General features: G+C 42.4%; 1 pseudogene across 1 annotated transcript; it reads left to right on the top strand.

The window, feature by feature from the left end:
• Positions 1–33,845: 33,845 nt before the first annotated feature.
• On the top strand, positions 33,846–68,294 carry LOC106571858 (uncharacterized; annotated as a pseudogene). Its single transcript, XR_014380654.1, has 2 exons — positions 33,846–34,058; positions 61,827–68,294. The product of XR_014380654.1 is annotated as an uncharacterized LOC106571858 (transcript).
• Positions 68,295–72,089: the final 3,795 nt, after the last annotated feature.

The raw sequence follows: 72,089 nt of genomic DNA, 5'->3' as shown, positions 1-72,089 counted from the left end.
AGCTCAGAGTTGTGAGGTGCTGATAAGTTACCAGCAGGGAATTTGTAAAAACCACATTTATTAATAGGGACATTTTAGGTGTGCAGCAGATTTTTTTATTTATCCCAACAAGGTGTGCCACTGTTAAAAAAAGGTTGGGAACCACTGAAATAGAGTACAGTACAATACAGTAAATTAAAATTCACTCAATTCTAGTGTGCTCTACTGGGTACTGTACTGATTATTGGCCCAGCGTCAACCATAAACTAGAAATACAGATAACATGCTTGTAAACAAATTATAGAATTCAAAAACCACATTAATAGATTGCTTTTCATAAATAATGTTTTGTTGTTCAATTTAATTGTCGTAAATAATGTTACAGAGGCCATTTCCTTAGTAGGTGACGTCAGAGGTCACCATGAGGGAGAAGTGAGTGCTCAGGATGATAGACGAGTTTCCCACTTGTAATTAAAAGTTTGAGGGCCATTCAAGTGGATTTTCCCCAGTCAAATGTGGTAAATTCCCACTTTCCACTTGGATACGAACGCACCACGACACTGCTTCCTTCAGTGCCAGATGGGCACTTGTGACTCATAAAGAGGGCTTGTCGGTAGCACAGTACATCTCCCACTCCGGGGTAATGTGATGGGCTGTCACTGTTAAGTAAGCGCGCATTGGCCAATTAATTGAAAACTTATGCTTTGGTTTGCTTATATAGAGTGCGTACTACCTGTTTGCTGAAATGGGTGCAAAACGGGAAGTTCGTAACGTGGCTTGAGCACTTTCACAAGGTGCTGAAACCCCATATTCTCAAAAACCGAGAATGGGGACATATCCACTATAAATCAAAGACTGTAAAAAAATATAAACATAGCCTACCTATCGCTCTTGTAATTTCTTTGGCCCGGTTAGAATCAGCTGCCAAGGCCTTCTAGAATGCGGAGGGGAAAAGATGTTGTGTAGTTCTTTCTTTGCATTTCCTTCTTGCTCCAGTATACTCGGGTGATGTGGGTGTAAATTTGTCCACATATTTGAGGTGTTGGCAGCTACATAGGCTATTCCTGTTGAGTATGGCGACATACTGTTAAAGTTTTATCCACAACACTCTATCCATCACCTTTGTAATCTACTGGGAAGCCAAAAATGTTCCCACGCTAGAGATTTAAATAATTATGCAGGATCCTCCAATTCTTGTTTATTGACTCCACCACTCGCCATCATACAGAACTAGTTCCCAGCTGCGTTTCACAAAAGGACAGTTTGAAATAAACCAATTAAGATTCGAATTTTGATTAAAATGTGCATAGACTTTAGTTCTTTTAACAGAATAGTCTGAAATGATTTTCATCATACAGTAGGATACTGCGTTTTGTATCATATTATTATACCTTTATTTCAAACAAGGAACACAGACTGAGACCATCTCTTTTGCAGCTGGGCCCTGCGTATACATGTTTACACATACAGTTTAGGTACAATGATTATGAAACTACACAAGACAAACAAAACGATCACAGATAACAACAAAAAATACAGCAGCAGATTGTTACATTTACACATTACCTGAAGCAGTTACAAGCAATACAAAATAAAAATCGTCCAATAAATGTTTAAAATGGGCAAGGGGGACAAGAGTCTCAAGTTTAAGTTTAGTCTGCAGGCTATTCCATAAGCAAAAAGCTTAACAGGAAAAGGCAGCCATACCGAACTCTGTGAAAATCTCATGGGCCTCAAGTGTAATCCATGCTTGAGACCTGGTTTTAGAAATTATAATTCTATGTCACGACTTCTGCCGAAGTCGATGCCTCTCCTTGTTCGGGAGGTGTTCGGCGGTCGATGTCGCCGGTCTTCTAGCCATCGCCGATCCATTTTTCATTTTCCATTTGTTTTGTCTTGTTTTCCAACACACCTGGTTTTTATTTCCCTCATTGCATGTTGTGTATTTAACCCTCTGTTCCCCCCATGTCTTTGTGTGGTATTGTTTGTTGTAAGTGCACATTTGTTTGACTGGTGCGCGTTGGGTTATTGTGCCCATATTTTGGATTTCTTATGCCGTTGGTTTTACTATTAACCTCCCTGGGCAAGGTGGGACGTTTGCGTCCCACCTAGTCAACAGCCAGTGGAATCGTGTGGCGCGAATTACAAATACCTCATAAATGCTATAACTTCAATTTCTCAAACATATGACTATTTTACACCATTTTAAAGACAAGACTCTCGTTAACCTGTTTGGGCTAGGGGGCAGTATTGAGAATTTTGGAAAGAATATGTGCCCATTTTTAACTGCCTCCTACACCAACTCAGAAGCTAGAATATGCATATTCAGGTTTGGATAGAAAACACCCTAAAGTTTCTAAAACTGTTTGAATGGTGTCTGTGAGTATAACAGAACTCCTATGGCAGGCAAAAACCTGACAAGGTTTCATGCAGGAAGTGGCCTGTCTGACAAGGAGTCGTGCGTCTTGCATCTGTTTATTGAAGAGTAAGGATCTTAGCTGTAACGTGACAATTCCCAGGGCTCCAATAGGCTCTCAGAACCCGGGAAAAACCTGAACGATGACGAGGCAGCCTCTGGCTGAAACAGATTATCGCCTTATCCAAGTGGCCGATCAGAGGACCATTGAATGAGGCGCATGCACGATTCGCCCCCGTGGAGAAATTTCATTCGGCTGTTTAGCTTATTGCAGATTCCCGGTCGGAATATTATCGCTTTTCTACGAGATAAATGGCATAAAAATTGGTTTTAAACAGCGGTTGACATGCTTCGAAGTACGGTAATGGAATATTTAGACATTTTTTGTCACGCCATGCGCCATGCGCACGACCGTTATTTACCATTCGTACAGTGTCTAGAACGCACGAACAAAACAGAAGATATTTGGATATAACAATGGATTATTTGGGACCAAACCTACATTTGTTATTGAAGTAGAAGTCCTGGGAGTGCATTCTGACGAAGAACAGGAAAGGTAAGAACATTTTTCTTATAGGAAATAGGATTTTGGTGAAGGCTAATCTTGCCGGGTGTCTAAATAGCTAGCCGTGATGGCTGGGCTATGTACTTAGAATATTGCAAAATGTGCTTCATCCGAAAAGCTATTTTAAAATCGGACATATCGAGTGCATAGAGGAGTAATGTATCTATAATTCTTAAAATAATTGTTATGCTTTTTGTGAACGTTTATCGTGAGTAATTTAGCAAACTGTTAGTAAATTCCCCGGAAGTTTGCGGGGGGTATGCTTTTTCTGAACGTCACATGCTAATGTAAAAAGCTGTTTTTTGATATAAATATGAACTTGATTGAACAGACATGCATGTATTGTATAACATAATGTCCTAGGTGTGTCATCTGATGAAGATCATAAAAGGTTAGTGCTGCATTTAGCTGTGGTTTGGGTTTTTGTGACATTATATGCTAGCTTGAAAAATGGGTGTCTGATTATTTCTGGCTGGGCACTCTCCTGACATAATCTAATGTTTTGCTTTCGTTGTAAAGCCTTTTTGAAATCGGACAGTGTGGTTAGATTAAGGAGAGTCTTGTCTTTAAATAGCTGTAAAATAGTCAAATGTTTGAGAAATTGAAGTAATAGTATTTCAAACGATTCAAAAATCGCGCCACTGAATTCAGGTGGCTGTTACGTAGGTGGGACGAATTCGTCCCGCCTTGCCCATAGAGGTTAATCTAACCACACTGTCCGATTTCAAAAAGGCTTTACAGCGAAAGCAAAACATTAGATTATGTCAGGAGAGTACCCTGCCAAAAATAATCACACAGCCATTTTCAAAGCATGCATATATGTCACAAAAACCAAAACCACAGCTAAATGCAGCACTAACCTTTGATGATCTTCATCAGATGACAGTCCTAGGACATTATGTTATACAATACATGCATGTTTTGTTCAATCAAGTTCATATTTATAGCAAAAACCCGATTTTTACATTAGCATGTGATGTTCAGAACTAGCATACCCACCGTAAACTTCCGGTGAATTTACTTAATTACTCACGATTAACGTTGACAAAATACATAACAATTATTTTAAGAATTATAGATACAGAACTCCTTTATGCAATCGCGGTGTAAGATTTTAAAATAGCTTTTCGGTGAAAGCACATTTTGCAATATTCTGAGTAGATAGCCCGGCCATCACGGCTAGCTAATTTGACACCCACCGAGTTTGGCCCTCACCAAACTCAGATTTACTATAAGAAAAATTGGATTACCTTTGCTGTTCTTCGTCAGAATGCACTCCCAGGACTTCTACTTCAACAACAAATGTTGTTTTGGTTCGAAATAATCCATAGTTATATTGAAATAGCTACGTTTTGTTCGTGCGTTGAGGTCAGTATCCAAAGGGTGACGCACGGGCGCATTTTGTGACTAAAAAAATTCAAAATATTCCATTACCGTACTTCGAAGCATGTCAAACTAAATTTTTATGCGATTTTCCTCGTAAAATAGCGATAACATTCCAACCGGGCGACGTTGTATTCGTTCAAAGAGAGAAAGAAAAAAATGGAGTCCTCTCATGCATGCGCGCTCCAGTGTCAGTGTTCCCTGCCTGACCACTCACAAAAACTCCTGCTTTTTTTCACCCAGAGACTGCAGAGCTCTCATTCCACTTTCTGAGAGCCAATGAAAGCCTTACAGCAGGGATGCTGTATTTTTGATAGAGATGCCCTAGAAGGACGACAAATTGTCAGACAGGGCACTTCCTGCATGGAATCTTCTCAGGTTTTGGCCTGCCATATGAGTTCTGTTATACTCACAGACACATTTACATTTTAGTCATTTAGCAGACGCTCTTATCCAGAGCGACTTACAGTAGTGAATGCATACATTTCATACAATTTCATACATTTTTTTTCTGTGCTGGCCCCCCGTGGGAATCGAACCCACAACCCTGGCGTTGCAAACACCATGCTCTACCAACTGAGCTACAGGGAAGGCTTTCTAACAGTTGTAGAAACTTTAGAGTGTTTTCTATCCAAATCTACTATATGCATATTCTCGTTTCTGGGCAAGAGTAGTAACCAGATTAAATTGGGTACGTTTTTTTATCCGGCCGTGCAAATACTGCCCCCTAGCCCCAACAGGTTAAACTGCTCCGGCTATTACCAAGTTCTGCTCTCCTGCGTCTGACTTTCCTGCCACCAGTTACGCACCCTTTACAGAATACCACAACTAACCATATGGAGTCAGCAGGAGCAGGTGCCCCTGGTATGGGGATAGAGGAGCGCGTCCAGGAGCAAGCGGCGCTGATCCACCAATTTAAAACAAATTTCAGCTGTATAAAAGACCCTTGTAAAATCTTAAAATCTGTCTCCAATTGTGATAATGCTTGGTCAGCCATTGAAGCGATAGAGTACATGACAGTGTCATCAGCATATAAATGAATTTTACACTTTCGTATCTCATTACCGACATTGTTTATGTAGAGCGTGAACAGTAATGGACCAGTATCGAACCTTGTGGGACCAACTCCAATGGCTCCGACTGGATGCCGTCGACTCTAACAGCCTGACTTCTATCCTTTAGATAGTCATGAAACCAACGACAGGCATCCGATCCCAGTCCTATTAACGACAGCTAACCCAAAAGTATTGCATAGTCTACAGTGTCAAAAGCTTTAGACAAATCTATGAACAAGGGGCACAGTACTTTCAATTATCTAGGGCATTAGTAATATAATTTACAACACGTACAGTGGTGGTAGTGGTACTGTCACGTCCTGACCATAGAAAGGTTTTAGTTTCTATGGTAGAGTAGGTCAGGGCGGGACAGGGGGTTTTCTAGTTGTTATTTTCTATGTGGGGTTCTAGTTTAGTTTTTCTATGTTTGGTGATTGGTATGATTCCCAATTAAAGGCAGCTGGTAATCATTGTCTCTAATTGGGGGTCATACTTAAGTAGCTTGTTTTTCACTTGGGGGTTATGGGATATTGTTTATGTATAGTTGCATTGTAGTCATGGTTCGTCTATTCTTTATTTGTTTTGTATTGCATTACGTTTCACTTTATAATAATTATGTGGAACACTACTCACACTGCGCCTTGGTCCAATCCTTCATCTAACGAACGTGACAGAATATCCCATCCAACCAGGACCAAGCAGCGTGACCAGGAGTGGGGGACATACTGGACTTGGGAGGAGATATTGGATGGGAAGGGATCCTGGACTTGGGAGGAAATCCAGGCAGGACAGGATCGCCACCTGTACCGGTCCCACACATCAGGCCTCCAGTGTGCCTCCCCAGTCTAGTACATTCTGTGCCTGCTCCTCGCACTCTCCCGGAAGTGCGTGTTCCCAGTCAGGTATGTCCTGTGCCTCCTCCTCGCACTCTCCCTGAGGTGCGTGTCACTAGTCTGGTGCCACCTGTACTGGTCCCATGCATCAGGCCTCCAGTGCACCTGTCCAGTCCGGCGACAGTTCCCAGTCCGGAGCTTCCGGCGACAGTTCCCAGTCCGGAGCTTCCGGCGACAGAACCCAGTCCCGAACCTCCTGAGACGGCCCACAGTCCGGAACCTCCTGGGAAGGCCCACAGTCCGGAACCTCCTGGGAAGGCCCACAGTCCGGAACCTCCTGGGAAGGCCCACAGTCCGGAACCTCCTGGGAAGGCCCACAGTCCGGAACCTCCTGGGAAGGCCCACAGTCCGGAACCTCCTGGGAAGACCCACAGTCCGGAACCTCCTGGGAAGGCCCACAGTCCGGAACCTCCTGGGAAGACCCACAGTCCGGAACCTCCTGGGAAGGCCCACAGTCCGGAACCTCCTGGGAAGACCCACAGTCCGGAACCTCCTGGGAAGGACCACAGTCCGGAACCTCCTGGGAAGGACCACAGTCCGGAGCCTCCTGAGAGGGCCCATAGTCCGGAGCCTCCTGAGAGGGTCGGCGGTCCGGAGCCTCCAGCAACGGCCGGCGGTCCGGAGCCTTCAGCGACGGTCGGCGGTCCGGAGCCTTCAGCGACGGTCGGCGGTCCGGAGTCTCTAGCAACGGTCGGTGGCCCGGAGCCTCCACCGATGCTGGCAGGTTCGCAGGATGAGAGTGTTCTTCGTCCTGCACCAGAGCTGCCTCCTATGATGGCGGGTTTGCAGGATGAGAGGGTTCTTCGTCCCACACCAGAACCGCCTCCGATGGAGTCACGGTTCGTCTATTCTTTATTTGTTTTATATTGCATTACGTTTCACTTTATAATAAATTATGTGGAACGCTACTCACGCTGTGCCTTGGTCCGATCCTTCATCTAACGAACGTGACAGGTACTGTGTTTAGGTCTGAAGCCAGATTGATTGATAGAAAGAGTATTGTTAACAGTTAAAAAATATTGTAGTTGCCTATTCACCAATAACTCTAGAATTTTTGTCAAACAGGAGAGCTTAGAGATGGGCCGATAATTATCCAATTCACTACCATCACCTCCCTGAGGAGTGGTAAAATAAAAGCTTATTTCCAAGCTTTAGGAATCTTACCTACGACTAATGTTTGATTAAAGACATGCGTCACTGCACTAGCAATAATAGGTGTCGCACACTTGAGTAAATATGGATCCAGATTGTCAGCACCTAATGATTTCTTAGAATCTATAGCAGATAGTGCAGATAAGACCTCATCTTCTGTGACGTTTTGAAAATTAAAAACCAGTTTACTGTTTTCCACATCAGCTGAAGGCTGAGGGACTGAAACAATAGACTGGTCAGGATCATGTTGGCCATTTTTTCTTTCAAAAAGAAAACCAGCAGAAATAAAATGCTTATTAAAAACATCACAAATTTCCGTTCGGTCACTGATTATCCCAGATTCCGATGTAATTTGCTTCAGCAGGGAAGTCAAGGAGTTTCCTCGTTTAAGTGAGTTAACAGTTTTCCAGAATTTAGAGGGATCACCAGCAGACTCTGTCATAGCATCAAGAAAATACCTAGATTTAGCCTTTTTATTCCTCCGTTCCATTTATTTCTCATTTGCCTAAATGCATGCTTCATTCTTCTGCAGGAAAATGATTTTCAAGTCACAGGAGAACCAAGGATTAGTTCTATTTTTCTATTTTTAAGTCGCTTTAACGAGGCGTTTTTATCAGCCATGAAGGTAAAAATTGATGAAAAGAAAGAGAACTGGGTCCATTATGCAGAACCCTAAAACTGGGTCCATTATGCAGTTTACGGATAAAAGCTCTGAGTAATAAAGGTCATGGATAAAGGCTTGCTCTGAGAAGTGTTTATAGTTTCTCTTTAGAATTATACGGGGGCCAGGGTTTTTTTGCCTAGTATCTCTGATACATGCAATAGGGCAGTGGTCACTGATGTCATTTGCAAATAACCCACTAGCTATATATTTGTGAGGTGTATTTGTTAAGATAAGGTCTATTAATGTAGATTTTTGGGGGTCTTTTGGATTAGGACGGGTAGGTATAGTTATTAGTTGAATAACATTTAGTTAGTTACAAATGTATTTTAATTTAAGCGATGCTGGCATCAGCCAGTCAAGATTGAGATCTCCGATAATCAATAATTCAGAGTTTGTATAATTAGACATTAACTCAAACAAATTGCATAGAGCAGATACCAGAGCTGAGGGTGGGCGATAAACTCCCGCTAGCGTTAATAGTGCATTATGACCAAGGACCACATTTAAAACTAAGCATTCATACTGTTTCAAAACAGAAGTTGAAATGGACACAGTGACATCTAGGTTGCATTTAACATATATGGCAATACCTCCACCTCTACCCACTCTGTCTGCTCTGTAGATATTATACCCAGCTAACAGAACATCTGAGTCTGGAAAAGAGACACAGAGCCAGGATTCAGATATAATCGATATGTCAGCATGTGAGTGTGAGACCAGTATTTCAGTAAAATCTCATTTTTCGATCAAGTTTCTAGCATTCAAATTAATAATTCCAAGGCCACTATTTCGAGAGGTCATATCAGATGGAGCATTCAAGGTAATATCAGATGAGCGACGCTTCCTCGTGTAGCTACTGACAGGCCTGAGTTGGATGGAGACGAGATTACTTCTAACAATACCCCTCTGCCTGTGCGAGGAAGTGGCAACACGCTACCTTGACAATAGCGTACAATAACAAAGTTAATCAAAAGTTTAATCCATTTTAGCAGCACCTGTAGAGATATTTAAAGCTGGGAGGGGAGCAATGAGTATAGTCTGATGGGGAATCGACCAATTCCAAGTATCAACCCCCATGGCTATATATTATCAATTCTCACATGCCCTGTATGAGGCTATAGTGAGAGCCAGGTTTGAGGAGAGAATGCTTGTACCATACCCACTCAGATGTAATCCATCCCGGATAAATAAATGGTCAATTTAATTGATCAATTTAGGAAAGTGTAACGACTGGAACTCCCCCCCGCCCCCAAGGTGCGGACTCCGGCCGCAAAACCTGACTCTGAAGGGGAGGGTCCGGGTGGGCCTTCTTACGGCGGCGGCTCAGGTGCGGGACGTGGCCTCCGCACCACCCTCGGCGTTGCCCACTTGGGTAGCACCCCTGGCCGTGCCAGAGGACTGGTGGGCGACCTTGGTTGCGCCCGGCTGGCGGGCGACCCTGGCTGCGCCCGGCTGGCAGGCGGCGATTGCTGCGCCCGGCTGGCGGGCGGCGATGGCTGCGCCCGGCTGGCGGGCGGCTCTGGCGGCTCCGGACTGGCGAGACCCACTGGAGGCCTGGTCCGTTGAGCAGGCACAGGACTGACCAGGATGGGGAGACCCACTGGAGGCCTGGTCCTAGGAGGAGGCACAGGACGGACCAGGATGGGGAGACCCACTGGAGGCCTGGTCCGTCGAGGCGGCACAGGAGAGACCAGGATCGGGAGACCCACTGGAGGCCTGGTCCGTGGAGGCGGCACAGGAGAGACCAGGATGGGGAGACCCACTGGAGGCCTGGTCCCTGGAGGAGGCACAGGCTTAACCAGGATGGGGAGAACCACTGGAGGCCGGGTCCGAGGAGGAGGCACAGGATGAACCGGGCTGTGGGAGAGCACTGGAGTTCTGGTACGTAGGCTCCTTACCCACACTACTGGCTGAATGCCCACTTTGGCCCGGCACGGGCGTAGTGCAGGCATTGGGCGAACTGGGCCCTCCCAGCGCTCCGGAGACACAGTGCGCAGCGCCGACGCAGGATAACCTGGACCGAGGAGGCGCACTGGAGACCAGATGCGCTGAGCTGGCACCATCCGCCCTGGCTCGATGCCTGCACTCACATGGCACTTGCGGGGGGCTGGCCTGTAGCGCACCGGGCTACGAACGCGTTCTGGGGACACCGTGCGCTTTACCGCATAACACGGTGTCTGACCAGTACTGCGCTGCCTCCTGTAAGCACGGGGAGTTGGCTCAGGTCTACCGCCTGACTCCGCCAATCTCCCCGTGTGCCCCCCCCCCAAAAAAAATTGGGGGCTACCTCTCGTGTCTGCTGCGCTCCCTTTCCTTATACCAGCGCCTCTCAGCTCTCGCCGCCTCGATCTCCCACTGCGGGCGGCGATAATCCCCAGTTTGAGCCCATGGTCCTTTACCGTCCAGCATTTCCTCCCAAGTCCATGATTCCAGATAGCTCCTCTCCTGGTTCATCTCCTTGCGCTGCTCCTTCCTCCGCTGCTTGGTCCATTTTTGGTGGGTAATTCTGTAACGGCTGTCGGGAGAGAGAGTAGACCAAGGCGCAGCAGAGTTAGTGTTCATCATGATTTTAATTAACGTAAGAACACTATACAAAACTGAACAAAAACATGACAGCAAAACAGTCCTGTTAGGAAATAATCTAACAGAAACAATTACCCACAAAACCCCAACGGAAAAACAGGCACTTATGTGTGACTCCCAATCAGCAACAACCAACAACAGCTGTGCCTGATTGGAAGCCACACGGCCAAAATCAATTAAACAGACAACATAGAAAATGAGCATAGAACACGCCCACCCAATGTAATACCCTGGCCTAACCAAAATAAAGAACAAAAACCCCTCAATGGCCAGGGCGTTACAGAAAGCTGTAAAATTGTCCAGATATTGTATGCTTATTGAACAACAATAACCTTTAAGCCAGATGTGTAGCTGGCGTATACAACTGAAATTATTATTCGTAGAGTGTGGAGATGTGTGTCACGTTCTGACCAGTAAAGGGGTTATTTGTTATTGTAGTTTGGTCAGGACGTGGCAGGGGGGTATTTGTTTTATGTGGTTCGGGGTTTGTTAGCATATGTGTTTATGTAGAGGGGTGTTTGGTTAGAGTATTCCAGGGTTTTGGGTTATGTTCTATTGTTTCGTATTCTAGGATCTATCTATGTTGTGTATTTCTTTGTGTTGGCCTGGTATGGCTCTCAATCAGGAACAGCTGTACATCGTTGTTGCTGATTGAGAGTCATACTTAGGTAGCCTGTTTTCACCTGTCCCTTGGTGGGAAGTTGTGGTTGCATAGCTGTGTGTTTAGCCTGTAATCCTGTTCGTTCGATCGTTTTCTTGTTTTGTTTGTTACATGTTCAATAAAGTCACTATGAGCACTCAACCCGCTGCGCCTTGGTCCACTACGTACGACGACCGTTACAATGTGAGAGGACCTGAAATAATGTATTGTTTACCTGATTTAAGCACAGTATGAATCAGTGATTTAAAGTCCATTTTAATCTGTTATGGCTAGGGGGCAGTATTTACCCGATTTAATCTGATTATTACTCCTGCCCAGAAACTAGAATATGCATATAATTATTGGCTTTGGATAGAAAACACCCTAAAGTTTCTAAAACTGTTTGAATGGTGTCTGTGACTATAACAGAACTCATATGGCAGGCAAAAACCTGAGAAGATTCCATACAGGAAGTGACCTGTCTGACAAGTTCTTGTTCATCTTGGCTCTTTTTATTGAAGACTGAGGATCTTTGCTGTAACGTGACACTTCCTACGGCTCCCATAGGCTCTCAGAACCCGGGAAAAAGCTGAATGATATCGAGGCAGCCTCTGGCTGAAACACATTATCGCCTTTGGTAAGTGGCCGATCAGAGGACAATGGGCTTAGGTGTGTGCACGAGTCGACCCCATGCTTTATTTTCTTTCGTCTTTTTACCTAAACGCAGATTCCCGGTCGGAATATTATCGCTTTTTTTCGAGAAAAATGGCATAAAAATTGATTTTAAACAGCGGTTGACATGCTTCGAAGTACGGCAATGGAATATTTAGACATTTTTTGTCACGAAATGCGTCGTGCTCGTCACCCTTCTTTACCATTCGGATAGTGTCTTGAACGCATGAACAAAACGCCGCTATTTGGATATAACAATGGATTATTTGGGACCAAACCAACATTTGTTATTATAGTAGAAGTCCTGGGAGTGCATTCTGACAAAGAACAGCAAAGGTAATAACATTTTTCTTATAGTAAATCTGACTTTGGTGAGTGCTAAACTTGCTGGGTGTCTAAATAGCTAGCCCTGTGATGCCGGGCTATCTACTGAGAATATTGCAAAATGTGCTTTCACCGAAAAGCTATTTTAAAATCGGACATAGCGAGTGCATAGAGGAGTTCTGTATCTATAATTCTTAAAATAATTGTTATGTTTTTGTGAACGTTTATCGTGAGTAATTTAGTAAATTCACCGGAAGTTTGCGGGGGGTATGCTAGTTCTGAACGTCACATGCTAATGTAAAAAGCTGGTTTTTGATATAAATATGAACTTGATTGAACAAAACATGCATGTATTGTATAACATAATGTCCTAGGGGTGTCATCTGATGACGATCATCAAAGGTTAGTGCTGCATTTAGCTGTGGTTTGGATTTATGTGACATTATAGGCTAGCTTGAAAAATGGGTGTCTGATTATTTCTGGCTGGGTACTCTGCTGACATAATCTAATGTTTTGCTTTCGTTGTAAAGCCTTTTTGAAATCGGACAGTGTGGTTAGATAAAGGAGAGTCTTGTCTTTAAAATGGTGTAAAATAGTCATATGTTTGAAAAATTTAAGTTTTTGTATTTTTTAGGAATTTGTAATTCGCGCCACGCCCATCATTGGCTATTGGAGCAGGTGTTCCGCTAGCGGAACATCTAGATGTAAGAGTTGCTCAGATTCCTGTAGTTTAATATCAATTGACCCTACATGGACAGTGATAGCTGAAGCAGTCGGGTGTTCACTAATGAGTAGCGGGATCATACAGTCAATGTCCTGGATCCGGGCACATGGGTAACAATTGGTTTCTGCTTTCCTAATAGAAACATTTTGGATCATGGATGAGCCCACAATAAGGACATTGGGACTACTGCTTGGTAAAATTTTAAGTTGCGTCTCTCTTGAGTTATCTTCCTCCTAGAAAGTTGTTTGGGGCTAATTGTAGAGCTGTTTCATTGTAAATTGTTTAGATGGCAGGGTCCACTTTCTTCCAGGCAAAGTTGTTTGGGGCTAGTTGTAGAGCTGTTTCATTGTAAATTGTTTAGATGGCAGGGTCCACTTGCTTCCAGGCAAAGTTGTTTGGGGCTAGTTGTAGAGCTGTTTCATTGTAAATTGTTTAGATGGCAGGGTCCACTTGCTTCCGGGCAAAGTTGTTTGTTCCTTTGGTGCCAGCGGCAGAAATCTCAGACTCTTCCAATACCCGGTATCTGTTTCCCAGTTCCAAGGCATCACTTTGCCTTGGCGTTTTCCTGCCAAGGTTTTTTGCTTTCCGTACAGTAATCCATGGCTCCTGAGGTGGAGCAGAGGGAGTGGAGCAGGCTATGTGCTTGAATGTAGCTCCCGGTAATGGCCAATGCTCTTCAAGCGGGATCAATGTATGTCTCACAGCTGCAGGCTCTTCCGAGGCCATGTTGACAAGCCATCGGCAAGTGGCTTCATTCACCACATTTTTGGCAGACTCAAGCAAAGAGTCAATCAGATGTTCATCTTCTTTAATCTGATGAATTCAGCGAACACTCTACCCTCCAATTCAGCGAATTTCTGGGTCAGTTGTTGGCAATTGACACATCCAGGGGTGAGTATGGTCATTATTCTGAGTCGTTAGCTAGCAACGCTAACTAGCTTTGGTGTGGGGGTAGGCCCAAATCGAGCTAATACGCTAGCCAGCGTTACGGCGCTACCGCGAGTCCAATGATGCTAAATGCATCATATCGGGATGACTTCTGTATTTTGAAATGTACATATCTTGGAAACTTGAGTAAAAGCAAAACATTTAGGATAATGACAACAATGGACTAATTAAACAAATACCAAAATATAGTTTTTGGGTGGAATTTTCTTTTAAAAAGTATAGGCCTATAACACCCCATATGGGGTGCCAACATTTTGTGGGGAGGTGTGGGACCTTATTTAATTTGAGGGGTAAAGAAATTATATACAGTACCAGTCAAAAGTTTGGACACACCTACGCATTCAAGGGTTTTTCCTGGAGGTGTGTTGGGTTATTGTCCTGTTGAAAAACAAATGATAGATAAGAGCAAACCATATGGGATGGCGAATCGCTGCAGAATGCTGTGGTAGCCCTGGTGGTTAAGTGTCCCTTGAATTCTAAATAAATAACTGACAGTGTCACCAGCAAAGAACCATCACACCTTCTCCTCCATGCTTCACGGTGGGAACCACACATACAGAGATCATTCATTCCCCTATTCTGCGTCTCACGAAGACACGGCGGTTGGAACCCAAAATCTAAAATTTCAACCTATCAGACCAAAGGACAGATTAAGGATGCTGGTTACATTAAATGGAAAGAGAGGGGTCTCATGGGTAGGTGTCAGTAAGAGCCGGGAGATGTGACATTAACTGGCGAGAGAGAGAGTGGTTATCCAAACTGTTTTCACACTTGCTTTGACCACCAGACGACAAAAAGAGAAAGACAAGCTATTAGCTGAACATAACAGAATTCCAGTGGAAGGGAGGACAGTAGCAGGTGGTTTGTGACTACTATGATCTCCCAATTAGCAAATTGAATTGCAGTAATTCCATTACAGATTTTTAGGAAATTCAGTCATCCCATTTCAACTAAAATATTTTATTAAAGTAATGTGAATGAAGGATGGTTAATTAATAAGTGATAAGCAGTAATGGGCAGCCACTAACATCATTGGGGTTGTATTAATGAAATGATAGTCATCATCATACTAAAAACAAATATGTAATATACACAACCAAAATATTTTATTTAAGTAAAGTAATGTGAATAAATGATGGTTATAAAAAACTATCGGCCTATATCGAATCTTCCATTCCTCTCAAATTTTTTTGAAAAAGCTGTTGCGCAGCAACTCACTGCCTTCCTGAAGACAAACAATGTATACGAAACGCTTCAGTCTGGTTTTAGACCCATCATAGCACTGAGACTGCACTTGTGAAGGTGGTAAATTACCTTTTAATGACGTCAGACCGAGGCTCTGCATCTGTTCTCGTGCTCCTACATCTTAGTGCTGCTTTTGATACCATTGATCACCACATTCTTTTGGAGAGATTGGAAACCCAAATTGGTCTACATGGACAAGTTCTGGCCTGGTTTAGATCTTATCTGTCAGAAAGATATCAGTTTGTCTCTGTGACTGGTTTGTCCTCTGACAAATCAATTGTAAATTCCGGTGTTCCTCAACGTTCTGTTTTAGGACCACTATTGTTTTCACTATATATTTTACCTCTTGGGGATGTCATTCGAAAACATAATGTTAAATTTCACTGCTATGCGGAAGACACACAGCTGTACATTTCAATGACACATGGTGAAGCCCCAAAATTGCCCTCGCTAGAAGCCTGTGTTTCAGACATAAAGAAGTGGATGGCTGCAAACGTTCTACTTTTAAACTCGGACAAAACAGAGATGCTTGTTCTAGGTCCCAAGAAACAAAGAGATCTTCTGTTGAATCTGACAATTAATCTGGATGGTTGTACAGTCGTCTCAAATAAAACTGTGAAGGACCTCGGTGTTACTCTGGACCCTGATCTCTCTTTTGAAGAACATATCAAGACTGTTTCAAGGACAGCTTTTTTCCATCTACGTAACATTGCAAAAATCCGAAACTTTCTGTCCAAAAATGATGCAGAAAAATTAATCCATGCTTTTGTTACTTCTAGGCTGGACTACTGCAATGCTCTACTTTCCGGCTACCCGGATAAAGCACTAAACAAACTTCAGTTAGTGCTAAATACGGCTGCTAGAATCCTGACTAGAACCAAAAAATTTGATCATATTACTCCAGTGCTAGCCTCCCTACACTGGCTTCCTGTTAAGGCAAGGGCTGATTTCAAGGTTTTACTGCTAACCTATAAAGCATTACATGGGCTTGCTCCTACCTATCTTTCCGATTTGGTCCTGCCGTACATACCTACACGTACGCTACGGTCACAAGACGCAGGCCTCCTAATTGTCCCTAGAATTTCTAAGCAAACGGCTGGAGGTAGGGCTTTCTCCAATAGAGCTCAATTTTTATGGAATGGTCTGCCTACCCATGTGAGAGACGCAGACTCAGTCTCAACCTTTAAGTCTTTACTGAAAACTTATCTCTTCAGTCGGTCCTATGATTAAGTATAGTCTGGCCCAGGGGTGTGAAGGTGAACGGAAAGGCATTGGAGCAACGAACCGCCCTTGCTGTCTCTGCCTTGCCGGTTCCCCTCTCTCCACTGGGATTCTCTGCCTCTAACCCTATTACAGGGGCTGAGTCACTGGCTTACTGGTGTTCTTCCATGCCGTCCATGGGAGGGGTGCGTCACTTGAGTGGGTTGAGTCACTGACGTGGTCTTCCTGTCTGGGTTGGCGCCCCCCCCCCCCCCCCCTTGGGTTGTGCCGTGGCGGAGGTCTTTGTGGGCTATACTCGGCCTTGTCTTAGGACGGTAAGTTGGTGGTTGGAGACATCCCTCTAGTGGTGTGGGGGCTGTGCTTTGGCAAAGTGGGTGGGGTTATAGCCTGCCTGTTTGGCCCTGTCCGGGGGTATCATCGGATGGGATCCCTCCTGTCTCAGCCTCCAGTATTTATGCTGCAGTAGTTTATGTGTCGGGGGGCTAGGGTCAGTCTGTTACATCTGGAGTATTTCTCTTGTCTTATCCGGTGTCCTGTGTGAATTTAAATATGCTCTCTCTAATTCTCTCTTTCTCTCTTTCTTTCTTTCTCTCGGAGGACCTGAGCCCTAGGACCATGTCTCAGGACTACCTGGCATGATGACTCCTTGCTGTCCCCAGTCCACCTGGCCGTGCTGCTGCTCCAGTTTCAACTGTTCTGCCTGCGGCTATGGAACCCTGACCTGTTCACCGGACGTGCTACCTGTCCCCGACCTGCTGTTCTCAACTCTCTAGAGACAGCAGGAGCGGTAGCGATACTCTCAAAGATCGGCTATGAAAAAGACAACTGACACTTACTCTTGAGTTGCTGACTTGTTGCACCCTCGACAACTACTATGATTATTATTATTTGACCATGCTGGTCATTTATGAACAATTTAACATCTTGACCATGTTCTGTTATAATATCCACCCGGCACAGCCAGAAGAGGACTGGCCACCCCTCATAGCCTGGTTCCTCTCTAGGTTTCTTCCTAGGTTTTGGCCTTTCTAGGGAGTTTTTCCTAGGGAGTTTTTCCTAGCCACCGTGCTTCTTTCACATGCATTGCTTGCTGTTTGGGGTTTTAGGCTGGGTTTCTGTACAGCACTTTGAGATATCAGCTGATGTACGAAGGGCTATATAAATAAATTTGATTTGATTTGATTTGTTAGAGCCTAATAAGGGACTGTAACGGTCAGTCACTGCCATCAATTGTTTTCTTCTGTGTTGTTACAAAATTGAACCCACATAATGTATTCATTGTTTAAAAAATATCGAAAGCTTTTTTTTGTATTTTTTCAACCAAACCGACCTAAAAAAAACATTAATCGCTCAGCACTGTTTTCTAAGACCCCTTTTCCATCTGTTTGTCCAGAAATCAATCAGGGTTTTTTAGCCTAGTATCTCTGATACATGCAGTAGGGCAGTGGTCACTGATGTCATTTCCAAATAACCCACTAGCTATATATTTGTGTTGTGTATTTGTTAAGGTCTATTAATGAAGATTTTTGGGGTCTTTTGGATTAGGACGGGTAGGTATAGTTATTAGTTGAGTAAGATTTAGTTCGTTACAAATTTATTTTAATTTAAGCGATGATCAATCAAAAAAACGGCCCAGGGAAACTATTTCATCGACCTCGACGGGATGCTCTTCCGATACTTGGTAAACTTCCAACCTACGTCTGAGATTACCGTCCCTGTGGACTTCACAGAGGTGGACCTCCTGAGGAAGGAGGCAGACCTACCAGATCAAGCCACCTATCCACTGCCTCAATGACCCCAAGCCACTCTATCTTCTGGACATCTTTGAGCAAGTGGTGGAGCTCTCCAGCACGAGGAAGCTCTCCATGTACTCAAACCTGGTGGCTGTCATTATCACGCTGCTCACCATAACAACCAAGATCGATGCCCTGCTGGAGGGCATCTGCAAAAACTTCACCAAGTGGTAATAAACACACGATGCACACCAGAGACTTACAGGTGTCGTTCACATTTGGAAGTGTCCCTCATGGTTCACCTAATGGACCACATCATGAAGCAAGGCTTCACCATTCGAAAAACTCGAGTGCATCACATGAGCAAGCGAGCCAATGAGAATACAGTGGAGCACCACTGGACATTCTGCAGGCCGGCTCGCAAAATATACTGAACAAAAATATAAACGCAACATGCAAAGTGTGGGTCCCATGTTTCATGAGCTGAAATTAAAGATCCCAAAAATGTTCCATACTGTGTGTATGCTTATTTCCATCAAATAATGTACATACATTTGTTTACATCCCTGTTAGTGAGCTCCTTTGCCTAGGTAGTCCATCCCCTGACAGGTGTGGCAAATCAAGAAGCAAATTAATCAGCATGATCATTACACAGGTGCACCCTGTGCTGGGGATAATAAAAGGACTGGGGAAACAAGGGGTCATCAGACCAGGTAGTCCTGAGGCATGGTCCTAGGGCTCAGGTCCTCTGAGAGAGAAAGAGAAAGAAAGAGAGAAAGAGAGAGAGAATTAGAGAGAGCATACTTAAATTCACACAGGACACCGGATAAGACAGGAGAAATACTCCAGATATAACAGACTGGCCCTAGCCCCCCGACACATAAACTACTGCAGCATAAATACTGGAGGCTGAGACAGGAGGGGTCGGGAGACACTGTGGCTCCATCTGACGATACCCCCGGACAGGGCCAAACAGGCAGGATATAACCCCACACACTTTGCCAAAGCACAGCCCCCACACCACTAGAGGGATGTCTTCAACCACCAACTTACCATCCTGAGACAAGGCTGAATATAGCCCACAAAGATCTCCGCCACGGCACATCCCAAGGGGGGGGGGGGGGCGCCAACCCAGACAGGAAGATCACGTCAGTGACTCAACTCACTCAAGTCACTCACCCCTCCTAGGGACGGCATGGAAGAGCACCAGTAAGCCAGTGACTCAGCCCATGTAATAGGGTTAGAGGCAGAGAATCCCAGTGGAGAGAGGGTACCGGCCAGGCAGAGACAGCAAGGGCGGTTCGTTACTCCAATGCCTTTCCGTTCACCTTCACACTCCTGGGCCAGACTACACTCAATCATAGGACCTACTGAAGAGATTAGTCTTCAATAAAGACTTAAAGGTTGAGACCGAGTCTGCGTCTCTCACATGGCTAGGCAGACCATTCCATAAAAATTGAGCTCTATAGGAGAAAGCCCTGCCTCCAGCTGTTTGCTTAGGAATTCTAGGGACAGTAAGGAGACCTGCGTCCTGTGACCGTAGCGTACGTGTAGGTATGTACGGCAGGACCAAATCGGAAAGATAGGTAGGAGCAAGCCCATGTAATGTTTTGTAGGTTAGCAGTAAAACCTTGAAATCAGCCCTTGCCTTAACAGGAAGTCAGTGTAGAGAGGCTAGCACTGGAGTTATATGATCACATTTTTGTGGTTCTAGTCAAGATTCTAGCAGCCGTGTTTAGCACTAACTGAAGTTTATTTAGTGCTTTATCCAGGTAACCGGAAAGTAGAGCATTGCAGTAGTCTAACCTAGAAGTGACAAAAGCATGGATGGATTTTTCTGCATCATTTTTGGACAGAAAGTTTCAGATTTTTGCAATGTTACGTAGATGGAATAAAGCTGTCATTGAAACAGTCTTGATATGTTCGTCAAAAGAGAGATCAGGTTCCAGAGTAACGCCAAGGTCCTTCACAGTTTTATTTGAGATGACTGACTGTACAACCATCAAGGTTAATTGTCAGATTCAACAGAAGGTCTCTTTGGTTCTTGGGACCTAGAACAAGCATCTCTGTTTTGTCTGAGTTTAAAAGTAGAACATTTGCAGCCATCTACTTCTTTATGTCTGAAACACAGGCTTCCAGGGAGGGCAATTTGGGGCTTCACCATGTTTCATCGAAATGTACAGCTGTGTGTCATCCACATAGCAGTGAAAGTTAACATTATGTTTCCCGAATGACATCACCAAGAGGTAAAATATATAGTGAAAACAATAGTGGTACTAAAACAAAGCCTTGTGGAACACCGAAATTTAGAGTTGATTTGTCAGAGGACAAATCATCCACAGAGACAAACTGATATCTTTCCGACAGATAAGATCTAAACTATGCCAGAACTTGTCCGTGTAGACCAATTTGGGTTTCCAATCTCTCCATAAGAATGTGGTGATCGATGGTATCAAAAGCAGCACTAAGGTCTAGGAGCATGAGGACAGATGCAAAGACTCGGTCTGATGCCATTAAAAGGTAATTTACCACCTTCACAAGTGCAGTCTCAGTGCTATGATGGGTCTAAAACCAGACTGAAGCATTCGTAAACATTGTTTGTCTTCAGGAAGGCAGTGAGTTGCTGTGCAACAGCTTTTTCTAAAATGAGAGGAATGGGAGATTCGATATAGGCCGATAGTTTTTTATATTTTCTGGGTCAAGGTTTGGCTTTTTCAAGAGAGGCTTTATTACTGACACTTTTAGTGAGTTTGGTACACATCCGGTGGATAGAGAGCCGTTTATTATGTTCAACATAGGAGGGCCAAGTACAGGAAGCAGCTCTTTCAGTACTTTAGTTGGAATAGGGTCCAATAGGGTGCAGCTTGAAGGTTTAGAGGCCATGATTATTTTCATCAATGTGTCAAGAGATATAGTACTAAATAACTTGAGTGTCTCCCTTGATCCTCGGTCCTGGCAGAGTTGTGCAGACTTAGGACAACTGAGCTTTGGAGAAATATGCAGATTTAAAGAGGAGTCCGTCATTTGCTTTCTAATGATCATGATCTTTTCCTCAAAGAGGTTCATGAATTTATCACTGCTGAAGTGAAAGCTATCCTCTCTTCGGGAATGCTGCTTTTTAGTTTGCTTTGCGACAGTATCAAAAATAAATGTTGGATTGTACTTATTTTCCTCAATTAAGTTGGAAAAATAGGATGATCGAACAGCAGTGAGGGCTCTTCGATACTGCACGGTACTGTCTTTCCAAGCTAGTCGGAAAACTTCTAGTTTGGTGTGGAGCCATTTCCAATTTTCTGGAAGCTTGGGTATTTTCTGTATACCAGGGAGCTAGTTTCTTATGACAAATGTTTTTGTTTTTTAGGGGTGCGACTGCATCTAGGGTATTGCACAAGGTTAAATTGAGTTCCTCAGTTAGGTGGTTAACTGATTGTTGTACTCCAACGTCCTTGGGTAGGCGGAGGGAGTCTGGAAGGGCATCTAGGAATCTTTGGGTTGTCCGAGAATTTACAGCATGACTTTTGATGATCCTCGGTTGGGGTCTGAGCAGGTTATTTGTTGCAATTGCAAACGAAATAAAATGGTGGTCCGATAGTCCAGGATTATGAGGAAAAACATTAAGATCCACAGCATTTATTCCACGTGACAAAACTAGGTCCAGAACATGACTGTGGCAGTGAGTAGGTCCGGAGATACGTTGGACAAAACCCACTGAGTCGATGATGGCTCAGAAAGCCTTTTGGAGTGGGTCTGTGGACTTTTCCATGTGAATATTAAAGTCACCAAAAATTTGAATATTATCTGCCATGACTACAAGGTCCGATAGAAATTTAGGGATCTCAGTGAGGAACTCTGTATATGGCCCAGGAGGCCTGTAAACAGTAGCTATAAAAAGTGATTGAGTAGGTTGCATAGATTTCATGACTAGAAGCTCAAAAGACAAAAACGTCATTTTTGTTTGTAAATTGAAATTTGCTATCATAAATGTTAGCAACACCTCCGTCTTTGCGGGATGCGCGGGGATATGGTCACTAGTGTAACCAGGAGGTGAGGCCTCATTTAACACAGTAAATTCATCAGGCTTAAGCCAAGTTTCAGTCAGGCCAGACACATCAAGATTATGATCAGTGATTAGTTCATTGACTATAACTGCCTTGGAAGTGAGGGATCTAACATTAAGTAGCCCTAGTTTGAGATGTGAGGTATCACAATCTCTTTCAATAATGGCAGGAATGGAGGAGGTCTTTATTCCAGCGAGATTGCTAAGGCAAACACCGCCATGTTTAATTTTGCCCAACCTAGGTCAAGGCACAGACACGGTCTCAATGGTGATTGCCGAGCTGACTACACTGACTGTGCTAGTGGCAGACTCCACTAAGCTGGCAGGCTGGCTAACAGCCTGCTGCCTGGCCTGCACCCTATTCCATTGTGGAGCTAGGGGAGTTAGAGCCAAGTCTATGTTCTAGATAAGATGAGATCACCCCTCCAGCTAGAATGGAGTCCGTCACTCCTCAACAGGCCAGGCTTGGTCCTGTTTGTGGGTGAGTCCCAGAAAGAGGGCCAATTATCTACAAATTCTATCTTTGTAGATAGGCAGAAAACAGTTTTCAACCAGCGATTGAGTTGTGAGACTCTGCTGTAGAGCTCATCACTCCCCCTAACTGGGAGGGGGCCGGAGACAATTACTCGATGCCGACACATCTTTCTAGCTGATTTACACGCTGAAGCTATGTTGCGCTTGGTGACCTAGGACTGTTTCATTCTAACATTGTTGGTGCTGACATGGATAAGAATATCCCTATACTCTCTACACTCGCCAGTTTTAGCTTAAGTCAGCACCATCTTCAGATTAGCCTTAAAACGTCGGTAGCCCTGCCCCCTGGTAAACAGTATATGATTGCTGAATGATTCGTTTTAAGTCCAATACTGCGGGTAATGGAGTCGCCAATGACTAGGGTTTTCAATTTGTCAGAGCTAATGGTGGGAGGCTTCGGCGTCTCAGACCCCGTAACGGGAGGAGTAGAGACCAGACAAGACTCGGCCTCTGACTCCGACTCGCTGCTTATTGGGGAGAACCGGTTGAATGTTTCTTTTGGGTGAATGAGCAACACAGGTTGAGCATTCCTACAGCATTTCCTTCAAGAAGCTATGAGAAAGTTGTCGGCTGCGGGGACTGTGCAAGGGGATTTATACTACTATCTGTACTTACTGGTGGCACAGACGCTGTTTCATCCTTTCCTACACTGAAATTACCCTTGCTTAACGATTGCGTCTGAAGCTGGGCTTGCAGCACAGCTACTATCCTCGCCGTAAGGCGATCGTTCTCCTGTATATTATGAGTACAGCGACTGCAATTAGAAGGCATCATGTTAATGTTAGTACTTAGCTTCGGCTGGTGGAGGTCCTGATGAAACATGTCCAGATAAAGCATCTGGAGTGAAAAAGTTGAATGAAAAATGTTGAGCGAGGGAAAAACTAAAAATATAAAGGGTAATTAAAAAGTAAAAACCGTAAAGTTGGCAGGTAGCAAAGTAAGGTTAGCAACAAAACGCACAGCAGCACGTAAACAAGTCTACAAGTTGTGACCAGAAATTACGTTGGAATAGTGAATGTCCACCAGAGCTTTTGCCAGAAAATGTAATGTTCATTTCTCTACTATAATCCGTTTTAGAAAATTTGGCAGTACATCCAACCGGCCTCACAACCACAGAATACGTGTAACCACACCAGCCCTGGACCTCCATATCTGGCTTCTTCACCTGCGGGATCGTCTGCGACCAGCCATCCGGACAGCTGATGAAACTGAGGAGTATTTCTGTCTGCAATAAAGCCCTTTTATGGGGAAAAACTAATTGGCTGGGCCTGGCTCCCCAGTGGGTAGGCCTTACTCCCAAGTGGATGAGCCTATGCCCTCCCAGGCCCACCCATGGCTGCCCCTGCCCAGTCATGCGAAGTCCATAGATTAGGACCTAATGAATACATTTTTATGAGTTTCCTTACATGAACTGTAACTCAGTAAAATCTTTGAAGTTGTTGCATGTTGCATTTATATTTGTGTTCAGTATAGAAGACTGACAACTATGCCACATCTGTCATCTTTGGAGTCACTTTCATACAGTTTTCATCATCATCATTAGTAAATGGTAAAATATTGACATTCTGATGGTTTAAAAAAATGCTGGTTGGTCTGGTTGTAATAAAATGTCATTGCCATGATGATCAGAAATCACAGTGTCAAAAAAAATATTTTTAATTGAGCCCATGGCTATTCTAGGATCAGCTTTTTCAATGGAAGGGTGATGGTGTGAATAATAAGTGGTAAATGAATGGCCTAATACTAGTAACACAATTTGTTTGTAACATTTTAATAATGCATAATAATCATCAACAGTCTTTTAAATATATGGATATGTCTGTCTCATCTGAATGTTAACAATGTCTGTTTAGGCATAAATGGCATACGGTTGCGATACCTGCACTGTGTTAACGTGTAACTGCCAAAATAAAGGAAACACTGTAGAACTCATGTCATCCGTGATGTAGTTGGTCTGTCCGGTCAAATAAAGCCATTTGTCATAATCTGTTTCATAAGCTAAATTTCCATCCAATTTGCAACAGATTTTAATGTGAATATTCTAAAATCTGTATGAAAAAATATGCACATTTACCCACCAGAGATGTGTTTCCATCAAACAGACTTTTTGCGGATAAAAAGCTGTGCGTGATGCACATAAAAATAGCTTTTGCTGTTAAATTCCCATGTACCGAATGAAAATACAAGTTAAATGTGTTTCCATCGCATTTTCAACTCTACTGATGGTTTTGTCACAAAAATGTTTGCATTATATAGCAAATGTGCCCACTTTGGTCTTGGCACATGCGCTCTAGCCAACAGCTCACATATACAGTGCAGGTAGGCTACCTACATTATGAGATTATTATTGATAATCATCCCTGTATGATGTATTTTGCATTATATGATGCTGCATTTTACATCATAAGGGGGTGATTTCTGTATTTGGAAAGTTACATATATTGAAAACTTGATTGCTGACAAGCAAAACATTGTGGGACTATGTCAACAATGGACTAATGGTCCCGTGTGGCTCAGTTGGTAGAGCATGGTGTTTGCAACGTCAGGGTTGTGGATTCGATTCCCACGGGGGACCAGTATGAAACAAAATGTATGAAATGTATGCATTCACTACTGTAAATCGCTCTGGATAAGAGCGTCTGCTAAATGACTAAAATGTGTAAATGTAAGAAACACTGAGGTAGACTACAGAATCTTGTCAGCTCCATACATTGTATATCTATCGGGAACACTGATTACACCGGAGAGGAAGCGTTGAAGGAGAGGGATAACTGGGCCCAGCAGGTGTTATTTTTTCCATTCACCAAACGAGGAGTTGTTGTATAGAGGTCAATGAAAGAGTGTTGAATTTGGTTAACAAAAATGGAATGGCTTATTTGCTACGTGTGGCTTATTTTATCAAATAAACGTTCCGTAATAGTTAGGTTGTTACGAGTGTATTGATATAAGTAGGATACGTGACATCCCGGCAACTTTGTGAAAAAACACTTTATATCGGAGTTGTGCCTAGTCGTCACTCGTTATCACAGTCACAAAGTCATAAACCCTGCCTACAATTTCTCTTCTTAAAATGTGATTTTAATCCTAACTTTAATTTCTCTAGGGCCAGTGGGACGAAATCCTCCCACCTACGTAACAGCCAGTGGAATCCTGTGGCGTATTATTCAAATACCTTAGAAATGCTATTACTTCAATTTCTCAAACATATGACTATTTTACACCATTTTAAAGACAAGACTCTCGTTAATCTAACCACACTGTCCGATTTCAAAAAGGCTTTACAACGAAAGCAAAACATTAGATTATGTCAGCAGAGTACCCAGCCAGAAATAATCAGACACCCATTTTTCAAGCTAGCATATAATGTCACATAAACCCAAACCACAGCTAAATGCAGCACTAACCTTTGATGATCTTCATCAGATGACAACCCTAGGACATTATGTTATACAATACATGCATGTTTTGTTCAATCAAGTTCATATTTATATCAAAAACCAGCTTTTTACATTAGCATGTGACGTTCAGAACTAGCATACCCCCCGCAAACTTCCGGTGAATTTACAAAATTACTCACGATAAACATTCACAAAAAACACAACAATTATTTTAAGAATTATAGATACAGAACTCCTCTATGCACTCGCTATGTCCGATTTTAAAATAGCTTTTCGGTGAAAGCACATTTTGCAATATTCTCAGTAGATAGCCCAGCATCACAGGGCTAGCTATTTAGACACCCAGCAAGTTTAGCACTCACCAAAGTCAGATTTACTATTAGAAAAATGTTATTACCTTTGCTGTTCTTCGTCAGAATGCACTCCCAGGACTTCTACTTCAATAACAAATGTTGGTTTGGTTCAAAATAATCCATAGTTATATCCAAATAGCGGCGTTTTGTTCGTGCGTTCAAGACACTATCCGAAAGGGTAAATAAGGGTGACGAGCATGGCGCAATTCGTGACAAAAAAATTCTAAATATTCCATTACCGTACTTCGAAGCATGTCAACCGCTGTAAAATCAATTTTTATGCCATTTTTCTCATAAAAAAGCGATAATATTCCGACCGGGAATCTGCGTTTAGGTAAACAGACGAAAGAAAATAAAGCATGGGGTCGACTCGGGCACACGCCTAAGCCCATAGTACTCTGATCGGCCACTTGTCAAACGCGATAAAGTGTTTCAGCCAGAGGCTGCCTCGATATCGTTCAGCTTTTTCCCGGGCTCTGAGAGCCTATGGGAGCCGTAGGAAGTGTCACGTTATAGCAAAGATCCTCAGTCTTCAATAAAAAGAGCCAAGATGAAACACAACTTGTCAGACAGGCCACTTCCTGCATGGAATCTTCTCAGGTTTTGGCCTGCCATATGAGTTCTGTTATACTCACAGACACCATTCAAACAGTTTTAGAAACTTTAGGGTGTTTCTATCCAAAGCGAATAATTATATGCATATTCTAGTTACTGGGCAGGAGTAGTAACCAGATTAAATCGGGTACGTTTTTTATCTGGCCGTGTCAATACTGCCCCCTAGCCCTAACAGGTTAACCACACAGATAACCTTATACCTAACCCTTACCTTAAATTAAGACCAGAAAGCAAAAAAAAGTCCATACATTTTTACAATACAGCCAATTTTGACTTTGTGGCAGTGGTAACTAGTGGTAACCGTTGTGCCTGTTGTCTGTATGCGAATCTGCCCTTTCATTGGCTAGAACGGTCCCACCTGATCTTGCCTCCCCCTGACTGCCTTCCAGGTTTAACGCACGCCAAGGATAGGGGGCGCTACAGCGAATTTTGAAAAAAATACATGCCCATTTTAAACGGCCTCCTACTCAAACTCAGAAGCTAGGATATGCATATAATTAGTAGATGTGGATAGAAAACACCCTAAAGTTTCTAAAACTGTTTGAATGGTGTCTGTGAGTATAACAGAACTCATATGGCAGTCAAAACCCCGAGACAGATCCTAACAGGAAGTGGAAATCTGATTTGCGGACTCACCTTCAGCACTTTGCCTATAAAACACACTGTGAGTTAGGATTCATTGTGGTTTGAGTCTTCTACGGTACAAACTGACCGAAAGAGAGGCTGTGGAACTTGGTCACAGGGGGAGGGCCATTACCATTATGACGCAGGTGCCCCTGGCTACTCTCCCCTTTCGAAACGTTTAGTAAGACAATGCAATTGTCCCCCTTGAATATTATTGAAGCTCTGGTTGAAAAAGGCCCTAAAGATTTATGTTATACAACGTTTGACATGTTTGAACGAACTTAAATATTTTTTTTTTGCACATTCGTGACGACAAGTCCCGCACACTACGGTACATTTTGAGTAGCCTTCGGAACGCGCTAACAAGAAGAAGCTATTGGGACATAAATTATTAACTTTTTCGAACAAAACTACATTTGCTGTGGACCTGGGATTCCTGGAAGTGCCTTCTGATGAAGATAATCAAAGGTAAGGGAATATTTACAATAGTATACAAGAGTAGATTTGATATTAGATTGTTCCAAGATGGCGCTAACCTGTCGCCTAGCCTATTTTTCTGAGCATTTTATTGCAAAGTGTGATTTCCCAGTAAAGTTATTTTTAAATCTGGCAATGCGGGTGCATTCACGAGAATCTAATCTATAATTCTTTGAATGACAATATTACATTTTAAAAATGTTTTCGAATAGTAATTTAGTAAATTGTAGCGCTGGTTCAACGGATGCATTTGAGGGAAAATAGTTTCTCAACGTCACGCGCCGATGTAAAATGCTGTTATTATATATAAATATGAACTTTATCGAACAAAAGAATGCATGTATTGTGTAACATGATGTCCTAGGAGTGTCATCTGATGAAGATTGTCAAAGGTTAGTGCTGCATTTAGCTGTGTTTTGGTTATTTGTGACGCATGTGGTTGGTCGGAAAATGGCGATGTGGCTACTTTGACGATGTACTCCTCTAAATCGGACAACGTGGTTCGATTCAGGAGAGGTGTATCTATAAAACGGTATAAAATAGTCCTATGTTTGAAAAAAAAATATTATTACATTTTGTTATGGTTCGGTTATGAATATGGCGATATGATTTTTTGCTGGATGTTGATCCCACATGCAGGACGAGCATTTTAATTAAACTATTTATTTTCATTGTTAGAGCGGCCACTAGAGTATCTGGTCAATACAATAGATAATCTTTGATTACAACTAAAGTGTTATGCCTCATTACATGTTCATAACATCTTGTATATTTGTTTTCAAAAAGCATAGGAGTGGGAAAATTCCACTTGAACACCCAGCCAATTGGTAATTATTAGTGGGAAACTCGTCTATCATCTCTGAGCTCAGACTTCTCCTACATGCTGCAGCTGAACTGAAGTTACAGTCTAAGGAAATGAACTTGATAACAGCATTTTCTGCAGGTAAATAAAACAAAACATTATTTATAAACAATATATTAATATGGTTTTTGAAAACAATAACGTGTTTATGTGCATGATAGCTGTACTTTTAGTTAATGGTAAATGCAGCTTGTTTTCTATTAGCCAATCGTCGTTCTCAACGAGTTCAAAGCGCGTGAACGCACACAACTTGTTTCTACCAGTTTACAAGTAGTATTTTCAGAGTTCCCCACTTGTTATGAACACAAAATTATAGCCAGCGGTTAAATAATATTTTATGCAAATAGTGGAACTGACTAAAGCTGTCTCCGGAGGAATAGGCCTAAATAAACTAAACTTCCCAAAATTTTCCTTAGTCCTATAGGGAAAGATTAGTGAATAGAATTAAGGTAGTTCCTACGTGATAGAGTGCTTGCTTTGTTATCCAACTGATCTTGTGTTTTTTGTTTCATCCTGTGAACCATGTTCATTGCCGCTCGAGGGTATATTTTCAATTGTTTTCCCATTATAAATGTAGAAACATAAATATTTATCTTCTGACTTAGTAAACACCGAAAATGTAAGACAAATAATAAATGGATCTTTAAATTATCAAATGAAATTGTATTGGTCACATACACATTTTTAGCAGATGTTATTGAGGGTGTAGCGAAATGCTTGTGTTCCTAGCTCCAACAGTGCAGTAGTATCTAACAATTCTCAACAATACACACAAATCTTAAAGTAAAATAATAGAATTAATAAATATATAAATATTAAGACGAGCAATGTCGGAGGGGCATTGACCTAAATACAGAAGAATAGAATACAGTATATACATATGAGAGTATGTATATACTGTAAACATTAGCAGTATGTAAACATTATTAAAGTGACTAGTGTTCAATTATTAAAGTGGCCAGTGATTCCATGTCTATGTCTATAGGGCAGCAGCCTCTAAGGTGCAGGATTGAGTAACCGGCTAGTGATGGCTATTTAACAGTCTGATGGCCTTGAGATTGAAGCTGTTTTTCAGTCTCTCGGTCCCAGCTTTGATGCGCCTGTACTGACCTCACCTTCTGGATGATAGCAGGGTGAGGGAGAGTTTATTTTCCTGGCACCACTCCGCCAGGGCCCTCACCTCCTCCCTGTAGGTTCTCTCATCATTGTTGGTAATCACGCCTACTACTGTTGTGTCATCTGCAAACTTGATGATTGAGTTGGAGGAGTGAGTGGCCATGCAGTCATGGGTGAAAAAGGAGTACAGGAGGGGGCTGGGCACACACCCTTGTGGGGCCCCTGTGTTGAGGATCAGCGAAGTGGAAGTTTCCTACCTTCACCACCTGGGGGCGGCATGTCAGGAAGTCCAGGACCCAGTTGCACAGGGTGGGGTTCAGACCTAGGGCTTAATGATGAGCTTGGAGGGTACTATGGTGTTGAAGGCTGAGCTATAGTCAATGAATAGCATTGTTACATAGGTATTCCTCTTGTCCAGATGGGATAGGGCTGTGTGCAGTGCGATGGCGATTGCATTGTCTGTGGATCTATTGGGGTGGTAAGCAAATTGAAGTGGCTCTAAGGTGTCAGGTAAGGTAGAGGTGATATGATCCTTAACTGGCCTCTCAAAGCACGATGACAGAAGAGAGTGCTACGGGGCAATAGTAATTTAGTTCAGTTACATTTGCTTTCTTGGGTACAGGAACAATGGTGGACATCTTGAAGCAAGTGGGGACTGCAGACTGGGATAGGGAGAGATTGAATATGTCCGTAACACTCCAGCCAGCTGGTCTGAGCATGCTCTGAAGATGCGGCTAGGGATGCCGTCTGGGCCGGCAGCCTTGCGAGGGTTAACATGCTTAAATGTCTTACTCATGTCGGCCACGGATAACGAGAGCCCACAGTCCTTGGGAGCGGGCCGCGTCGGTGGCACTGTGTTATCCTCAAAGCGGGAACACACCCAAACCACGCCACTTTCCCTTTTAATGACACTGATAATGTCTAATGGGCGTGCTTGTGACGTAGACCCGGTGGCAAGCGTGGTGAAACTGAGAAGACACTGTCAGTCCTTTTGAGTTTTGAAGCAGATTCTTTACCCCACAAAGTCATGTTAGGATTTGTCAGTTATCCTGCGAAAGCTTTTGTGCCGAACCCACTAAGGTGTTTTAGATTTCAAGCCTATGGTCATGTTGCAACAGTGTGTAGGAAGGAGATTCCAAGATGTGAGAAGTGTGTAGGTGGGCATGGGACAAAGGAATGTGTAGTATAGGTGGAAAAAAAGATGTATGTCAATTTTGGGGAGGCCCATGTTGCTGGGGATCAGAAGTACCCGGTGCGACAGGCGGGTTGAGGTTGCCAATGTCAGAGTAGGACAGAAGGTGTATGCTGAGGCAGTGAGGAGTAGAGGATGATGGGTCAAGGGTGAGTAGTAGGCCTAAGCCAATACAGATTAATAAAAAATTGTGCGTTAGTAAGGTTGGCTTCTTAGCATTCATTGCCATAGTTATCAACTGTACCGCAGAAATGGAACGTAAATATCAGAAAACAGATGTGGTGACAGCTGTAGAGAAGTGCTTGGGTGTATGAGGTTTACTGCAGAAGAGTTACAAGGTCTGTTGAACAGAAGAGTCCTGTCTTCCCAGGCCATTGGCCTGGTGTACGATCAGCTAGGGTCAAAGTTCTGGAATGGGGTGGTGCTTTTCAGTGGCGACCCGTCATTTGGGTTTGCCTGTTTTGCATGTTATTTGGGCATTAATACGTGTCGCATATCAGTTTGCAAACAATGTAAAAAAGTTAATAAAGCTGCATACAAACATGGTCTCTTTTTGTTTTCTTGAGTACGGCAGCTCCAAAAGGCAGGTGTTTCAACCTAGCTCAGTGCTTTCAGTGGTGGGGCAGCCAGAGGAAAATTTGGAGCGTAGGGGTAATGTTCTCTATTTGCGCCGTGATTGGCTCACCGCCAAATCTAAGGGTAGAGCTCGAAAATTCAAGCCACTTGGGTGCTCCCATAGAGTTACATTAGAAGTGCCCATCCAAAAAGGCTCAAGGTCATTGGCCACAGATAAAATGACATCAAATCACATTATATCTACAGTAGCTTTGATTGGACTGATCATGTCAACATCATACTTTCACAATATTAGCTAGCAGTCATCATCATGAATCAAGTCGACAATCTACTGGCAAATCCTTTTTAATCCTTGTCATATGAAGAGAAATAATGTACAGAAATTATAGATAAAACGTATCGGTGCTCATCGGCCATTGGACATAAACATAACACAACAAGTTGGAAATCGCAAATTCAACAATGAGTGGTTTGGAAGGAATCAGTGGCTAACTGCAAGCATTGCAAAGCAATCACTAGCCTGCTATTCAGTGGAGTGGCTGTGAGGTCCCAAGTCTGGGTTTAAGGGTCTCTTTTCCAAGCTTAAAATGATAAACATTCAACATCGGCCATGCTGTCAATCCAACAGGATTTCTGACACGCTCAAAACAACTGTTAACTTGGAACTGGGAAATCTGACTTCAGTGAGTTCAAGACAATTGGGAACTCGGGGAAAAACGAGCTCTGACTAGGAAAATACATTTTGAACGGTCATCCAACTTGGTATTGTAAGTTGGGCCTAGAGCTATGACCTGAAGATCACTGATTTGACCTTGTTTTTTATCTGAATTCCCAGTTGTCTTGAAAGCACCATAAATCCAGAGAATGACAGACTGATGTCAAAGTTTGATGACAAAATTTGCCCACGAAGGACCGCCGTGCCACCTTCCTGATCAAGTGAGCACAGCACAACAAGGTGAGTCCAAAAATGTATTGTATGCTGCTACATAAATGATGTAATATGCCAGGGAGATATGTATACTGTAGCTAAGAAAGTAATACTATGTGTATGTTGTGTAGTAAGCTTTTAGAATCCCATGTGCCTCACCCTAATAATTTGGTATTTCCCTCTTAATTTCGCCTACAGTTCTGACTTGGTGTGCAGGGAGAACACTAAGAACGGCCCATGTTCTGAATTCTGTCGCTGTACATTTAAATAGTGCTGAACAAATAATTATATTGACTACGTTCGTCCAAACTCACTCATTAATGTCTTAATCGGAATTACGGATTGCCTCTTATCCGCTTGTTGTCCCTTTATGCCATAGTTTTTACATCTCAATTGTCATTAGAAACCACATTTGTTTAATTGTTTAAGCAAGTCAGTCATATCAGCTATGTTTTTTTAAAAGGCAGTAAATGAGGCTGAATGAACTGTTTCACTGCCAGACAAGGGTCCGCTGAAAGCCGGGTGTAACGGTGGTAAGGTGTTTCTGTTGTAAGGGACTGCTTTTGGGACTCTGCTTTTGCGACATCTTTGTGTAGGCCCTAACAGTTTGTGGGCATCTTTTGTTACTGTTATAGTGCAATTAATGTATTGTTTAGTGTTGTGTAGTGGCTTTGCTGGCATGCATCCCCATTTTTTTCGGTTTGTTTGCCCCACCAAGATTTACATGCTAAAATCACAACTGGTGATTTACATTTTTATGGATTAGTGGTGTGTGGGGTGAGTTGGTGAAGCCATTTTTTTCTTTTTGCCGTCATTTTAATACAAAATGTAACGATCACACACTACCGCACAATAGGTGGCGGCATGCACAAATAAATGTGGGAACGCCATTATACCAAAGAAGAAGACGAAACTCCGCCCGTCTTCTCTTTCAGCTCTTAAAAACTGAAACACCCCTATCAGTTGCCATTTTACTTTGGACAAGCCTTGACTGGATTTGTACCTGTCAAAGCAATATTTGATGAGGAGGCGTGAGTGCAGTTCCCTTTAATATTTTTAAAGAAAGTGTGTCCCTGTTCGAATTTGATCGGAGTTATCGGCGCAAGGGAGCAGCGGTTTGCACAAGAAGGTAACGTTACACAAACTGATAAGGGGTGAAAGGATCGCAAGCCATGATAGCATAGGTGTTTAAGTAGCTAACGTTAGCTAGCTTTAACCAACGTTACCAGCCGGTTTGTCAATACGGCATTATGTACTCTTGTTCCTCGAGTCAGGAATGTAAGGCTTTTTTGGGGGGGTCTGGCCTCAAACCTAACGGCTAACTAGCTAGCTAACTTTAGCTACGTCGACTCGTGTTTCAAATGCCCTGCCTCTTCTCTGGCCAGCCGAACAATGCTACTAACCGGCTATCCACTTTGTTTGTAGCTAATGTTTATTACTTTTTTTCGTTGTTGGGAATACCGACTAGCTAACTACTCAAATAATCGAATGAGTAATGGGGCATCTACTTATCTAACTAACTAATGTGACTGAATTCAAGTCTGTTTACTCTCTATATCGCAAAAATGTTTATAGGCTAGTGCGTAGTGGCAAGGCCGGCTCTACACTTTTTTTCTTTTTTTGATATCCCCTATGTTCCACCCAAGGTGGAACAAAACACAACCATGATTTATAACTTGTGTCTCTTTTCATGAAATGGTTGGTTGTGTAAAAATATTTTACTGCAAAAGTGGTTAAATTGATAGGTATTGTGACAGACAACCTAAACTAAAGTGCAGAATAATTCCGGGACACAATCTTCTCACCCCACTTCGAAGCGAAGTGATTTTAGTAGCAGGTTAGAATAGCATTTTCGATAACCCTTTTATAACCTTAACCTCAGTCTCATAATTAACATGCTTCGTCCATTTTCATAACCTGCTGCGAAAAAGTCCGGTAGTTACCAAAGTGACGTGCAAAGTGTTTCCGAATAATGCCTAGCTGGAGGGGGGATGGGACAACTCGTGTAGCCTAGGCAGTCGATAGTGGCCGCTAGATCTGCACTATTGTCTCGGATTGAAGTGCATTCCCGGTAATACACGTGTGCCATGGGCGGCTCATACATAAAGCATTCCCCTTCCAGGCTGCGAAGGCGCAGCGTTTATGGCGAGCCGCTAGGGGGACTGGACAAATATGTACTGTCGTAGTAAAACAAATGCAGTGTAGTTTCCCTTTAATAAAACACTATTTTCCACCAGCATTTTCAGACGTTTTCGGACAATGTAGGAAGGTGCCTTAGACCACTGCATCTCAGTGCTTGAAGCATCACTACAGACACCCCGGTTTGAAACCAGGCTGTATCACAACCAGCCATGATTGGGAGTCCCATAGGGCGGTGCCCAATGTTGTCCGGGTTTGGCCGTCGTTATAAGAATTTGTTCTTAACTGGCTTGCCTAGTTAAATAAAAATCCAGGTAAGGGTGTGGGACATCCTAAGTTGTCTGATAATGGTGATGGATTTTTTTTTTTTAAAGGGAAACTTCACCGCAAGACACAATTTTGTTTTTTCCTGTCTCCCTACATATGAGATGAAAGGGTGTTTCACACATGATGCATTATAGTTCTATTTTTGCTTTTTCATGACAGGAGAGCAAAACCAATGATGCCATTTTTAATTGAGCTTGCGATCTGATCGAAAAATGTATGGAGTCATGTTTTGTAGTTATTGTGGCCTTTGTGTTTCGTTGATGGCACGATCACGCAAGTAGATGTCTTTCAGTAGAGCTATGGGACTTGTCTCAACAAGGTTCCTATCTGCCAGGACATTGCAGGATATCTAGGTTGATGCATTTTGCCTGGCTTTGTAAAGACTTCCCCACAGAACAGAGACTGATATTTCCCTGGATGTTAACCTTTCTGGCGCAGGCATTCCGCTAGCGACCCACCTCGACAACATCCGGTGAAATTGCAGAGCGCCAAATTCAAAATACAGAAATGGTCATAAAAAAATACTCATAACAAACATTCATAAAAAATACAAGTGTTATACATTGGCTTAAAGATTAACTTGTTACTCCAGCCGCTTTGTCAGATTTCAAAAAGGCTTTAAGGTGAAAACATACCATGCGATTATCTCTGGACAGCGCCCCGCTTACAAAAGCATACAAACATTTTACAACCAAGTGAAGGAATTACAAAAGTCAGAAAGAGCAATAAAATGAATCACTTACCTTTGAAGATCTTCATATGGTTGCAGTCACAAGAGACCCAGCTACACAATAAATGTTCGGTTTTGTTCGATAAAGTCCCTCTTTATATCCCAAACTCTGTTTTGTTGGCGAGTTTTGTTCAGTAATCCACTGGCTCAAAGGTGGTCAAAACATGCAGAGGAATGCATCCTAATAGTACCGGTGAAGTTCGTCGAAACATGTCAAACGATGTTTATAATTAATCCTCAGGTTGTCAATTGTCTAAATAATCGGTAATATTTCAACTGGACAACAGCATGTTCAATAGAAAGGAAAAACAATGAAGGGCGTGCACTCGGTCACGCGCGCAAATCAGCACTGCATCATTCTACAGTCCACTGACAGAAAGGTCTCATTCTTCATTTTTCAGAAAACAAGCCTGTCTAAAGACTGACATATAGTGGAAGCCATAGGAACTGCAATCTGGGTCCTAACCCATTAGATACTCTACAGGCATTCAATTGAAAATGCCCACATCAAAAAATCCCACTTCCTTGATGGATTTTCCTCAGGTTTTTGCCTGCCATATCAGTTCTGTTATACTCAGACATTATTTTAACAGTTTTGAAAACTTTAGTTTTCTATCCAAATCTACCAATTATATGCATATCCTAGCTTCTGGGCCTGAGTAACCGGCAGTTTACTTTGGGCACGCTTCTCATCCAGATGTTGATATACTGCCCCCAAGCCATAAGAAGTTAAGTGTGATGCATTCACTACAAAATATGATGGTGAGGAAGCCCAGTGGGAGAAGATGGCACAATATTCATTTTGGCTGATGTTCTGCAAATGTGTTCATCAATGAAACATTTGATCTCAATACAATTCTGTTCAGAAAACTACTGTCTTTTATGAACAGGGGACTTTTTTTTTTTTGTAGTTTAGGAGTGCATGGGTGAATTGCTTTATTGCACACTTCAAAGTAGGTGGTACCTAACAGAAATATGTGAGAAAGCGCCAATAGGATCTTGCTAGCTCGTGCTTGACTCCGCTCCCTCCTTGCTTGTTCTGCCCACTGACTAATTGCTTCCCATTGGAAACGACAGGCAGTGGTCTACCTTGGGTTAGTTACAAACAGCTTTGACGGGAGCCATACTTCCCTGTTCCCATCCTCAAAGACATTATTTTCAAAACGGGGATGGACTTAGTTTGTTGGTTCACGGGAGCAATGTTACTGTCCAGTCTATTCTCAACTGCTAAATAATTAGCTACAATGGGTGTGTCTGATTCCTCTTTCCAAAAAGAGCTGAACAACGATACATTCTTCTACATGGGGACCTACAGCCCTATTTATTAGAGCTGGAATATACTGAAGAGAACTTGAGCTGGTGAGAAAATAATTGCGAGACCAGCAAGCAGCAACGACAGCCTAGACCAGCTGGACCAGGACTCTCCATATGGAGGGTGTGATGCAATTGCGGTGCCACCGGATGCATGTGGAGGCCAAATCGAGCTCCGTACCGCATCGCCATGCGCCTCACAAATTTGGTAACATACAGAGCCCTCTGCCTTATCTCAGCATAGACATGATTGGTTGACGGTAGGTGAGGGCGATACATCCTGTAGAAGACACTCACGTGACAACGGCTCTGCACTTCTCCATCAAGCGCAAGAAGTATGAATGAATGCCCAGACTTCTGCTGAGGCCATATCACCGTAAATGCTGCATGGCCAATGTAAATGTCAGATTGACCATGTGCCCAATACCCAGCAACTTCGCACAGCGGTTAGAGTGGGACAACATTCCACAGGCCACAATCAACAGCCTGATCAACGAAGATGTCGCGCTGCATTAGGCAAATGGTCACACCAGATACTGACTGCTTTTCTGATCCACACTCTTACCAACGATCCATATCTGTATTCCCCGTCATGAAATCCACAGATTAGGGCCTAATGAGTTGATTTCAATGGACTTATTTAAAAAAAAAAATATGAACTGCAACTCAGTAAAATCTTGTTGTTTAATGTTTATTTTGGTTCAGTGTACATTACACAAGCTGACTGTTTGACCACATCAATTTGGGGTTATTACGCATCCTTTTAACCACATATTGGTGACGTTAGTATAAATGTTTAGTCAACACGATCAATCGCTTAAAACAGATCCATATCTTTTGGGTTTGTACTGTTGGTTTTTGTCATGCGCTGGGGGTCGCAGGACTGTCACTTAACTTCTATGGGCTAGGTGGGACGCTACAGGACACAGCCAGTGAAATATCAGGGCGGCAAATTCAAAAATAACAATGTCATAATTCAACTTTCTCAAACACAACTATTTTACACCATTTTAACCTGTTATGGCTAGGGGGCAGTATTTTCACGGCCGGATAAAAAACGTACCCGATTTAATCTGATTATTACTCCTGCCCAGAAACTAGAATATGCATATAATTATTAGTTTTGGATAGAAAACACTCAAGTTTTTAAAACTGTTTGAATGGTGTCTGAGTATAACAGAACTCATTTGGCAGGCCAAAACCTGAGAAGATTCCATGCAGGAAGTGCCCTGTCTGACAATTTCTTGCCCTTCTTGATTATCTCTATCCATTACAGGGGATCTCTGCTGTTACGTGACACTTCCTACGGCTCTCAGAAGGTGGCAAAAAGCTGAATCATGGCTTTGCAGGCTCTGGCTGAAAAAAAAAGTAGCGCGTTTGGATAGTGGCTGGTCACAGTACTGTGAGACTCAGGCTCGTGCCCGAGTCGACCCCATGCTTTATTTTCTTTCGTCTGTTTACCTAAACGCAGATTCCCGGTCGGAATATTAACGCTTTTTTACGAGAAAAATGGCATAAAAATTGATTTTAAACAGCGGTTGACATGCTTCGAAGTACGGTAATGGAATATTTAGAAATCTTTTGTCACGAAATGCGCCATGCTCGTGACCCTTATTTACACTTCGGATAGTGTCTTGAACGCACGAACAAAACGCCACTATTTGGATATAACAATGGATTATTTTGAACCAAACCAACATTTGTTATTGAAGTAGCAGTCCTGGGAGTGCATTCTGACGAAGAACACCAAAGGTAATCAAACTTTTCTAATAGTAAATCGGAGTTTGGTCAGGGCTAAACTTGGTGGGTGTCTAAATAGCTAGCCGTGATGGCTGGACTATCTACTCAGAATATTGCAAAATGTGCTTTCACCGAAAAGCTATTTTAAAATCGGACACCTCAGTTGCAGAAAGGAGTTCTGTATCTATAATTCTTAAAATAATTTAAGTTTTTTTGAATGTTTATCGTGAGTAATTTAGTAAATTCACCGGAGGTTTGCGGGGGGTATGCTAGTTCTGAACGTCACATGCTAATGTAAAAAGCTGGTTTTTGATATAAATATGAACTTGATTGAGCAAAACATGCATGTATTGTATAACATAATGTCCTAGGTGTGTCATCTGATGAAGATCATCAAAGGTTAGTGCTGCATTTAGCTGTGGTTTTGTTTTTTGTGACATTATATGCTAGCTTGAAAAATGGGTGTCTGATTATTTCTGGCTGGGTACTCTGCTGACATAATCTAATGTTTTGCTTTCGCTGTAAAGCCTTTTTGAAATCGGACAGTGTGGTTAGATAAAGGAGAGTCTTGTCTTTAAAATGCTGTGAAATAGTCATATGTTTGAAAAATGTACGTTTTTGTATTTTTCAGGAATTTGTAATTCGCGCCACGCCTATCATTGGATATTGGAGCAGGTGTTCCGCTAGCGGAACGTCTAGATGTAAGAGGTTAAAGATGCATTTCTCCTTGATGTAACCACATTGTCTGATTTTTCAAAAAGGCTTTACAGCGAAAGCAAAACATTAGATTATTTTTGTCTATGTACTCTCCTAACATAATCACACAGCCATTTTCCAAGCAAGGACATGTCAATAAAACCCAAAACACAGCTAAATGAAGCACTAACCTTTGACGATCTTCATCAGATGACACTCCTAGGACATTGTTACACAATACATGTATGTTTTGTTTGATAAAGTTGATATTTATATCCAAAAACAGCATTTTACATTGGCGCGTGATGTTCAGAAAATGTATTCCCACCAAAACGTCCGGTGAATGTGCACATCAATTTACAAAAATACTCATCATAAACGTTGACAAAATTATAACAATTATTTAAAGAATGGACTACCCCTGGATGCAACCGCTGTGTCAGATTTTAAAATAGCTTTACGGAGAAAGCACATTTTTCAATATTCTGAGTACATAGCTCAGCCATCACGGTGAGCTATTCAGACAGCTGCCAAGTTCTGGGCAACCTAAACTCAGACTTAGTATTATAAATATTGTCTTACCTTTGCTGATCTTCGTCAGAATGCACTCCCAGGACTGCTACTAACACAAGTGTTTTTGTTCGAAATACTCCATATTTATGTACAAATGCCTCCATTTTGTTCGTGCGTACAGATCACTTATCCAAAGGCATAACGCGTGAGCGCGGAACGAGGGACAAAGTCAAAATGTTCCATTACCGTACTTAGAAGCATGTCAAACGCTGTTTAAAATCAATCTTTATGGTATTTTTAACGTAGAATTGCGATATTCCAACCGGACAATAGCATATTCATTCAAGAAGAAAAAGAAGGAACGGCGTGACGGCGCATATCCAATCCCTTTGTTGCCAGGCAGACCAGTCGGTGAATGAGCTCCTATTATCTGCCCAGTGACAGGAAAATGCTCAAACCACTTTCTGAAGGCTTTAGACAGCCAATGGAAGCCTTAGGAAGTGCAACATCACCCCACACACTAGCTTTGAGAATTGTAGTTCTTTTGATGACTTTCCACTTCCTGCTTGGTTTTTTTTTTCTCAGGTTTTTGCCTGCCATATGAGTTCTGTCATACTCAGACACCATTCAAACAGTTTTAGAAACTTCAGTGTTTTCTATCCAAACCTACTACTAATATGCATGTTCTAGTTTCTGGGCCAGAGTAGTAACCTGTTTTAAATTGGGTACGTTTTTCATCCGGCCGTGAAAATACTGCCCCCTCGCCCAGACAGGTTAAATAGCAGCCAACCATTGTCACTGATCAGGGTTTCCGTTAGGAAAATGTGGCATCAGACAACGTGACCGGGAAGATTAAAATTTACCTTCCATTTGATAACTTTATCAGACCCATATGCTTTGGGGCATAACACATTAGGGCATCCACCCACACTGCGCAGAATTACAAATCGCCTTTAAATTATGGAAATGCATCTTAACAGAACATGCAGCCAATAAAACACATTTTTCAAACATCAACCAAAATGCAATTCTAAACAGCACACCTGATAGCAGTTCCATGGGTCTGGGATAAAAATCTCTTAACCTGTTGGGGCTAGGGGGCAGTATTTTCACGGCTGGATAAAAAACGTACCTGATTTAACCTGGTTACTAATCCTACCCAGTAACTAGAATATGCATATACTTATTATATATGGATAGAAAACACCCTAAAGTTTCTAAAACTGTTTGAATGGTGTCTGTGTATAACAGAACTCAAATGGCAGGTCAAAACCTGAGAGATTCCTTTACAGGAAGTGGCCTGTCTGACCATTTCTTGAACTTCTTTGCCATCTCTATCTTTTACGAAGGATCTCTGCTCTAACGTGACACTTCCTACGTCGTCCATGGGCGCTCAGAGCCCGGGAAAAAACATAATGTCGTCATCCCAGCCCCAGGCTGAAACACATTATCGCCTTTCTCAAGTGGCCGATCAAGGGACTGTGGGCTTAGGCGCGTGACCTGGTCGCCCCCGTCTTTGAGATTTTTTTTCCCTCTGTTTGCCGAAAAGGAGATTCCCGGTCGGAATATTATTGCTTTTCTACGAGAAAAATGGCATAAAAATTGATTTTAAACAGCGGTTGACATGCTTCGAAGTACGCTAAAGGAATATTTAGAATTTTTTTTGTCACGAAATGCGCTATGCGCACGACCGTTATTTACCATTTCGGATAGTTTCTGGAACGCACGGACAAAACGACGCTATTCGGATATAACGATGGATTATTTGGGACCAAACCAACATTTGTTATTGAAGTAGAAGTCCTGGGAGTGCATTCTGACGAAGAACAGGAAAGGTAAGACCATTTTTCTTATAGTAAATCTGATTATGGTGAATGCTAAACTTGCTGGGTGTCTAAATAGCTAGCCCTGTGATGCCGGGCTATGTACTTAGAATATTGCAAAATGTGCTTTCACCAAAAAGCTATTTTAAAATCGGACATATCGAGTGCATGGAGTTCTGTATCTATAATTCTTAAAATAATTGTTATGCTTTTTGTGAACGTTTATCGTGAGTAATTTAGTAAAATGTTAGCGAATTCCCCGGAAGTTTGCGGGGGGTATGCTAGTTCTGAACGTCACATGCTAATGTAAAAAGCTGGTTTTTGATATAAATATGAACTTGATTGAACAAAACATGCATGTATTGTATAACATAATGTCCTAGGGTTGTCATCTGATGAAGATCATCAAAGGTTAGTGCTGCATTTAGCTGTCTTCTGGGGTTTTGTGACATTATATGCTAGCTTGAAAAATGGGTGTCTGATTATTTCTGGCTTGGTACTCTGCTGACATAATCTAATGTTTTGCTTTCGTTGTAAAGCCTTTTTGAAATCGGACAGTGTGGTTAGATTAACGAGAGTCTTGTCTTTAAATAGCTGTAATATAGTCATATGTTTGAGAAATTGAAGTAATAGTATTTCAAACATTTTGAAAATCGCGCCACAGGATTCAACTGGCTGTTACGTAGGTGGGACGAATTCGTCCCACCTAGCCCAGAGAGGTTAAACTTAGAGGGGGAAGGTAAAGATGTAAGATGGGTTGCTAATATGACTGGGATTTTGGCTTCTGGACAATGAAAGAGTTATGAAAATCAAAAGAAAAGAACAGAGATTGTGTAGCGGTGGGTCCAATCGGGAGGTAAATTGAATTAAATTTGCAAATTATATTATTCTTCTCTATTAGAGGTCGACTTATTTATTTTATTTTTTATATATATATATATATATATTTTTTTTCCCCAACGCCGATACCGATTATTGGAGGACCAAAAAGCCGATGCCAATTAATCGGCCGATTATATTTAGTTTTTGTAATAACGCCAATTACAACAATACTGAATGAACACTTATTTTAACTTAATATAATACATCAATAAAATCAATTTAGCCTCAAATAAATGAAACATGTTCAATTTGGTTTAAATAATGCAAAACAAAGTGTTGAAGGTAAAAGTGCAGTATGTGCCATGTAAGAAAGCTGTTTAAGTTCCTTGCTCAGAACATGGGTACATATGAAAGCTAGTGGTTTCTTTTAACATGAGTCTTCAATATTCCCAGGTAAGAAGTTCTAGGTTGTAGTTATTATATTATTATTATAGGACTATTTCTCTCTATACGATTTGTATTTCATATACCTGTGACTATTGGATGTTCTTATAGGCACTTTAGTATTGCCAGTGTAACAGTATAGCTTCCGTCCCTCTCCTCGCTCAAACCAGGAACACAACGACAACAGCCTCCCTCGAAGCAGCGTTACTCATGCAGAGGAAGGGAAACAACTTCTCCAAGTCTCAGAGTGAGTGACGTTTGAAAAGCTATTGGCCTGCACCCGGCTAACTAGCTAGCCATTTCACATCGGTTACACCAGCCTAATCTTGGGAGTTGATAGGCTTGAAGGGGTGGGTATAATTTGTGGAACGTTCCAACAGGAATCTGTTCCAAAAAACGTAAAGTAAAAGGTTGCCAACCAACAACGCATACAAACCTAGCTAACTAGCTGCCGAATAGGCATCAACTCACCACGTAGCTTAATCTTAATGTTTCTCCATAGGCAAACAGACATGTGAGGACAGACATTTTTCGGAATAAACGTGATGAGTGAAAAACGCAATGAAATAGACCACTCCCTACCCGGTATCTTATTCTGCCGCTATACAACTTTGTTTGCGTTGTTTTTTGGAAACCTTGTTATTTATGAAGGTTTTGGAATAGATTCCTGTTGGAACATTCCAGAAATTATACCCACCCAGGTTGAAGTCATAAACAGCGCAATGCTTGAAGCACAGCGAAGGGCTGTTTGAATGAATGCTTATGAGCCTGCTGCTGCCTACCACTGCTCAGTCAGACTGCTCTATCAAATCATAGACTTAACTTCTCTAGGGCCAGTGGGACGATTTCGTCCCACCTACGTAACAGCCAGTGGAATCCCGTGGCGCGTTATTCAAATACCTTAGAAATGCTATTACTTCAATTTCTCAAACATATGACCATTTTACACCATTTTAAAGACAGGACTCTCGTTAATCTAACCACACTGTCCGATTTCAAAAAGGCTTTACAACGAAAGCAAAACATTAGATTATGTCAGCAGAGTACCCAGCCAGAAATAATCAGACACCCATTTTTCAAGCTAGCATATAATGTCACATAAACCCAAACCACAGCTAAATGCAGCACTAACCTTTGTCATCTGATGAAGATCAATCTTAGAACATTATGTTATACAATACATGCATGTTTTGTTCAATCAAGTTCATATTTATATCAAAAACCAGCTTTTTACATTAGCATGTGATGTTCAGAACTAGCATACCCACCGCAAACTTCCGGTGAATTTACTAAATTACTCACGATAAACGTTCACAAAAAACATAACAATTATTTTGAGAATTATAGATACAGAACTCCTCTATGCACTCGATATGTCCGATTTTAAAATAGCTTTTCGGTGAAAGCACATTTTGCAATATTCTAAGTAGATAGCCCGGCATCACAGGGCTAGCTATTTAGACACCCAGCAAGTTTAGCACTCACCAAAGTCAGATTTACTATAAGAAAAATGTTATTACCTTTGCTGTTCGTCAGAATGCACTCCCAGGACTTCTACTTCAATAACAAATGTTGGTTTGGTTCAAAATAATCCATAGTTATATCCAAATAGCGGCGTTTTGTTCGTGCGTTCAAGACACTTTCCGAAAGGGTAAAGAAGGGTGACGCGTTTCGTGACAAAATTTCTAAATATTCCATTACCGTACTTCAAAGCATGTCAACCGCTGTTTAAAATCAATTTTTATGCCATTTTTCTCGTAAAAAAGCAATAATATTCCGACCGGGAATCTGTTTTTAGTACAAAGAGAGAAAATAAAAACATGGGGTCGCCTCGTGCACGCGCCTCAGTCTCATAGTACTCTGACCGACCACTATCCAATCGCGCTAATGTTTTTCAGCCAGGGGCTGCCTCGACATCATTCAGCTTTTTCCCGGCTTCTGAGAGCCTATGGGAGCTGTAGGAAGTGTCACGTTACAGCAGATCCTAAGTTTTCAATAAAGAGTCAAGAAGCTCAAGGAATGGTCAGAGGGCACTTCCTGTACAGAATCTTCTCAGGTTTCTGCCTGCCATATGATTTCTGTTATACTCAGACACCATTCAAACAGTTTTAGAAACTTTAGGGTGTTTTCTATCCAAAGCCAATAATTATATGCTTATTCTAGTTTCTGGGCAGTAGTAATAACCAGATTAACCTCTCTAGGCTAGGCGGGACGAATTCGTCCCACCTACGTAACAGCCACTTGCAGCCTGTGGCGCGATTTTCAAAATCTTAAAAATCCTATTACTTCAATTTCTCAAACATATGACTATTTTACAGCCATTTAAAGATAAGACTCTCGTTAATCTAACCACACTGTCCGATTTCAAAAAGGCTTTACAACGAAAGCAAAACATTAGATTATGTCAGCAGAGTACCAAGCCAGAAATAATCAGACACCCATTTTTCAAGCCAGCATTTAATGTCACCAAAACCCAGAAGACAGCTAAATGCAGCACTCACCTTTGATCTTCATCAGATGACAACCCTAGGACATTATGTTATACAATACATGCATGTTTTGATCAATCAAGTTCATATTTATATCAAAAACCAGCTTTTTACATTAGCATGTGACGTTCAGAACTAGCATACCCCCCGCAAACTTACGGGGAATTCGCTAACATTTTACTAAATTACTCACGATAAACGTTCACAAAAAGCATAACAATTATTTTAAGAATTATAGATACAGACCTCCTCTATGCACTCGATATGTCCGATTTTAAAATAGCTTTTTGGTGAAAGCACATTTTGCAATATTCTAAGTACATAGCCCAGGCATCACGGGCTCGCTATTTAGACACCCGGCAAGTTTAGCACTCACCATAATCATATTTACTATTATAAAAATGTCATTACCTTTTGTTGTCTTCGTCAGAATGCACACCCAGGACAGCTACTTCAATAACAAATGTTGGTTTGGTCCAAAATAATCCATCGTTATATCCGAATAGCGGCGTTTTGTTCGTGCGTTCCAGACACTATCCGAAATAGTAAAGAAGTGTCGCGCGCTTGGCGCAATTCCTGACAATAAAATTCAAAGTATTCCATTGCCGTACGTCGAAGCATGTCAACCGCTGTTTAAAATCAATTTTTACGTCATTTTTCTCGTAGAAAAGCGATAATATTCCGACAGGGAATCTCCTTTTCGGCAAACAGAGGAAAAAATCCCAAAGGCGGGGGCGGTCGGGGTCACGCGCATAAGCTAGTGTCTCTTGATGGGCCACTTGAGAAAGGCGATAATGTGTTTCAGCCTGGGGCTGGAATGACGACATTCTCTTTTTTCCCGGGCTCTGAGAGCCTATGGAAGACGTGGGAAGTGTCACGTTAGAGCAGAGATCCTTAGTAAATGATAGAGATGGCAAAGAAGTTCCAGAAATGGTCAGACAGGCCACTTCCTGTAAAGGAATCTCTCAGGTTTTGACCTGCCATTTGAGTTCTGTTATACTCACAGACACCATTCAAACAGTTTTAGAAAATTTAGGGTGTTTTCTATCCATATGTAATAAGTATATGCATATTCTAGTTACTGAGTAGGAGTGGTAACCAGATTAAATCGGGTATGTTTTTTATCCAGCCGTGTCAATGCTGCCCCCTAGCCCTAACAGGTTAACCAGATGCCACTGATTATGAGAAGCAAAAACTGTGTTAAAACTAAACTTTTCCACATGTGCATTATGAAAATCATTACTGGCATGCAGAACAGTATAAATGGTAGGATAAGTTGTAAGCTTTACCAAACTTAACTCACTCGTAGCCTATTAGGTATTTATGAAAGAATTCTCTTTGTTTCCATGGTTGGATTTTGCCTGTAGACTACTTTGAAGCAAGGTAAGACATGCCTCGTAATATGAAATTAAACATTCAGGATTCAATTGTGTTCAAAATGCATATTGCCTCCAGGTCACATTGTGTAAAGTGCTGGGTTAATTGCGCTGATTGCCTGCACTTGAATGGGAGGCATGCTTCAATTAGGTCTTGTGGCATATTTTGGTTAAACTTAACCACAATTCCATGAAATTGTTAACCCTCTGCATGCACAGTGCATTCTCCATCACCTTTTCATCTGGATCTTCGCAACTAGCTAACCTCAATCCCGGGTGACTACGCCTGGCTAGCGTTTCCATCCCGGCGCAAGCACCAATTAGCCTGATGCTAGCCTGGCTAGGGCTCCTGGGCTACCACCAAAGCCCACTCCCGGGCTACAATATCCGGACCCCTTCTACTGCCGGTATGGGGCACGGAACCCCGCCGATCCTCTACGACTGGAATACTGACATAATCTGCCCGAGGATTCCAACAGACCCCCTCAGGCGCGACATCCACTGAAGGCCCATCCTGCTAGCAATCTAGAGCTACTTGGAACCCTACTAATCCACGACTGGTCTATCGACGTCACCGCACGAGGAGACAAAAATAGACTTTCCTCCATCGCGACGTCCCCCAAAGGCCCTTCTGCTAGCGCCCCAATCTGCTAACTGTCTGCATCGCCATGTCCCCAACCAGCCCAATCACTCACTGGACCCATATGATCACTCAGCTACGCATGCCTCTCTCTAATATCAATATGCCTCGTCCATTACTGTCTTATTTCACTGTAGAGCCTCTAGCCCTGCTCAATATGCCTTAACCAACCATGTTCCACCTCCTACATAAGTGATGACAGCACCTGGTTTAAACGTCTCGAGAGAGTTTCTCATCATTACTCAATGCCTAGGTTTACCTCCAATGTACTCACATCCTACCTTTTGTCTGTACACTATGCCTCAAATCTATGCTATCGTGCCCAGAATCCTGCTCCTTTTACTCTGTTCCGAACGTGCTAGACGGCACGTTCGTATAGCCTTTAGCCGTACCCTTAACCTACTTCTCTGGTGATGTAGAGGTTAATCCAGGCCCTGCAGTGCCTAGCTCCACTCACACTCCCCAGGTGCTCTCATTTTGTTGACTTCTGTAACTGTAAAAGCCTACTCCCTAAGTTTGTTTTACTCAATGCTTTAGCACGCTCTGCCAATCCGGATGTCTTAGCCATGTCTGAATCCCTAACCCTGAAATCTTGATTCCGAACTATAACATTTTCCGCCAAGATAGAACTGCCAAAGGGGGCGGTGTTGCAATCTGCTGCAAATATGGCCTGCAGAGTTCTGTCATACTATCCAGGTCTGTACCCAAACAATTTGAGCTTCTACTTCTAAAAATTCACCTTTCCAGAAGAGTCTCTCACCGTTGCTGCTTGCTATAGACCACCTTCTGGCCCCAGCTGTGCCCTCGACATCATATGTGAATTGATTGCCCCCCATCCATCTTCTGAGCTAGTGCTACTAGGTGACCTAAACTGGGACATGCTTAACACCCCGGCCATCCTACAATCTAAGCTTGATGCCCTCAATCTCACACACATTATCAATGAACGTACCAGGTACAACCCCAATCCCTAAACACGGGCTTCCTCATAGATATCATCCTAACTAACTCGCCCTCCAAATACATCTCTGCCGTTTTAATCAAGATCTCATCGATCATTGCCTGCATCCATAATGGGTCTGCAATCTAACGACCACTCCTCATCACTGTCAAACGCTCCATAAAACACTTCTGCGAGCAGGCCTTTCTAATCGACATGGCCGGGGTATCCTGGAATGACATTGACCTCATCCCGTCAGAGGATGCCTGGTTATTCTTTAAAAGTGCCATCCTCACCATCTTAAATAAGCATGCTCCATTCAATTTTTTTTTAACCAGGAATAGAAATAGCCCGTGGTTCAGTCCAGACCTGTCTGCCCTTGACCAGCACAAAAACATCCTGTGGCGTTCTGCATTAGCATCAAATGGCTCCCGTGATATGCAACTTTTCAGGGAAGTTAGGAACAAATATACACAGGCAGTTAGCTTTCCTAAGGCTAGCTTTTTAAACAGAAATTTGCATCCTGTAGTACAAACTCAGAAGTTCTGGGACACTAAAGTCCATGGAGAATAAGAGCACCTCCTCCCAGCTGCCCACTGCTCTGAGGCTAGGAAACACTGTTAACACTGATAAATCCACTATAATTGAGGATTTCAATAAGCATTTCTCTACGGCGGGCCACGCTTTCCACCTGGCTACCCCTACCCCGGTCAACTGCCCGGCACCCTCCACAGTAACCTGTCCAAGCCCCCACCATTTTTCCTTCACCCAAATCCAGATGGCTGATGTTCTGAAAGAGCTGCAAAATCTGGACCCCTAAAAATCAGCCGGGCTAGACAATCTGCACCCTGTCTTTCTAAAATTATCGCAACCCCTATTACTAGCCTGTTCAATCTCTCTTTCCTATCGCCTGAGATTCCCAAAGATTGGAAAGCTGCCACGGTCATCCCCCTCTTCAAAGGGGAAGACACTCTAGACCCAAACTGTTAGACCTATACCCATCCTGCCCTGCCTTTCTAAAATCTTCAAAAGCCAAGGTAACAAGCAGATCACCAACTATTTCGAATCCCACCGTACCTTCTCCACTATGCAATCTGGTTTCCGAGCTGGTCATGGGTGCACCTCAGCCACGTTCAAGGTCCTGAACAATATCATAACCGCCATCGATAAGACGGTACTGTGCAGCCGTCTTTTTCGACCTGGCCTAGGCTTTCGACTGTCAAATCACCGCGTTCTTATCGGCAGACTCAATAGCCTTTGCTTCTCAAATGACTGCCTCACCTGGTTCACCAACTACTTCTCAGACAGAGTTCAGTGTGTCAAATCGGAGGGCCTGTTGTCCAGACCTCTGGCAGTCTCTATGGGGGTGCCACAGAGTTGATTTCTCGGTCCGACTCTTCTCTGTATACATCAATGATGTCGCTCTTGCTGCTGGTGAGTCTCTGATCCACCTCTATGCAGACAACACCATTCTGTATACATCTGGCCCCTCTTTGGACACTTAACTAACCTCCAGACAAGCTTCAACGCCATACAACTCTCCTTCCGTGGCCTCCGACTGCTCTTAACCTCTATGGGCTAGGTGGGACACTTGCGTCCCACCTACTCAACAGCCAGTGTAATCCCGTGGCGCGATATTCAAATACCTCAAATGCAAGAACTTCAATTTTTCAAATGTATGTCCATTTTAAAGACAAGACTCTCGTTAATCTAACCACACTGTCCGATTTCAAAAAGGCTTTACAACGAAAGCAAAACATTAGATTATGTCAGCAGAGTACCCAGCCAGAAATAATCAGACACCCATTTTCCAAGCTAGCATATGTCACATAAACCCACAGCTAAATGCAGCACTAACCTTTGATCTTCATTAGATGACAACCCTAGGACATTATGTTATACAATACATGCATGTTTTGTTCAATCAAGTTCATATTTATATCAAAAACCAGCTTTTTACATTAGCATGTGACTAGCATTCCCACCGAACACTGCCGGTGAATTTACTAAATTACTCACGACTAACGTTCACAAAAAACATAATTATTTTAAGAATTATAGATACAGAACTCCTTTATGCACTCGATATGTCCGATTTTAAAATAGCTTTTCGGTGAAAGCACATTTTGCAATATTCTCAGTATATAGTCCGGCATCACAGGGCTAGCTATTTAGACACCCAGCAAGTTTAGCACTCACCAAAGTCAGATTTACTATAAGAAAAATGTTATTACCTTTGCTGTTCTTTGTCAGAATGCACTCCCAGGACTTCTACTTCAATAACAAATGTTGGTTTGGTCCCAAATAATCCATTGTTATATCCAAATAGCGGCGTTTTGTTCGTGCGTTCAAGACACTATCCGAAAGGGTAAATAAGGGTGACGAGCATGGCGCATTTCGTGACCAAAAAATTCTAAATATTCCATTACCGTACTTCGAAGCATGTCAACCGCTGTTTAAAATCAATTTTTATGCCATTTTTCTCGTAAAAAAGCGATAACATTCCGACCGGGAATCTGCGTTTAGGTAAAAAGAGGAAAGAAAATAAAGCACGTGGTCGACTCGTGCACGCGCCTAAGCCCATAGTACTCTGATCGGCCACTTGCCAAACGTGATGTGTTTCAGCCAGAGGCTGCCTCGATATCATTCAGCTTTTTCCCGGGCTTTGAGAGCCTATGGGAGCCGTAGGAAGTGTCACGTTATAGCAAAGATCCTCAGTCTTCAATAAAAAGAGCCAAGATGAACAACAACTTGTCAGACAGGCCACTTCCTGCATGGAATCTTCTCAGGTTTTGGCCTGCCATATGAGTTCTGTTATACTCACAGACACCATTCAAACAGTTTTAGAAACTTGAGTGTTTTCTATCCAAAGCCAATAATTATATGCATATTCTAGTTACTGGGCAGGAGTAGTAACCAGATTAAATCGGGTACGTTTTTTATCCGGCTGTATCAATACTGCCCCTAGCCCTAACAGGTTAAATGCAAGTAAAACTAAATGCATGCTATTCAATCGATCACTGCCCGCACCTGCTCGCCTGTCCACGGCTCTGACTTAGAATACATGGACAACTACAAATACCTAGGTGTCTGGTTAGACTGTAAACTCTCCTTCCAGACTTGCATTAAGCATCTCCAATCCAAAATTAAATCTAGAATTGGTTTCCTATATCGCAACAAAGCATCCTTCACTCATGCTGCGAAACACACCCTCGTAATACTGACCATCCTCAACTTCGGCGACGTCATCTATAAAATGGCCTCCAGCACCCTACTCCTCAAATTGGATACAGTCTATCACAGTGCCATCTGTTTTGTCACCAAAGCCTCTTACACTACCCACCACTGCGACCTGTACGTGTTCTCGTTGGTTGGCCCTCGCTTCGTACTCGTTGCCAAACCCACTGGCTCCAGGTCACCTACAAGTCTCTGCTAGGTAAAGCACCGCCTTATCTCAGCTCACTGGTCCCCATAGCAGCACGCGCTCCAGCAGGTATCACTGGTCACCCCCAAAGCCAATTCCTCTTTTTTGGTTGCCTTTCCACTTCTCTGCTGTCAATGACTGGAACGAACTGCAAAAATCACTGAAGCTGGAGACCCATATCTCCCTCACTAGCTTTAAGCACCAGCTGTCAGAGCAGCTAGCAGATCACTGCACCTGTAAATAGGCCATCTATCTACCTCATCCCAATACTGTATTTATTTATCTTGCTCCTTTGCACCCCAGTATCTCTACTTACTTGCACATTCATCTTCTGCACATCTACCATTCCAGTGTTTAATTGCTATATTGTAGTTACTTCACCATGGCCTATTTATTGCCTTTACTCCCTTATCTTACCTCATTTGCCCTCACTGTATATAGACTTTTATTCTACTGTATTATTGACTGTATGTTTTGTTTATTCCATGTCTAACTCTGTATGTGTCGAATTGCTATGCTTTATCTTGGCCAGGTCTCAGTTGCAAATGAGAACTTGTTCTCAACTAGCCTACCTAGTGAAATAAATTTAAAAAAAACATGTGCAACTGATTCTCAAGATCTTGCACATTAATGAGATGCTATTGAGCCCACACTACTACACTAAGCCAAGGACTACATAATTTCTGGTAAATTTTGATTACAATACTGGGCTGGGTGAATATATATTTTGAGACATTATTTTTTGTTAACTACTAAATAGTAGCCTACAGCAAAGTGTTTAAATTATTTGTAACTTAACCTGTTAGGGCTAGGGGGCAGTATTGACACGGCTGGATAAAAAACGTACCCGATTTAATCTGGTTACTACTCCTGCCCAGTAACTAGAATATGCATATAATTATTGGCTTTGGATAGAAAACACTCAAGTTTCTAAAACTGTTTGAATGGTGTCTGTGTATAACAGAACTCAAATGGCAGGCAGAAACCTGAGAAGATTCTGTACAGGAAGTACCCTGTCTGACCATTTCTTGGCCTTCTTTGCCATCTCTATCCATTACAAAGGATCTCTGCTGTTACGTGACACTTCCTACGGCTGCCATAGGCTCTCAGAAGGCGGCAAAAAGCTGACTCGTGGCTTTGCAGGCTCTGGCTGAAAGAAAAAAAAAAAAAAAGTAGCGCGTTTGGTTAGTGGCTGGTTACAGTACTGTGAGACTCAGGCGCGTGCCCGCGTCGACCGAATTCTTTACTCTGGTTACCTAAACGGAGATTCCCGGTCGGAATATTATCGCTTTTTTACGAGAAAAATGGCATAAAAATGGATTTTAAACAGCGGTTGACATGCTTCGAAGTATGGTAATGGAATATTTTTAAATTGTCACGAATTGCGCCATGCTCGTAACCCTGATTTACCATTTCGGATAGTGTCTGGAACGCACGAACAAAACGCCGCTATTTGGATATAACGATGGATTATTTTGGACCGAACCAACATTTGTTATTGAAGTAGCAGTCCTGGGAGTGCATTCTGACGAAGACAACAAAGGTAATCAAACTTTTGTAATAGTAAATCTGACTTTGGTCAGGGCTAAACTTGGTGGGTGTCTAAATGGCTAGCCGTGATGGCTGGGCTATCTACTGAGAATATTGCAAAATGTGCTTTCACCGAAAAGCTATTTTAAAATCGGACACCTCGATTGCACAAAGGAGTTCTGCATCTATAATTCTTAAAATAATTTACGTTTTTTGTGAACGTTTATCGTGAGTAATTTAGTAAATTGTTAGTAAATTCCCCGGAAGTTTGTGGGGGGTATGCTAGTTCTGAACGTCACATGCTAATGTAAAAAGCTGGTTTTTGATATAAATATGAACTTGATTGAACAAAACATGCATGTATTCTATAACATAATGTCCTAGGGTTGTCATCTGACGATCATCAAAGGTTAGTGCTGCATTTAGCTGTCTTCTGGGTTTTTGTGACATTATATGCTAGCTTGAAAAATGGGTGTCTGATTATTTCTGGCTGGGTACTCTGCTGACATAATCTAATGTTTTGCTTTCGCTGTAAAGCCTTTTTGAAATCGGACAGTGTGGTTAGATTAACGAGAGTCTTGTCTTTAAAATGGTGTAAAATAGTCATGTTTGAGAAATTGAAGTAATAGCATTTCTAAGGTATTTGAAAATCGCGCCACGGGATTCAACTGGCTGTTGCGTAGGTGGGACGAATTCGTCCCGCCTAGCCCAGAGGTTAACAATTTCTGCTAGGTAGTTTTTGCTACCATGTGGGTTTTGGCCTGCTTGAACCTGCTGAGTGTTAATTCACCTGTTTTTAATTTTCAAACATCTTACTAAGGAGTTAGATTAAACTGCTTAACCTGTTTGGGATAGGGGGCAGTATTTTCACAGCCGGATAAAAAAACTTACCTGATTTAATCTGGTTACTACTCCTGCCCAAAAACTAGAATATGCATATAATTAGTAGATTTGGATAGAAAACACCCTAAAGTTTCTAAAACTGTTTGAATGTTGTCTGTGAGTATAACAGAACTCAAATGGCAGGCCAAAACCTGAAGATTCTATACAGGAAGTGCCCTGTCTGACCATTTCTTGTCCTTCTAGGGCATCTCTATCAAAAATGCAGCATCTCTGCTGTAACTTGACATTTTCTAAGGCTTTCATTGGCTCTAGGAAGGTGCAAGAAAGTGGAATGAGAGCTCTGTAGTCTCTGGGCGAAAAAAAGCAGGGTTTTTTGTGAGTGGTCCTTCTGGGAACAATGACACTGAGGTGCGCGTGCACGAGAAGACTCCGTTTTTTTTCTTTCAGTGTTTGAACCAATACGTTGCGTGGTTGGAATATTATCGCTATTTTACGAGAAATCGCATGAAATATTTTAAACAGCGTTTGACATGCTTCTAAGTACGGTAATGGAATATTTTGAATTTGTCATGAAACGCGCCGGCGCGTTACCCTTCGGATAGTGACTTGAACGCACAAACAAAATGGAGCTATTTGGATATAACTATGGATTATTTCAAACCAAAACAACATTTGTTCTTGAAGTAGAAGTCCTGGGAGTGCATTTTGACGAAGAACAGCAAAGGTAATCCAATTTTTCTTATAGTAAATCTGACTTTGGTGAGTACCAAACTTGGTGGGTGTCAAATTAGCTAGCCGTGATGGCCGGGCTATCTACTCAGAATATAGGTTTTCGGTGAAAGCACATTTTGCAATTTTAAAATCTGACACCACGGTTGCATAAAGGAGTTCTGTATCTATAATTCTTAAAATAATTTATGTATTTTGTGGACGTTAATCGTGAGTTATTTAGTAAATTCACCGGAAGTTTTCAGTGGGTATGCTAGTTCTGAACATCACATGCTAATGTAGAAAGCTGGTTTTTGATATAAATATGAACTTGATTGAACAAAACATGCATGTATTGTATAACATAATGTTCTAGGAGTGTCATCTGATGAAGATCATCAAAGGTTAGTGCTGCATTTAGCTGTGGTTTTGTTTTTTGTTATATACTGCTCAAAGAAATAAAGGGAACACTGACAATAAATTTCACATGCTGTTGTGCAAATGGAATAGACAACAGGTGGAAATTATAGGCAATTAGCAAGACACCCCCAGTAAAGGAGTGTTTCTGCAGGTGGTAACCACAGACCACTTCTCAGTTCCTATGCTTCCTGGCTGATGTTTTGGTCACTTTTGAATGCTGGCGGTGCTTTCACTCTAGTGGTAGCATGAGACGGAGTCTACAACCCACACAAGTGGCTCAGGTAGTGCAGCTCATCCAGGATGGCACATCAATGCGAGCTGTGGCAAGAAGGTTTGCTGTGTCTGTCAGCGTAGTGTCCAGAGCATGGAGGCGCTACCAGGAGACAGGCCAGTACATCAGGAGACGTGGAGGAGGCCGTAGGAGGGCAACAACCCAGCAGCAGGACCGCTACCTCCGCCTTTGTGCAAGGAGAAGCACTGCCAGAGCCCTGCAAAATGACCTCCAGTAGGCCACAAATGTGCATGTGTCTGCTCAAACGGTCAGAAACAGACTCCATGAGGGTGGTATGAGGGCCCGACGTCCACAAGTGGGGGTTGTGCTTACAACCCAACACCGTTTGGCATTTGCAAGACAACACCAACATTGGCAAATTTGCCACTGGCGCCCTGTGCTCTTCACAGATGAAAGCAGGTTCACACTGAGCACATGTGACAGACGTGACAGAGTCTGGAGACGCCGTGGAGAACGTTCTGCTGCCTGCAACATCCTCCAGCATGACCGGTTTGGCGGTGGGTCAGTCATGGTGTGGGGTGGCATTTCTTTGGGGGGCTGCACAGCCCTCCATGTGCTCGCCAGAGGTGGCCTGACTGCCATTTGGTACCGAGATGAGATCCTCAGACCCCTTGTGAGACCATATGCTGGTGCGGTTGGCCCTGGGTTCCTCCTAATGCAAGACAATGCTAGACCTCATGTGGCTGGAGTGTCAGCAGTTCCTGCAAGAGGAAGGCATTGATGCTATGGACTGGCCCGCCCGTTCCCCAGACCTGAATCCAATTCAGCTCATCTGGGACATGTCTCGCTCCATCCACTAACGCCACGTTGCACCACAGACTGTCCAGGAGTTGGCGGATGCTTTAGTCCAGGTCTGGGAGGAGATCCCTCAGGAGACCATCCGCCATTATCAGGAGCATGCCCAGGCGTTGTAGGGAGGTCATACAGGCACGTGGAGGCCACACACACTACTGAGCCTCATTTTTACTTGTTTTAAGGACATTACATCAAAGTTGGATCAGCCTGTAGTGTGGTTTTCCACTTTAATTTTGAGTGTGACTCCAAATCCAGACCTCCATGGGTTGATAAATTGGATTTCCATTGATTATTTTTGTGAATTTGTTGTCAGCACATTCAACTATGTAAAGAAAAAAGTACTTAAACATTATTTCATTAATTCAGATCTAGGATGTGTTATTTTAGTGTTCCCTTTATTTTTTTGAGCAGTGTGTGTGCGCGCTAGCTTGAAAAATGGGTGATTTATTTCTGGCTGGGTACTCCTGACAATCTAATGTTTTGCTTTCGCTGTAAAGCCTTTTTGAAATCGGACAATGTGGTTAGATAAATGGGAGTTCTTTCAAATGGTTTAAAATAGTCATACGTTTGAGAAATTGAAATTATAGCATTTAAGGTTTTTCGTATTTCGCGCCAGGCGCTACCATTGGATATTGTTGAGGCGTTGCGCTAGCGGAACGTCTGTTCAAAAAATCACAAGCAACCGCTGACAAAAGTCCCTCTACTTCTATTTGAGGTGAAAATGATGAATCCGACACCTTATCGATAGCAACAGCTCATGGTCCTCCTGGAATCAGAAGTTTTTTTGAATCAATGGAGGAACGCAGTCAAAGAAATGCTAATGAATGTCTTGCTCGAGCTGTGTATGCAACTGGTTCACCTGTGATGCTCACAGGCAATGTGTATTGGAATAGATTTCTGAATGTTCTTCACCCAGCATATACCCCTCCAACCAGACATGCTTTATCTAATAATTTGCTGGATGCAGAGTTCAACAGTGTTCAAGTGAAAGTCAAGCAAATCATAGAGGAAGCCGACTGTATTGCGATCTGATGGGTGGCCGAATGTGTGACTACATCGGCACTCCCTCAACCAGTATTCTACAAAAAGCACAGACACAAGGGACAACAGACACACTGGTCTCTACATTGCACGTGAGCTGAAGGCAGTCATCAATGACCTTGGACCACAGAAGGTATTTGTACTGGTAACAGACAATGCTGTGAACATGAAGGCTGTTTGGTCTAAAGTGGAGGAGTCCTACCCTCATCACACTCATTGGCTGAGCTGCGCATGCATTGAATCTAGTCCTCAAGGACATGGCACTGAACACAATGGATACTCTACAAGAGCCAAGGAAATGGTTAGGTATGTGAAGGGGCATCAAGTTATAGCAGAAATCGACTTCTCCAAGCAAAGTGAGACATAAGAGGACCACATTGAAGCTGCCCAGCAACACCTGTTGGGGTGGTGTCATGTTTGACAGTCTTGTGTAGGGGAAGGAGTCTCCAAGAAATGTCTATCAGTCTATGGACAGCCCCATCAAGAGGATCCTCCTGGATGTATTTTGGGAGAGTGGTAAGCAGCCTGAAACCTATAGCAGTAGCCATTGCACGGATTGAGGGAGACAATGCCATCCTGTCTGATGTTCAGACTCTGCTTGCAGATGTAAGAGAATAAATCCATACTGCCCTGCCCACTTCACTGTTGCTCCAAGCAGAGGAAACTGCAGTTCTGAAGTACATCAAAAGCATGAAGACTTCTGCCTGAAGCCCATACCCACCGCAGCATACATGTTGGACCCCAAGTATGCTGGTAAGCGCATCCTGTCTGGTGCAGAAATCAACAAGGCCAATGGTTTCATTACTATCGTGTCTTGCCACCTTAGCCTGGATGGGGGCAAGGTTCTTGGCAGTCTGGCGAAATACACTTCCAAGCAAGGGCTTTGGGATGGAGATGCAATACGGCAGTCGTGCCAACGTATCTCATCAGCCACCTGGTGGAAGGGACTTTGTGGATCTGGCTCTTCCCCTGTTGCCTCCATCCTCCAAATCCCAACATCAGCCGCCTCAGAGCGCAACTGGTCCTTGTTTGGGACACACACCAAAGCACGCAACAGGCTGACCAATACAAGGGTTGAAAAATTGGTGGGCATCCGGGCAAATGAGGATTTGAGCCTGACAACGAGCCATCCTCAACAAGGTTGGAAAGTAACCGTGAAGATGAGGCCTCAGAGTCTGATGTTCAAGAGGTGGACATTGAGGTCCAGGGAGAAGACATGGAAGCCTGAGAGGAAGACAACCAAGGCTTTATTTTCTAGACTATGGTCTTATGTTGAAAATGTTTTTGGGAGATGTAATGGATCATTCAATAATCCCTTTTAGTTGTTCAGTGAAATCATCCCATATGAAGAGTCAACTCAAAGTTCATTTCGGTACTAAATTGTTTTTATTTCTATTGGAAAGATTTAATTTGCAATTGTCTACTTATTATAAGGTAAGTTGTTTGTATCCATGTTATATGGTAAATATATCCAATGCAAAAAACATCTATTTAAATGGTTTTAATATTAATTAGCATTTATGTTAATTAATTCCCACAAAGTTTCCACCTCTGAATATTCCCCAAAATGTGCAACCCTAGTCATTGCCATGCTGAAAGGTGAATTTGTCTCCCAGTTTCTGTTGGAAAGCAGGCTGAACCAGGTTTTCCTCTAGGATTTTGCCTGTGCTTAGCGCTATTCAATTTTTAGCCAATGATGCGCATACCCATAACATGATGCAGGCACAACCATGGAAGTTGTGAAGTGGTACTCAGTGACATGTTGGATTTGCCCCAAACATAACACTTTGTATTCAGGACTTCTAGTTAATTTCTTGCAGTTTTACTTTAGTGCCAGATTGCAAACAGGGTGCATGTTTTGGAATGTTTTTATTCTGTAAAGGCTTCCTTTCCATCTGTTCATTTAGGTTAGTATTGTAGAGTAACTACAATGTTGATCCATCCTATTTCCCCCCCCCCCCCCCTGATCACAGCCATTAAAATAAATTTATTTTTTAAAAGTCACCATTGTCCTCATGGTGAAATCCCTGAGTTTTCCTTTCTCTCCGGCAACTGGGTTTGGAAGGACGCCTGTATCTTTGTAGTGACTGTCTATTGGTACACCATCCCAAAGTGTAATTCATTACTTTGCCGTGCTCAAAGAGATGTTCAATGTCTGCTTTATTTTAATTTTTACCCATCTACCAATGGGTGGCATTGGACAACCTCCCTGGTCTTTGTGGCAAAAATCTGTTTTGCAATTCACTGCTCTGAGGTACTTTAAAAAAAATTGTGTGGGGTACAGAGCTGAAAAGTCCATGTGACTTGTTAAGCACAATTTTACTCCTGACCCTATTTAGGCTTCCCATAACTTATTGACTCAAGATATTTCAGCTTTTTATTAACTTGTAGAAAAACATAATTCCACTTTGACATGGGGTATTGTATGTAGGCCAGTGATGACAAATCTAAATTTAATCCACTTTAAATTTGGGCTGTAACAACATCTAGAAAGTCGCGCAGTGAATACTTTCAGAAAGCACTGTGTCAAATAAAAAAAAAAAGCTTAATTTTGCAATGCAAATTTATTCCCTGTCAATTTGGTCAGCTATTTAGTGGCTTCGTGTTTATTTTATTTTTTCCGGCTAAAAGCCGGTAGTTGCCGGCTAACGTAAACACTGCTATTGATAACATACTGTGGGACTGAGCCGAGCTATACCAATCCACACCACTAGTCAGTAAGTATGGCTCAGTATTGAACAGCTTGCTGTCATGCCGATCCCTCGTCGTGGAGCGCTATCCTCCAATAGGTTTTCACTTCATCCCTTTTTAACCTACTTGTACACATTCCGTTAAAGAACCACCCTCTGTATTAAAAACATTTCTGACCAAATGCTGTCTATAACATGTCATCCCCTCTACGTGACAAATATTCTAATAACAATGCCTCCATTAGGGTTGTGTGATATCCCTGATTAACAAAATAAATAAAACAATTATCCTCCATAGCATCCTGTGATTTACGGTATTACCGGCTTAGTGCACAGAAGGTGCTAACAGCCAAATACCATTGAGCGTCTTATCAGAAAATTAGCACAATGTTGAATTTCCATGGAGGCTGCTAGCTAAATATGCTAACGAGCACAAAGACGGGTTATCCAGCTGTTATTTGTGTGTGGGAGCTTCTGTATTATTTTGAGTTTGTTAATTTTTAAATCTCCTTAACATTCGCTTGTAAAGGTAATGCATGCTTGTCTGAAGGAAGAACAGTACTAGCTCTGAAGCTGCATGTGTACAGTGTCTGGAGTCGCTAGGGCAACGGGCCTGCCTGCTCTGCTTGGCGCAGAACTCAAGAATATCAAATGGTGGCAGGTGTACAGAACTCATCCAAAGGGCTTTGACTTCTCAAACACAGCAGAAAGCTTACAAAATATGATGCCCAGTCACCTTATTAATTCAGTAAGTCAGATGGTGGTCGCATTAACTCGCTAGTTGAAGTAGATTAAAAAAAAAAATATGCAGGAAAGATTGCACAAAGAACCAAAAGCTGTATTGAGATTGAATCTTGAGAATTAAAAGAATGTCAGCCAAGTTTAATCTAGAACCATTTTCTCACACTTCCTACCACTGGACTTCCGCTCATCACCACATTTGGTGAGTGGAAGTTCTAAACCGATGCTTCAGATTTATACCCCCTGTGACGTGTCTGGGTTTTCCCTGTTTGTCTGTTGTGGTACTGTGACTCAAATGTTAGCCTACATAATAAGCAACCTGAAATGTCCCATGTTCAAGTTTTTGAATGTCAATGATTCACAGAAGTCTTAGTATGAAGTCACTGCACATTTTCTAATTGATTTTACTTTTCTTTCCCACAGGGCTAATCTTGGACGTGAGTATTGCCAATGCTAACAGATGGTATATGCCATGAATTGTAAGGAAGCTGCAGAGAAGGTTGTCCTGTCATGGTCGCGGTTCACCTCAGCTGGCCAAACTACTCTACTGGAGACCCTGAAGGCATTCAGTCCTATGTCAGAAGACCTTTTTGACAGTGAAAAGGAACTGGCCACTTTTATTGAGGGACTCAAAGATGAAGGTCACAAGCCTACTGTACTTAAAAGTAAGGATGTTTATGGTTACAGGTCTTGTACTTCAGTACTCAGGCCTGTAGTAAAGACGCAGTGTACTCTGGACATTGGTGCCTCAAAGGTTAAAAAGACGGGCAAAAAGAAGAGTCGAAAACCTCTGGACAAGAACACTGAAATCAACTATGCTTTGTTAAGTGCAGCAGCGAAAGTTGTCCTGAAGAATCAACCCAAGATTCTTTTGACAAATCTGTCAAAGGAGTCTCTCAAACAGACGGTCCTCTCAAAACCCCCGGAATTGGCTGTTGGGCCTGTCCAGATGCAGTCATACATAAGACTGACAAACATAATTGGACCCTCTACAGGCCACACAGCGAGACTGCAGTTCCACACAGGTGTGGTCAGAAGAGGTAATGGTGCCCAACTCTCATCGGCCACCATCTCTAACAGGGACACAAGCACTGCATTTGGAAGGTACCGGAAACTCCGCAAAATCAGTCACTTTGAGGAGAGTGAACTTTGTGCCTTGCCCAGTCAATATCATTGGAGTCCCTGTTCCTGCCATGCTGCACAACGACCGGGTTTTGAAGGAATGCAACAGAATGCCTTGCTGGAGGGACCAGAAAAGGAAAAGGACTGATGAGGCTGAGGACAAATTCTATGAAGAGGCCCAGAAATGGGGTCTGGCTGGTCAAAGAGCAGGAAGACCTCTGACTGAGCCAGAGCAACCGGAGGTTCGAGGTGAAGGTTGACTCAATCATAGGTGAGGTAAGCCCAGAAGATCCTTCGAGGTCAGAGATTCGACCACTTATTGCCTACCCAATGTGAACGGCCGTCAAGAGTCTTAGTCCTTTTGTCCTCCATGTACATGTTTAAACAGTTTCAGTTACATCTCAAATCGAGACGGTGCTTTGTCTTGGCTGTGCCCAGTTTGGGAGCATTGGTATTGTTTGGGATACTTCTCTGAGATTGGGGGGAAAAAATAATATTTATGTTTAATATATGTTTACATAAGAGGATGCTGGGGTATTACCTAAACATCCCAAAATCTGGTTTGTTTTGTCTAACACTGCACATAGTATAGGCCACCCCTTGACTGATAAGGGAAGGAATGGATAAGTGTGCTGAGTCGAACCTACAGTGTATTCTTTTTCTCCTTTTGAACCATTCTGAAATGTAATTTTCTTATCTGTTTTATAAATGATACACACATCTTTGACAATGAAGTCATGTATAACTATGCAGCATTCACTTGCTAGAATATTACAGCTATTTTATATATATCACTTTCTAGTCATGTCATTACTGTATTTTGGATGATTGGGTCCATTGAAATGGTGTTTTTTATAATTTTTCCCCCCAGATGTGTTCACATTAAAAAAGAAACCAACCTTTAAGTTAAGAGTTCCTATACATCTGTTAAAGGATGCATCTGAACAGGGTGAACAAAACAACTAAACCACATCGTAGCCTATTCACAACCAATACTGCCCTACCAAGCAAAAAGGCAGTAACTGCTCAAATAAGCTATTTTTTAAAATACATACATACATACATACATACATACATACATACATACATACATGAAATGCATGCGGACAAGTTTCCTGCCTCTTGTGTTTTGGAGAAAGTGAGGGTCATGTTAGCAGTAACTGCATAAAGTTACTGTGAAACAAGGTAAATAAAAGCTGCCTTTCTCAGTTCTACACTATGAGCAGTCACTGCCTTTTTTGCTTTGTAGGGCAGAATAGTAATCTTATTTCACCTAATTTTCCACCCAAATAAACTACCTTTTTATTTGCATAGACATTACAAAACAGTTGGCTTTCTGCCAATTGCGCCATGCCAGCACTAGGGGAACCACTCGATAAACTGGTGGCGTGGGACTCGATGCGTGGCACTACAAACATTGCAGCATTTTAGATCATGAAGCTATCCTATGAAATTATTTTTGCAACAATGTTCTGACACTAGCGCAGTAATCAAATTACATGTCACAACGTTTTGGATAATTTACAGATGTCTAGTGATGACAAGGTGATTTGCATAATATAGACTTATTGCTGAAATGTGCTGATCATAACAGCTGTAATATAACAGTAATTTTGTAATAAAATATGAGACGCTGGGATGGATTGATCAGGGTTATGTTCATTCAACAAAAAACCCGTTAGCTGTCCAAATCAATGCCCATGCGTCCAAAAGGCTACTGACTGGGAGTGTACAGTCATAAGGTCTGAATGCTAACTGCCACATATTAGAAAACATATAAAACTCCTAACTAGCTTATTCAAGCCATTATTTCAGGGTACAGAACAGCACACGAATAAGGCAGCGAGAAAGAGGGGAGTTAGAAGCCCATGGGACCAGGTGAATAGGTGCATGCGTTTTCAAAACCTCAAAACCCTGTTAACAACAAATGTTCCCACAACTTCAGAGGAAGTTCCCTTAAGTCTGCCGTTTTCATAGGAATGTTCCAGTGAAGTGCAAGGACTGTTTCCAAGAGACCATTCCGTTAATATCAAACAGAACTTACCCAGAATGTGGTTACCATGTTCACTGAATATTCAATATGTTCTAGACACGTTTTCTAAGGGTTGGGAGAATATTCCGAACTCCCACAACATACACAGAACATGACAAACTCTAAAATATGAATGTTCTAGACACGTTTCATTGTAACGTTGCCAGAACATTTGTGTGTCAGTTGTCCGGAAGTCGCCTGATGATCCCAAAGAAACATTCTCCAAAACATTTGTTTCATCATTACACGTCACCCCATGTAACTGGCCGAGCCCATCGATTCTGATATTTGAACCACAGATCCATTAACTCCCAACCTCTTGGTTCACGGCATTCCTATCGTCCTGATACACCACCATGTCTGTGTCAGTTATGTTAATTTGACTGTTCTCTTGATTTGATTACTTATTTTAGGGATTTTTCTGTAGTTGTCTAATGTTTGTGGGGAATATAACCTTGTTTTTAATGTTATAGTTTTTGAGTATTTTTAACAGGGCTGAGATTTACTCAAGTGCATTCACCCTATTATTTACACCTAGACTGTTGTTTCAGGTCTACACAAGTGCCGAGGGTTTGGGTTTGCTTGTGGACAGGGCCTTACTATACTGGCCCAATAAGCACATGTCCTAGGGATATCCCTTATTGGAGAGTGGTTAGTGTGTTTGTCATTGGTGCTGGTGGCATGGGTTAGAGACCCACACTACTCTCATTCTTAGCAATGTATGTTAATGTAATTATTTGGCAACAGTTACACCTTACTGATCTAATTAAAATCAGTTTCTCATTGAAAGATGTGAATCTGTAGGATTACCTCTTGAGCACAAATTATCAGTATTTATTAGTTCTGTATAGCTGAGTATCTCTCCATTGTCTTCTTGAAATGCACTTTGAAGTAAATCTCAGCTCGGACTCAGGGATGGCTAACCCAGGAGATCCCTTCAATCTCCAGAGTTAGGTAAATCTGCTTTTAGTTTTTTTGCACCTCGTGATCTGTTTTTTCATAAAGTTGGTGGATTTGGTGCCTCTAGTGCACCAATGTCACTCAATCCAAGTGTCTGGGTTTTCGCTCCTTCCTTGTACTTGATGTTTTAAGGTCTCTAATTAGTAAGGAACTAATTAGAGACCCACACCTGGTTGTCTAGTGCTTAATTGAAAGGAAAAACCTGCGGACACTAAACCCTCGCTGGATTAAAATATGCCTATTATCAAACGCTTTAATCCAAAGCAATTTAGTCTTGCGTGAATATATTTTACATACAGGTGGTCCTGGGAATCAAACCCTCAATCCTGGCATTGCAAGCTCCATGATGTACCAATTGAGCTACAGAGGACTAGGAGTTTGACACCCCTGCTCTAGGGCAATTCAGGTGGATGTTAGAGGGACTTTTTACTGAATGTTTTTTATATGGATGTGCTTTGCTTTTTGTGTTTTCTTTTTGTGTGTGTACAGTGTATTCGGGAAGTATTCAGACCCTTTGACTTTTTACACATTTTTGTTAATTTTCAGGCTTATTCTAAAATGGATTAGTGTTTTTCCTCAATCTACACACTGTACCCCATAATGACAGCCAAAAAGTATTTTTTTTTGTGTGTGCAAATTTATAAAACAAAATAAGGCATTTACATAAGTATTCAGACCTTTTTACTCAGTTCTTTGTGAATGCAACTTTTTGGAAATTATTACAGCCTCAAGTCTTGGGTATGACGCTGCAAGCTTGTTACTCCTGTATTTTGAGTTTTCCCATTTTTCTTCTCTGCGGATCCTCTCATGCTCTGTCAGGTTGGAAGGGAAGCGTCACTACACAGCTATTTTCATGTCTCCAGATATACGATTGGTTTCAAGTCCGGGCTCTGGCTGGACCACTCAAGGACATTGAGACTTGTCCAGAAGCCACTCCTGCGTTGTCTTGGCTGTGTGCTTAGGGTTGTTGTCCTGTTGGAAGGTGAACCTTCGCCCCAGTCTGAGGTCTTAACCTGCTCCAGAGCGCTCTTCATCAAGGATATCTCTGTACTCTCTGTTCATCTTTCCCTCAATCTCCCAGTCCCTGCCGCTTAAAAACATCCCCACAGCATGATGCTGCCACCACCATGCTTCACCATAGGGATGGTGCCAGGTTTCCTCCAGAAGTGACGCTTAGCATTCAGGCCAAGTTTCATCAGACCAGAAAATATAGTTTATTGTGGTCAGAGTCCTTTAGGTGCCTTTTGGCAAACTCCAAGTGGGCTTTCATGTACCTTTTACTGAGGAGTGGCTTCCATCTGACCACTCTACCATAAAGGCCTGATTGGTGGAGTGCTGCAGAGATTGTTGTCCTGGAAGGTTCTCCCATCTCCACAGAGGAACTCTAGAGCTCTGTCAGCGTGACCATCGGGTTCTTAGTCACCTCCCTGACCAAGGCCCTTCTCCCTGATTGCTCAGTTTGGCCGGGCAGCCAGCACTAGGAAGAATCTTGGTGGTTCCAAACTTCTTCCATTTAAGAATGATGGAGGCCACTGTTCTTGGAGACCTTCAATGCTGCAAAAATGTTTTGGTACCCTTCCCCAGATCTGTGCCTCGACAGTCCTGTCTCGGAGCTCTACGGACAATTCCTTTGATCTCATGGCTTGGTTTTTGCACTGTCAACTGTGGGACCTTGCAGAGACAGGTGTGCCTTTCCAAATCATGTCCAATCAATTGAATTTACCACAAGGGCTTCCCGGGTGGCGCAGTGGTCTACGGCACTGCATCGCAGTGCTAGAGTCGTCACTAAAGATCTGCGTTCGATCCCGGGCTGTGCTGCAGCCGGCTGCTACCGGGAGACCCATGATGCGGCGCACAATTGGCTCAGCTTCGTCCAGGTTAGGGGAGGGTTTGGTCGGCTGGGATGTCCTTGTCCCATCGCACTCTAGCGCCTTCTTGTGGCTTCCAGGCGCATGCGCGCTGACTTCAGTCACCGGCTGTACGGTGTTTCTTCCGACACATTGGTGCAGCTGGCTTCTGGGTTAAACGAGCATTTGTCAAGAAGCAGTGTGGCTTGGCGCAGTTGTTTCGGACGCATGGATCTCGACCTTCGCCTCTCCCGAGTCCCATCACGGCAACTTCCATACGGACAAGACTAACTACCCATTTAGATATCATGAAATTGGGGAGAAAATGGGTGAAGTACCAACACTCAAAAGAAATTTTATCTATCTATTTAATACGTTTGCAAACATTTACAAAAAAAAAAGTTTTTTTGCTTTGTCATTATGGGGTATTGTGTGTAGATTGAGGGGATTTTTTTTTTTTTTTTTTTTTAAATCCTGTTTTCTACAATAAAGCTATAACAAAATGTGGAAAAAGTCAAGGTCTGAATACTTTCCGAATGCGCTGTAGATCTCTATAGTAGAATTGTTTATTGATATTTGACAGGTCATCCATCGTAAGTAAGAATTTTTTTCTTAATTGTTTTACCTGTATAAAGGTGAAATAAATGTAAGATCAAACTTATTATGATAGTGATTCAGGATTAACATTAAAACAGGCTGAAATACCCCACCAACATTAGACCACTATACAGAAAGCCCTAAAATTGTGGCATCAGAGTGCAGAACAAGCTTCAAACAGGATGCACACCCCACGGAGCACACGGTAAGATTAGTGACATATTTTTTGCTGTTTTGATGTTAAGGTTATAAAATTGTCATAATGCATTGTGACGTAAATGTGCATACTATGTACTGGTGCATAAAAATAAAGTTTCTCATATTAGGTTTGAATTTTGTAATTGTCATTTTTTGTCTCGCTTTACCAACCATAGCTAGCTGAAGTAAGACCGCATGGAGTAGCTAAAGTGGGGTTGTCTTTTTTTCCCATTTAACCTTTAAGGCAAGTCAGTTAAGAACAAATTCTTATTTACAATGACGAGCTACCCCGGCCAAACCCTAACGACGCTTAGCCAATGGTGCGCTGCCCTATGGGATTCAAATCACGGCCGGTTGTGATACAGTCCAGGATCGAACCAGGGTCTAGTGACGCCTCTAGCACTGAGATGCAGTCCTTTGGACCGCTGCGCCACAAAACTGATGCTTGCGCAACTTTGGGGCAAGACAGACTGGGTTGGCTTAGATTTGACGACATGTAAACTCTTGTCTCCAATGTTTTGTCTCCATACATTTGAACAATGAGAACGCCTCTTAAATACATCATTAAAGTTGTTGGTTAGCTGGCTAGCGAATTTGAGCCATATTTGCATTGACATGCAATCAGTCAAAATGACATGGTATCAAAAACAAGATGAAATGAGTCACCATTCCCTACATGGCATTTCTTTTGTTATTGTTGATAGCTATCTGGCCATCCAGAATCACAACTCTGACTTCTGCCCCATTTGAAGCGTACACTTCCTTTTTGTGAAGTTGTCAGCTAACCCATCTATAGTAGGGTATTTTCAGAAAAAGTGGGACACTGTGTTTCCGTCTTCTGTAACTGCTGTCTAACATATTAACACATTGCTGAAATCCTCAAGATAATATAAAGTGTGAAGTGAATTGTCATTGGTGTACAATTAGGACTATAATAATTGAGAATATCACTACATATCGTATCTTGAGGTACTTGGCACGGCTGTTCCAGTTAACCAAACGCTAACTGAAAATATGGTTTTGGCGCGGTGTACACAAGTGGATGTGTCATGCCTGATAACATTTTTCCTCTGTGTGATTAGGAAACATCTTGAGGATTTCAGAAATATATCATGTTGGTGTAATATGTTGGATAGTCAAATCTAATTTTATTCACTGTAAGGTGTAGACTTTACAGTGAAATGCTTGCTTACAAGCCCTTAACCAACAATGCAGTTTTAAGAGATACCCCCCCCAAAAAAAATTAAAATAAATGAAATAGAAGTTGTAAAAAATTAAAGAGCAGCAGTAAAATAGCGAGGGGGTACAAGTACAGAGTCAATGGGCTGGGGCACCGGTTAGTCGAGGTAATATGTACAGTCGTAGTCAAAAGTTGAGAATGACACAAATATTAATTTACACAAAGTTTGCTGCTTCAGTGTCTTTAGATATTTTTGTCAGATGTTACTATGGAATACTGAAGTATAATTACAAGCATTTCATAAGTGTCAAAGGCTTTTATTGACAATTACATGAAGTTGATGCAAAGAATTAATATTTGCAGTGTTGACGCTTCTTTTTCAAGACCTTTGCAATCCATCCTGGCATGCTGTCAATTTCTTGGCTGCATCCTGACTGATGGTAGCCCATTTTTGCATAATCAATGCTTGGAGTTTGTCAGAATTTGTGTTTTTGTTTGTCCACCCGCCTCTTAAGGCTTGAACACAAGTTCTCAATGGGATTAAGGTCTGGAGAGTTTCCTGACCATGGACCTAAAATATTGATGTTTTGTTCCCCGAGCCACTTAGTTATCACTTTTTCCTTATGGCAAGGTGCTCCATCATGCTGGAAAAGGCATTGTTCATCACCAAACTGTTCCTGGATGGTTGAGGGAAGTTGCTCTAGGAGGATGTGTTGGTACCATTCTTTATTCATGGCTGTGTTCTTAGGCAAAATTGTGAGCCCAGTCCCTTGGCTGAGAAGCAACCCCACACATGAATGGTCTCAGAATGCTTTACTGTTGGCATGACACAGGACTGATGGTAGCACTCACCTTGTCTTCTCCGGACAAGCTTTTTTTCCGGGAGCCCCAAACAATCGGAAAGGGGTTTCATCAGAGAAAATGACTTTACCCCAGTCCTCAGCAGTCCAATCTCTGTACCTTTTGCAGAATATCAGTCTGTCCCTGATGTTTTTCCTGGAGAGAAGTGGCTTCTTTGCTGCCGTTCTTGACACCAGGCCATCACCCAAAAGTCTTCGCCTCACTGTGCGTGCAGATGCACTCACACCTGCCTGCTGCCATTCCTGAGCAAGCTCTGTACTGGTGGTGCCCCGATCCCACAGCTGAATCAACTTTAGGAGACGGTCCTGGTGCTTGCTGGACTTTCTTGGGTGCCCTGAAGCCTTCTTCACAACAATTGAACCGCTCTCCTTGAAGTTCTTGATGAACCGATAAATGGTTGATTTAGGTGCAATCTTACTGGCAGCAATATCCTTGCCTGTGAAGCCCTTTTTTTGCAAAGCAATGATGACGGCACGTGTTTCCTTACAGGTAACCATGATTGACAGAGGAAGAACTCATTCCAAGCACCACCCTCCTTTTGAAGCTTCCAGTCTGTTATTCGAACTCGATGACAGTGATCTCCAGCCTTGTCCTCGTCAACACTCACATGATGTCAGCTGGTCCTTTTGTGGCAGGGCTGAAATGCAGTGGAAATGTTTTTTGGGGGATTCAGTTCATTTGCATGGCAAATAGGGACTTTGCAATTAATTGCAATTCATCTGATCACTCTTCCTGCTTTAATTTTAGCTTGTAAACAGGAATCAGGAGGATAGAATTATGGTCAGATTTGCCAAATGGATATCGAGGGAGAGCTTTGTACGTGTCTCTGTGTGTGGAGTAAATGTGGTCTAGAGTTATTATTTTTGTATTTTTTTTATTTTTTTTTTCTTTTTTTTTCTCTGGTTGCACATTTGACATGCTGGTAGAATTTAGGTAAAACGAATTTAAGTTTCCCTGCATTAAAGTCCCCGGCCACTAGGAGCGCTGCCTCTGGATGTGTGTTTTCTTGTTTGCTAATGGCTGTATACAGCTCTTTGAGAACGGTGTTAGTGCCAGCATCGGTTTGTGGTGGTAAATAGACAGCTACGAAGAGTATAGATAAACTCTCTTGGTAGATAGTGTGGTCTACAGCTTATCATGAGATACTCTACCTCAGAGCAAAACCTCAAATTCCTTAGATATTGTGCATCAGCTGTTGTTTACAAATATACATAGACCGCCACCCCTCGTCTTACCAGAGGCTGCTGTTCTATCCTGCCGATACGGTGTATAACCCGCCAGCTGTATGTTATTCATGTCGTCGTTCAGTCACGACTCTGTGAAACATAAGATATTAACGTTTTTAATTTCCCGTTGGTAGGTTATACTTGCTTGTATGTAGGAAGGAGAGGAGAGGAGAGAAGGGTGAGGAGGAGGGAAGGACAAGAGGAGAGGAAAGAGGGAGAGGAAGCATCTCATCTCATGTCACGATTGTTAAGCATGGTGGTGGCCGCATCATGTTATGGATATGCTTGTCATCGACAAGGATTAGTGGCTTTTTTTTTTCTCCAGCAGACACTGGGAGACAAATAACCTAAAACACGAGGCCAAACATCCGCTGGAGTTTACCAAGACAACATTGAATGTTCCTGTGTGGCCTAGTTACAGTTTTGAGTTAAATCGGCTTGAAAATCTAAAGCAGTACTTGAAAATGGCTGTCTAGCAATGATCAAAAACCAACTTGACAGAGCTTGAAGAATTTTAAGAAGAATAATGTGCAAATATTGTACAATCCATGTATGCTAAGCGCTTAGAGACTTACCCGGAAAGACTCACCGCTGTAATCGCTGACAAAGGTGATTCTAACATGTATTGACTTAGGGGTGTGAAGTCTTATGGTAATATCTAAT

The sequence above is a fragment of the Salmo salar genome, chromosome 15 (genome assembly GCF_965601325.2).
Source record: "Salmo salar chromosome 15, fSalSal1, whole genome shotgun sequence".
NCBI lineage: Eukaryota > Metazoa > Chordata > Actinopteri > Salmoniformes > Salmonidae > Salmo > Salmo salar.
This window is presented reverse-complemented; position numbering and strand designations above follow the sequence as displayed.